Source organism: Conger conger, chromosome 1 (assembly GCF_963514075.1).
Source record: "Conger conger chromosome 1, fConCon1.1, whole genome shotgun sequence".
Lineage (NCBI taxonomy): Eukaryota > Metazoa > Chordata > Actinopteri > Anguilliformes > Congridae > Conger > Conger conger.
Genome location: NC_083760.1, coordinates 83,406,801 through 83,478,728, shown reverse-complemented (window position 1 = coordinate 83,478,728; position 71,928 = coordinate 83,406,801). Strand labels below are relative to the sequence as shown.

The window sequence follows — 71,928 nt, the reverse complement described above, 5'->3', positions numbered from 1 at the left end:
ATTAGACAAAGCAGAGGCCTGTCAGCAATGTGAGGTTAAGGGCCTTGCTCAAGGGCCCAACAGCTGTACGGATCTTATTGTGGCCACAATGGGATTCCCCACTGAGGTACCAAAATGGGAATTAGTTATTTTGAAGATACAATGGAGCTGTGTTTTTAGCTGTCCGATAGGCTACCAGCAAGGTTTTGCTGGTGAGCCAATATGGTTACCCAGTGGAGTGCAATGGCCTGCTTTTTGTCTTCCAGTTGTTCCAGTATTGCACCCAGAAGTATCCCAAGAATACCTAGTATACCCAGTGGTGGCAGCCCCCGGAAGTAACATCACCCTGAGCTGTTTTTTTCCACGCAGTGAAACTGACCTACTCTTCAATCTAATAGTGGTCTGGGTGCATGGTGATGACATGGTGCACAGTTACTACAAAGCAACAGACAATCTGGAGGCGCAGAGTCCAGCGTACAAGGGGCGCAGTCAGCTGTCCCCAGACCAGCTGGCTGTAGGCGATGCCTCACTCAGGCTAACGGGGGTGCGAGCGAGCGACCACGGCAAGTACACGTGCGATGTGGCCAATGAGCAGGGCAGGAGCAAGAAGCAGATTTTTCTAGCAGTAGCAGGTGAGTACCGCATTCATTTTCCTGAAAACCACCTGTGGCACTGTTACGACCGGCCAGGGGGGTGGTCATGACAAATTGGGCTCCCTCCACATAATTGGACAGAATTGGAGAGAAAACATTTTATCGACTGCTGTAATTGATGAATAAAGTGTAGAGTAACAATGAATACCAGGGTTGCAGACCCTTGGTCTGGGCTAGTGTTCTTCTATGGCTAATGCCTCCGACTTATTTCTGGGTGTTTGTTCTCTGCTCAGCTGCATATAGGGAACCTGAGCTTGCCATCCAGACCACCTGCAACAGCGTCATCCTCACCTTCCTCTCCACCCTGGGCTTCCCTCAGCCCACTGTGCTGTGGAGAACCAAGACAGGAAGTGACATCACCAACCAGAGCAACACCACTATGGTCCTGGACGAAGGGGGAAAACATTATGAGGTGGTGAGCGAGATGGTGCTGAAGCAGAGTGACCCATACAATTGGACGGTCACATTTGAGATGAGGCTGGAGCTCCTCAACCAGAGCTTCTCCCGCTCTGTCAGCCTCCGCCCACTCCCAGGTAGGGGGCAGATACTGCACATACTGAGCAAAGGGTTACCCACACAAGGCACAATTTTGCAAACAACAACAAAAAAAGCTTTATAACGGCACTTGAACTTCACGCAACAGTGCAAAAGTGCAGAAGTTACTGATATTACTGACATACTAAAGCTGCTCTTTTTATTGCATTGTGTTGAGATGTGTAAATTGGTACTGCTCAATGGATTTGTTCCAGTAAACGCCCTCAAACATGCTTTTTTTTCGTGTTCAGAATGAAGAAAGAAAGACGTTGAAAGAATAAAGATCACAAGGGAACTGGGAACAGGATGTTAACAGAGGAGAAGTTTTATCTCACAATGTTCCTTTGTCCTCCGCAGATTGCTGTGGGACGCCAGTGGAACCTAGGAACAGACTGTTTCTGCTTGTACCACTATTAGCTATATCATTAGTGGTACTGGCTTGCTTAGTCTGGTACAAAAACAGCCTGTCGCATGGACCTGGGAAAGTTGACAGTCCCATTGGAACAGAACCGGTTGCAGAGGAAGAAGAAAGCTTGGGAAGGCAAAGCAGGCATTTGTCTGTGTAAATTTCATTTTGCTTTGTGTGGTGCATTCATTAGTGTGCGTTTTAATTCATCCCATTATTATATGAATGATATTTAGTTCGTTTTTTTACTGTTCACTTGTATAATCACACATGGTTGTTTCCACCGTCTTTTCCGTTTTACTGCCTTCCATATTTGCATCAGGGCGGCCTGTAGCTTAGTGGTTAAGGTGCATGACTGGGATCCGCAAGGTCGGTGGTTCGATCCCTGGTGTAGCCACAATAAGATCTGCACAGCCCTTGGGCCCTTGAGTAAAGCTATTAACCCAGCATTGCTCCAGGAAGATTGTCTCCTGCTTAGTCTAATCAACTGTACGTCGCTCTGGATAAGAGCGTCTGCCAAATGGCAATAATGTCATCCATCCATCCATCCATCCATCCATTACCTTAACCCGCTTATCCTGAATAGGGTCGCAGGGGGGGCTGGAGCCTTATCCCAGCATACATTGGGCGAAAGGCAGGAATACACCCTGGACAGGTCGCCAGTCCATCGCAGGGCACACACACCATTCACTCACACACTCATACCGATGGGCAATTTGGACTCTCCAATCAGCCTAACGTGCCTGTCTTTGGACTGTGGGAGGAAACCAGAGTACCTGGAGGAAACCCATGCAAACACGGGGAGAACATGCGTCCGTCTGAAGCCCCCGTCCGTCTGGACGTCCATCTGAAGCCCCACGTCCGTCTGGACGTCCATCTGAAGCCCCACATCCGTCTGAAGCCCCGCGTCCGTCAGTCACCTGTACTTCCCCAGTTTTTTTTCCTGTTGAGTAATTAGAAAATTCTACTATTCGTTGGAATACAAAGCTCAGTCTTCAGAAGCTTTTTATTTGGAACAAAACTATTGGCAAACGTATCTTAAATAGCAATACATTTTGTCAGCAAATTAGTATTTTTTTTAGATATAGCAATTATTATTAATACATAGAAAATTTGGTAAATAGAAAGAAAGTTCATTTAGGATAGGCCTAATACATTATTAACTGGTGCCACGCATCAACTTTGCCTCGCCTCAGAACTGCTTGAATAGGCTAGCTGAAGATGCCGAAGAAATCAGCAGAGTAAATGGTAGGCATTTATATAGCGCCCTTATCCAAAGCGCTGTACAATTGATGCTTCTTGTTTACCAATTCATACGCAATTTGTTGCCATGCAAGGCACCATCCAGCTCATCAGGAGCATTTAGGGGTTAGGTGTCTAGGGGTTAGGGACACGGCCCAGGTGGGGGATCGAACTGGCAACCCTCTGGTGAGGCGGTAAGACTGGTCTTACCACCTGAGCCAATATCGCCCAGTGTGTGAACATTTTAAATGATCAGCTCAGTGCCAAATATGCAAATATGTTTCCCGACGTTAGGCCTATTTTGTTTATTTCTCCAAGCTAATACAGACCGTTTCATTTATTTATTTTAAGCCTATTTTATCTGTCATTGCACTGTAACACATGATTCTTAGGCTATTCTGTTTGCTATTTATTTGTTTCACACTCTGTATCTATTTCATCTATCCGCTGCTGTCCATCGATCGATCGATCTGGTGTATTGAAGCGATTTAAGGTAACGTCAGTGTACCGCCAGAATTGCTGCAAGTGCAAATGGAGAAACAAACAAAACAAAGCTCTCGTTCTACTCCTCGTAAAAATGTCAACTTGGTATGGAAATGCTCAAAATACTTTCAGGTTGTCGAACACATGATAAAAAATATATCGGATATTGTTGTGGCGGCACGGATGGTGCAGTGGGTAGCACTGCCGCCTCACAGCAAGGAGGTCCTGGGTTCGAATCCCCGTCGGCCGGGGCCTCTCTGTGCGGAGTTTGCATGTTCTCCCCGTGTCTCCCCGTGGGTTTCCTCCGGGTACTCCGGTTTCCTCCCACAGTCCAAAGACATGCATGTTAGGCTGATTGGAGAGTCTAAATTGCCTGTAGGTATGAGTGTATGAGTGTGTGAGTGAATGGTGTGTGTGCCCTGCGATGGACTGGCGACCTGTCCAGGGTGTATTCCTGCCTTTCGCCCAATGTATGCTGGGATAGGCTCCAGCCCCCCTGCGACCCTGATCAGGATAAGCGGGTTCAGATAATGGATGGATGGATGGATATTGTTGTCAAAAGATACAGCAAATGTAGGTAAAATATCCTATTCCCGCAATGTTATTCTTACCCCCGAGGGCGTGGCTATGGCTGTGACGTTTCGATCTGGGTTTAAATATATTGCGTATTTCGGAGCTACGCAGCAGTTGCTTTCAGCTTTACTGCTGTTTGGAGCACCAGAAATGCAGTAATGCTGCAGTAATAAGTGTAGCATTCCGATTTGAGTTGCGTTCTGTTCTTCATGATGTGATGTAGTTGTGTGGTGTTCGAGGAAATTAAAATGAAATAAAAAATGTTCTCAAACGTCCATATCACCCATGTGAGCAAGTACCATGTACCTTTAGCAGCAATGACTACCTGCTGTTAAAATGGATGGGCATTTGGGTGATTTTCAGCGAAGTAGTCTTCCCCTTCTTTCATATTAGGCTTAAACTGCTGTACTACATTTAGGTTGATATTAAAAACAACTGGAAGTTCAAGTAAGAACCTTAATTATTTGCCACTAAAATTGCAGTGTAGCCACAATAAGATCTGCACTCTTTTTGCAGGTGGCTGCCAGGTGCGTTTGGGAGAATATGATAGGTATAATGAGAAGTCTTATTTTTGCCCTGCACCTGTTAATTTGTAAGTTGTAAATTCTGTTGAAAATGTTCTGCTTTTCCACTGTCCAAAATTATCGGAACTCGCACTCCTCACTGCTGATGTAAACAGGAGGCCCATGCCTCCATTTCCACCATATTATAAGAATATGTACAGTATATCTTCCTGAAACTTGGCAGAAATAAAAGTTATTTATTATTATTATATTTTAAGTATGTTATCGGTAAGATATAAAACTAAATATTTCTCATACAAGGTTGACACATTGAGCAATGTATCAAACCTAATTCTGAAGAGCAAGTGTCTAAATGTTTGATTTAGGTATTCAGGTTCCTATGCATGCAGCATCCATCATATTTGAATACATTGAAACATAAATATTGCTATAAATTACGCTAAAAATGTACCTTCTCTGTATGTATGAGCGCGTGCACTTGCATATGTGTTTGTGTGCTGCAACATAACTGCCGTCAGAGCTGGTTTAGTATGCAAGTATAGTTTAGTATAGTTAAATATCCTTTCAGATAAAAATGCTTTGCATGTCTCTGCTTTGTGGGTCATGGGAAAACAAACTGGCAACAACCGTTTCCTGAGTGTGGTTTTCATATGAATAGGGGCCTAACATTCGGAAGCCAGTGACTTTTAAAACTCGTGAGTTTCTGCATATTTTTTGCCTCCAAGTGGATTCATTATGTTTAGCATAAATACCACTGCCAGTCCCCAGAAAACTGAGAGGCTATCCAGATCTCATAGCTACATTAGATTTTATTCCAGTCATTTGGCAAAGGCTCTTATCCAGAGCAACATACTGTTGTGGAGAAGAACATCTGTGTTACTCTCAAGAATTTAAAAAATGGCAAGAAGGCAATCGCTAAGGATAATATTAACCTAACAACAATTTGTTTACACATAATAGGTACAATTGAACAGATGAACTAAATCTTACACGGCTATGCCTATTAAGTTATCCAAGAAGGTTTCTAAAGGGAGAGGAAGAGCCGTGGTGCTCAGTATACCCTGTGGTGGCAGCCCCCGGAAGTAACATCACCCTCGGCTGTTTTTTTCCACGCAGTGAAACTGACCTACTCTTCAATCTAATAGTGGTCTGGGTGCATGGTGATGAGGTGGTGCATAGTTACCACAAAGCAACAGACAATCTGGAGGGGCAGAGTCCAGCGTACAAGGGGCGCAGTCAGCTGTCCCCAGACCAACTGGCTGTAGGCGATGCCTCACTCAGGCTAACGGGGGTGCGAGCGAGCGACCACGGCAAGTACACGTACGATGTGGCCAATGAGCAGGGCCGGAGCGAGAAGCAGATTTTTCGAACAGTAGCAGGTGAGTACCGCTGTCATTTTCCTGAAAACTGAGAACGTTGTGTTGCATTGTTGAAGACCACCTGGGGCACCCTCTGCCGTAGGGCTGATTACATGGAAATGATTACACTCAAAGTTTGGAGGTATGGTGATGGACATTACTCCCAGCACCAGTACAATACAGGAGCTTGGGGCATTTCTGGAGCGTGTTAATGCTGCACAGTAGAACAGGGCTGTCCAACCCTGTTCTTGGTGACCTACCGCCCTGTAGATTTTCACTTCCACCCTAACAAAGCACACCTCATTCCCTTCATTCAACATGTAGAGCAGAGATCATCAAATCACGATCCTCGGGCTACAGGAATGAATGCACCCTCGCCTGTGAGTCCGGATGTGAAGAATGTAATGTAATGAATGTGTGGCCAATCACTTGCACTAATTGTTCAGTTCATTACCTGGGTGAAAAGACAGCCAGGCATGGGCTTAGATTTGAGGGTCAGATTTGATGATCCCTTAACTAGAATGAACAGTTAACATTAACGTGGGATCAACCATCCGACTGCCAGACGACTGCTCTTACCACCTCAATGTCACCCCCTATGGTTTTGGCGGTTTAAGGGAATACTCTTTTTTTTTTTTTTTTTTTTTTTTTTTTTTTACTTAGACTACAAGCCAATGCTGGAGACTTATCGAATTTTTTTTTTTTTTGGGTTTTCTTTTTAGACTATTCATACAATACGCTACTAGGCCTACTTTGGTCCCCAGATTATACCAATGTCATTGTCCTCTTGACCGTCATCATTTCTTTTCCTTATGGTCACTTTTTCGAGCCAAGATTGGGCCTGTTTAACCATCCATTTTCAGTTTCGCTGAGCATGCTCTGGGTGACATTACAGTTTACACCACGTGCTACGACCACCGCTCATCATGAATGTGGTTGCATAGCTGCCCGTCAAACAATGTATATATACACGTAGTAAGTTTGAACATTATTTAGTAATAGTTTTTCTCATTTTAATGATGGTGTTTTAATTGTATTTAAAGTATATTTTTTATATTTTATATTTTTATTTATTTATTGAAATAAAATAAGAGGCTAGTAATTCCAAATGAGAGGCAGATTAGCACTAGAAGTATAAACCTCAATTCTCAGTTCTTACTTACCCCTCCCATCCCTCAACATGCATTCATGATTTATACACAAACCTCTCAAATTCATCATATGAAAACATCACCTCCTCCATTTGTGCAAGGACCAGGGATCGACATTCCCCCCAGAAACCCCAGTAGTTACCAGAGATATTGTTGCTTATTAAGACTATGGCGCCTCATTTCCCCATTGGAGTCCATTCAAAACTACAACTTATTACTGGCAATATTATACTATTATGGAGAATACTTTTAAATTCAAAAATGTCTTCTCACTGAACTAATTAGTACAAGGGCTGATTATTTTTCAAGATTGATTTAATTCCTTCCTGTTTCGGTACGAGGTGTGCATGCTCTGGGGCCAAAAAAACAGTTTCAGTTCTTACAATAGAGGTATATCTTGATGGCTGATCAGTGGATCAGCTGCATTTTGTTTCCTGCCCAAAACCAATTGCCCTCTCTCTTGACTGTACTTTGAGCAGTTAACCAGTACATGCTTAATTGACTACTTGCAATAATCACTTCTGTCACTGTTGTGTTTTTTTTGTTAAAAACATGATGCTATTTAGCCCTGTCTGGCCAAACCTCATTCTTCTACGTGCCTTTTTTGCAAATCTATCTGCCAATGCAATATCTGCCAATGCATTTCCTTGAATACCTACATGTGCTGGAATCCACACAACCCATATCCTCAGTTCCATCCTCTGGATTGGAAATAATGTCTGCAATCTCATGTGGTAATTCTCGTCTAGATTCTGAGCGGAGGCATCACAGACTCATTAAGGAGTTGGAGTAAGAACTGAAACTCTCAGTGGCCCCAATTCTTCCACCCATTGTAAAGCGAATAAAACTTTTCATGTCTCCTGTACACACAAACAGATCATGCCATTTATTCTCTTCTTATTGATTTCAAAATCGGGCACAAAGAATGCCATCCCTAATCTATCATTGTGTCTCTTCGATGCACCAGTATATATCCATACTATGTGGGGTTGGTACACAGGTCCATTGTTTCGTTATTAAAATCACATCTTCCTCTTCAGTAATTCCAAATCCACTGCTGGCTCCGTCAACAACCATGGACGCACCACAGGGAATGCTACAGTTTGACTTCCAAGCATATCCTTAATACCTATCATATGCGCCTCTTCGTCAGTTGACCAACCAAAGGTCCTCTTCTTCCTTTTTACCTTTTCTCAACAGGGCTCTAAATATCTTTGGGTTGGATGGTATTGTCCATGCCGTGGCAGGTTTACCCAGTAGGTTAATGAAAGCTGTAACCTTCTCAGTTGTAGTGGGGTCTCTGCAATCACCACCTGTATTACTGCCATTGATTTTTAATTGTTTTAATTGTCCCACAGATTCTTGGTGGAAGCTTGCATTTTATACCCCTAAAATTGCTCCCTCCACTTTCATCATTCGAAACAATACCCCACTTGACATGGCTGGCATGTTTCATCCTGACATCTTGGGGATTCCCCCCTTGAACATCAGGAAAAAAGCATAAAATTTAGATTTGAATCCAGCCGTGGTTCCAGGGATTAAGACCAGAAACTCATGTCCCCTACAGGTGGCAAACATGAATAGCTGCAGGCCATCCAATCATTTGGAATTGCTAATTGGCACAAGTCTTCAGCCAGCAGGTATAATTGGTGAAATCAGATGGCTGCATGGGAAGGGCTTCACTTTCTGACCCCTGGGCTTTCCACCTCAGCTTGTAACAAGCTGTTAATTGCAAATTGTATCATTTTAAAGCCATACTATAAAGGATTTGCAACTTTATAATATTTCAACTTTATAATCAATATTATAATACAACCATGCTCAGTCATTTCTATGATGCCCTGACAGTATGTGTCTGTGTTCACTTCTGCCCAGTACCTTACTGATCTACCTGTATTTGTTATTCTAAAAAGTGTTGGGGAAGTTTGTTGGTGTGACCCTTTTTTCTTTGTGCAATTTATCTGAAAAGTATAGACCAATATCCCCGGTCAGAGATATATTGCATTTTTCACGAAATTCATATCTCTGGCAAATGTGTGGTTACATTACATTACATTACATTAGTCATTTAGCAGACACTTATCCAGAGCGATGTACAATAAAGTGCAAATTAGAACCAGGGACACATGTGTTGAAGACCCTAGAGGAAAGTTCCAAGTCCTAGGATGATCACAAAAATAAAACTTGAACCCTTGAAGAGTACATGTACTTTCCAACTAGCATACCACGTTTGGCAGCAAGAATACCCTGAATATTAAAATAATCATACATAAGTGCTATAACCTATGGTACACACGGCTAATTATAGCAGTGGGGTAGGGAGGAAAAGGTGCAGCCTGAAGAGGTGAGTTTTCAGTCTGCGCTTGGAAATGGTCAAAGACTCTGCTGTTCTGACCTGGCCAGAACAGACAGCAGTCGTGACCTAGAATTGCACAGCTTGTTGTCCATCACCACTCCGAGGTTCCTTGAACTGGGGGATGAGGTCACTGTGGTGTCCCCTAGCGAAATGGAAAATCTGAGAAGGGAGAGGTTAGAGCAGGGATGAAGATTAGTTCTGTCTTACCTGGGTCGAGCTTTAGATGGTGGCTGTCCATCCAGATCTGGATGTCTGTCAGGCAGGTGGAGATATAGGTGTGACTGTGTGTCAGTTGGGGGGAAAGGAGAGAAAGAGTTGGGTGTCATCAGCATAACAGTGGTATGACTTGCCATGAGCAGAGATAACAGGGTCAAGGGATCTGGTGTAGATGGAGAAGAGGAGGGGACTGAGGACTGAGCCCTGGGGAACTCCTGTAACAAGGGAATGACCAGCCCAGTTGACCTGGGAGGAGCGGGCAGAGAGATAGGACTTAATCCAGTCTTGGGCTGTGCCACAGGTCCCTTTAGCTGCCCTCCTGCTGGGAGAGCATGAGTCGAGAAACATCAGCATCTGTGTTGGGAGAGAAAGTGGTGGTGGTGGAGGTTGTGTGCTTTTGTTGCCTTGGGGGTTGGCTGTTGGGCCGCTGTTGTAATGTTAGAGACATTTGCTCTAATAGATAGATAAAAAAACAATTCTATGTAAAGGTGAAAAAAGAAAAAATAATATTGACAATGAATGAATTGATGTTTTTGTGTTCACTATGCCTGTTTAGGTCACATAATTTGGCAGTGCGGCAGGCAAGAGCAGGCTGAAACCAAATGGGTCCTAGCAGTGGTGAACGTAGAATGTTCCATCCCAACTAAACTAAATCTAAGCTACCCCGTAGCTTTTGTGCATATGACAGCGAATTGGGAGTTTTTGCTATTGTAAATATCTGTTGTGCATTTTGACATACACGCAACTGCTTCACATATGAATGAGTAGGTATGAGATATTGCTGTACTTTTGAAAGTGACATGATTCCAGTAGTCTGCAATATGATGCTACTGGCAGTAAGCCAGAATAAAATATCCAGTTATTTTATTGGTGGGTGAGCTTTGTCAACCTGGTGGTGTAGAGTTGGGGAGGAAATTGTTTTTTTTATTGTGAACACAGCAGCAAAGCAAGGAAAGAAATCCTGCATAATATGCCTTTTAATGTGTATAGATGGCTGATTTTCCCTCTCTCAAATTTGCATCCCAGGATTTTTAATTGATCAGTTCAGCGAATGCTTTCACTTTCAGTGTGCTATAATGGCATGTGATTCTTTTAGAAATAGAGGTTGCAGTATACATTTACATATTTGTCTGGACTCATGTTCTTCTACGGCTAATGCCTTGACTTATTTCCGGGTGTTTGTTCTCTGCTCAGCTGCATATGAGGAACCTGAGCTTGCCATCCAGACCACCTGCAACAGCGTCATCCTCACCTTCCTCTCCACCCTGGGCTTCCCTCAGCCCACTGTGCTGTGGAGAACCAAGACAGGAAGTGACATCACCAACCGGAGCAACACCACTATGGTCCTGAAAGAAGGGGGAAAACATTATGAGGTGGTGAACGAGATGGTGCTGAAGCAGAGTGACCCACACGATTGGACTGTCACATTTGAGATGAGGCTGGAGCTCCTCAACCAGAGCTTCTCCCACTCTGTCAGCCTCCGCCCACTCCCACGTAGGGGGCAGATACTGCACATACTGAACAAAGGGTTACCCAAACAAGGCACAATTTTGTGAACAACAACAAAAGCTTTATAACGGCTATTTTTGCAACAGGTCTGGACAATAGCCTATTTACAAAGCACGTGCTGACATAAGACACTTTACCATACGTTGTAAACCATGCTCCTGTACATACCATGTTGTTCATGCCCCCAAGAAGTTTAGACCTACCAGACTCGATGTTTGATTTGCAACTATGGTAACATATATTCACATGAACAATGGAAACAAGAAACAGTGGTCGACCTGTAGTGTGTCATTCACATGACCGTACAGACAGCCGGGATGGGAGTATATCTGTAGATTTCTGGTCAGGCCTGACCAAAAATGCTTGGGAAGCAGTGATATATGCTATGGTTACTTGTATGTGTGTCTCACTGACTTGCCTGCATATTCAATAGCACAATATATATAAATTATGGGCCAATACAATACATATTACGATATTTGTCTGATTGTATTGGCCAATACGCCCTATGTTGGGGATTTCCGTTCTTATCCAAATAGGACCAGTGTGGGTACAGGTGTTTGTTTTAAATGGCACTAAAATACCAGATTCTACTTACTGAGATGTTGAAAACTGATTCGTTGATTTGTTGTGTGAGGTGTCTTGGTGCTGGGCTAAAACAAATACTTGCACCCACATCAGCCCTTGCTGGATAACATTGTACACTCCTGCCCTGTATGATCATACATCCTTATTAGTTTTCTCATGGTCACCCCCACCCCTCCTTGTTGCTATTTGTTGAATAAACACCCTCAAGCAGCTGATGAAGCACATCCCACCCACTCAATGTTGACCCAAGCAGGGAACGTGTGCCTCACGCAACTCTTTGTCTTCTTTGACATTCAGAATTTACTTTAGATGGTTATACCCATCTCCAAATACTGAGTATGCTTTTTCAAAACTCTTAACACAGGTAGCACAACAGCAGTCTACAGTATGTGGACTAAACTGTGGACCATTTTTCATTGTTTTCACACAAAATGCATTAAATGAAAATGTCTTTCAAAATTCAAGAATTCTTATCTCACTCAAACACAACCACCAGCAAAACTCTGCTATGTTAACGTACCGTTTTCAAAACTGTTAAACTTGAGTTCAAAACTTAACACAATTGAGTTAGACAGCAATTTGACTTGTTCACTATAATACCATATTGAAAGATATTGTCTAAAAGTAAAATATATATATATATATATATATATATATATATATATATACATATATATATACCACCACGGAGTATTAGCAGATAATGTTACATTTTCAAATGTCCAAAATATAAGCTTGACAGCCATTCCTGAGAAAACATGTAGTCATGATGAAGAAGCTATGTACCGTCCCCTTTGAGAGGAACTTTAGGATTATTTAGGAGTTTTAGGAGTTATTTAGGAGTGTGTAAAGGAACTGTGGTACCATTATATACAGGTAATATGTCTATACATCTTACCTTATCATTGGACAAAGAACAGCAGTGGATGTTCCTGGCCAGGTGGGAGCTGACATAACAATATCCTCCGATTGCTGTTACACATACCAGTGTTTGGCCCATATAATACGGAGTGCCTCATCTAATTTCTCGGTGAACTGTATAGAAGGTTTGTCCCAGGTGAAGAAGGGGGGCAGGCGAGGAAATGTGTAAACATTCATAATCATGTGAAACAATGTGGCATTTCACCACGCCTGTGAGTGGTTTGAAGTCTGTCCAAGGATGATGTCACCACTTTTCCTCTCACCGCACACCATTTTTTAACCCTATAGAGAAATAATTTTTCTCATGGAGGTGGAAGGTACATATATGACCACTGTCCACATGATCAGATGTCCCTCCTATAGGCAATGAATGCTGCATGCCAGGACTGTGTGGAAGATTCCCTGGCATGGATCAGGCGTTCAAAGAGGTTTTTCCCTCATGTGTATGGCAAGAGAGAATATAAGGTGTAATATAGATGATAGTATGTCTGTGTTTTTCCTCATGTTTGGCGACAGTGTTACGGTAGAATTAGTTGTGTTTTGGCAGTCTTGGTGAATTTGGTACTGTTGTGCCCAGCTGCGTGCTGGTAAAGAGAACTGTGTTGAGATTTTTGAGAAAGTGCACTCAGCATTGAAACATGGGTAAAACCAATTGTAAAAAAACTGTAAGATCACAAGTGAACTGGACCCATGATGAAGTAATGAAGTAATTGTATCTCACCTTTTGTCGAGACCAGGCACAAATGGACTCTTGTGCCTGTCTTAGTGGCATTTGTGGCTTGCTTGGCTTACTTCGCCATTATGGTGTTTAGCAAAAAACTGAACACCACAAAAGTACTGAGAAAGCTGATCGTCCTACAGAAACATGACAGGACAAGAAAGCTTGTGAAGGAAAAACAAATGAACAAACAAATCAATAACTGCTGGGAGAATTTTACCCAATAAATAAATGATTTGTTTTACAATAATTGTGTCTTTTTTGTTGCTTCTTCTCCTAAATTAACTGTGAGAGTGCCCAATAGACTGTTTACTGTCCTTAAACCTTGTGAGTTATATTAACCCTTATGTTCCATTCGCTTTTTCGACCTGTTGGTTCCGTTCACCGGGTCAGATCATCATTGGGATTTTAACGCAATATAGAAAATTATATCAAAGTACTCAACAAATATTCTCTTCACTTTAATCCCAAACAATATAGATTACCTCTAGATCACTTTTAACAATTAAAGTGTCATTCATTTGTGAAGAAGTTGTGATTCCTAGAAATAATCCACTGTAATGAAGACATGGGTAGTATAAGTCATGGGCAGTATAAGTTTATTTTGAAAAAATGTAAATGAAACTAGGTTTTCATGACTATTCATGTTTGTTGTTTTGTGCTGAAATGCAAAACATGAACCAAATGTAACAAGATGCAATATTGAAACTACAACAGTCGCATTCTGTCGGCCACCCCTCAAGGCACATAACCGCTTTTATTACTCATAGTTAGAATATTAACAGATGTAGAACATCATAGAACAAAACGTGAAAAGCCCTGAAGCCCATGTTAACCGCCGGCCATATTTTCAGCGGAAATCGAAATCCCTATGGGGAAAAAAAAGCATTGGAAGGTAGCACTCTGGTGGAAGACACTGCCTGGTTGTCCTACAGAAAGAAGTCAGTGAATGAAAGAAAGAAAGAATATTTATGGATTTGATGCTTTTAACTTGTGGAAGAACCTATGCACTTTGGATTAAAAGCGTTTGCCAAATGACAAAAATGTCAATGTAAATGTAAAGACAACCAAAGCTACTATTTTCCCTAAGCAAATTCATGAATTTTTGATCAGTTTGGTGAACATCTGTTTCAGGGGATAATAGATGAAAACACCAGCTGAATAAATAGCCTGTATAAATAGCAACTGGGTTATATAGTGGTCTGCAAACATCTAATATACATAAATGCAGTGGAAAAGATTTGCTGATCTCCCAACACATCAGCTACTAAAACAGGTTGAGGTTAATGAGTTTGACCTATTTCAATATGTTCTCTTCCTGTTTTGAGCATCTGAATGCCTCCATCTCCAAGGCATGGACAGCAATGGCCTGTTTAACCATCCATTTTCAGTTTGGTTGCATAGCTGCCCGTCAAACAATGTATATATACACGTAGTAAGTTTGAACATTATTTAGTAATAGTTTTTCTCATTTTAATGATGGTGTTTTAATTGTATTTAAAGTATATTTTTTATATTTTATATTTTTATTTATTTATTGAAATAAAATAAGAGGCTAGTAATTCCAAATGAGAGGCAGATTAGCACTAGAAGTATAAACCTCAATTCTCAGTTCTTACTTACCCCTCCCATCCCTCAACATGCATTCATGATTTATACACAAACCTCTCAAATTCATCATATGAAAACATCACCTCCTCCATTTGTGCAAGGACCAGGGATCGACATTCCCCCCAGAAACCCCAGTAGTTACCAGAGATATTGTTGCTTATTAAGACTATGGCGCCTCATTTCCCCATTGGAGTCCATTCAAAACTACAACTTATTACTGGCAATATTATACTATTATGGAGAATACTTTTAAATTCAAAAATGTCTTCTCACTGAACTAATTAGTACAAGGGCTGATTATTTTTCAAGATTGATTTAATTCCTTCCTGTTTCGGTACGAGGTGTGCATGCTCTGGGGCCAAAAAAACAGTTTCAGTTCTTACAATAGAGGTATATCTTGATGGCTGATCAGTGGATCAGCTGCATTTTGTTTCCTGCCCAAAACCAATTGCCCTCTCTCTTGACTGTACTTTGAGCAGTTAACCAGTACATGCTTAATTGACTACTTGCAATAATCACTTCTGTCACTGTTGTGTTTTTTTTGTTAAAAACATGATGCTATTTAGCCCTGTCTGGCCAAACCTCATTCTTCTACGTGCCTTTTTTGCAAATCTATCTGCCAATGCAATATCTGCCAATGCATTTCCTTGAATACCTACATGTGCTGGAATCCACACAACCCATATCCTCAGTTCCATCCTCTGGATTGGAAATAATGTCTGCAATCTCATGTGGTAATTCTCGTCTAGATTCTGAGCGGAGGCATCACAGACTCATTAAGGAGTTGGAGTAAGAACTGAAACTCTCAGTGGCCCCAATTCTTCCACCCATTGTAAAGCGAATAAAACTTTTCATGTCTCCTGTACACACAAACAGATCATGCCATTTATTCTCTTCTTATTGATTTCAAAATCGGGCACAAAGAATGCCATCCCTAATCTATCATTGTGTCTCTTCGATGCACCAGTATATATCCATACTATGTGGGGTTGGTACACAGGTCCATTGTTTCGTTATTAAAATCACATCTTCCTCTTCAGTAATTCCAAATCCACTGCTGGCTCCGTCAACAACCATGGACGCACCACAGGGAATGCTACAGTTTGACTTCCAAGCATATCCTTAATACCTATCATATGCGCCTCTTCGTCAGTTGACCAACCAAAGGTCCTCTTCTTCCTTTTTACCTTTTCTCAACAGGGCTCTAAATATCTTTGGGTTGGATGGTATTGTCCATGCCGTGGCAGGTTTACCCAGTAGGTTAATGAAAGCTGTAACCTTCTCAGTTGTAGTGGGGTCTCTGCAATCACCACCTGTATTACTGCCATTGATTTTTAATTGTTTTAATTGTCCCACAGATTCTTGGTGGAAGCTTGCATTTTATACCCCTAAAATTGCTCCCTCCACTTTCATCATTCGAAACAATACCCCACTTGACATGGCTGGCATGTTTCATCCTGACATCTTGGGGATTCCCCCCTTGAACATCAGGAAAAAAGCATAAAATTTAGATTTGAATCCAGCCGTGGTTCCAGGGATTAAGACCAGAAACTCATGTCCCCTACAGGTGGCAAACATGAATAGCTGCAGGCCATCCAATCATTTGGAATTGCTAATTGGCACAAGTCTTCAGCCAGCAGGTATAATTGGTGAAATCAGATGGCTGCATGGGAAGGGCTTCACTTTCTGACCCCTGGGCTTTCCACCTCAGCTTGTAACAAGCTGTTAATTGCAAATTGTATCATTTTAAAGCCATACTATAAAGGATTTGCAACTTTATAATATTTCAACTTTATAATCAATATTATAATACAACCATGCTCAGTCATTTCTATGATGCCCTGACAGTATGTGTCTGTGTTCACTTCTGCCCAGTACCTTACTGATCTACCTGTATTTGTTATTCTAAAAAGTGTTGGGGAAGTTTGTTGGTGTGACCCTTTTTTCTTTGTGCAATTTATCTGAAAAGTATAGACCAATATCCCCGGTCAGAGATATATTGCATTTTTCACGAAATTCATATCTCTGGCAAATGTGTGGTTACATTACATTACATTACATTAGTCATTTAGCAGACACTTATCCAGAGCGATGTACAATAAAGTGCAAATTAGAACCAGGGACACATGTGTTGAAGACCCTAGAGGAAAGTTCCAAGTCCTAGGATGATCACAAAAATAAAACTTGAACCCTTGAAGAGTACATGTACTTTCCAACTAGCATACCACGTTTGGCAGCAAGAATACCCTGAATATTAAAATAATCATACATAAGTGCTATAACCTATGGTACACACGGCTAATTATAGCAGTGGGGTAGGGAGGAAAAGGTGCAGCCTGAAGAGGTGAGTTTTCAGTCTGCGCTTGGAAATGGTCAAAGACTCTGCTGTTCTGACCTGGCCAGAACAGACAGCAGTCGTGACCTAGAATTGCACAGCTTGTTGTCCATCACCACTCCGAGGTTCCTTGAACTGGGGGATGAGGTCACTGTGGTGTCCCCTAGCGAAATGGAAAATCTGAGAAGGGAGAGGTTAGAGCAGGGATGAAGATTAGTTCTGTCTTACCTGGGTCGAGCTTTAGATGGTGGCTGTCCATCCAGATCTGGATGTCTGTCAGGCAGGTGGAGATATAGGTGTGACTGTGTGTCAGTTGGGGGGAAAGGAGAGAAAGAGTTGGGTGTCATCAGCATAACAGTGGTATGACTTGCCATGAGCAGAGATAACAGGGTCAAGGGATCTGGTGTAGATGGAGAAGAGGAGGGGACTGAGGACTGAGCCCTGGGGAACTCCTGTAACAAGGGAATGACCAGCCCAGTTGACCTGGGAGGAGCGGGCAGAGAGATAGGACTTAATCCAGTCTTGGGCTGTGCCACAGGTCCCTTTAGCTGCCCTCCTGCTGGGAGAGCATGAGTCGAGAAACATCAGCATCTGTGTTGGGAGAGAAAGTGGTGGTGGTGGAGGTTGTGTGCTTTTGTTGCCTTGGGGGTTGGCTGTTGGGCCGCTGTTGTAATGTTAGAGACATTTGCTCTAATAGATAGATAAAAAAACAATTCTATGTAAAGGTGAAAAAAGAAAAAATAATATTGACAATGAATGAATTGATGTTTTTGTGTTCACTATGCCTGTTTAGGTCACATAATTTGGCAGTGCGGCAGGCAAGAGCAGGCTGAAACCAAATGGGTCCTAGCAGTGGTGAACGTAGAATGTTCCATCCCAACTAAACTAAATCTAAGCTACCCCGTAGCTTTTGTGCATATGACAGCGAATTGGGAGTTTTTGCTATTGTAAATATCTGTTGTGCATTTTGACATACACGCAACTGCTTCACATATGAATGAGTAGGTATGAGATATTGCTGTACTTTTGAAAGTGACATGATTCCAGTAGTCTGCAATATGATGCTACTGGCAGTAAGCCAGAATAAAATATCCAGTTATTTTATTGGTGGGTGAGCTTTGTCAACCTGGTGGTGTAGAGTTGGGGAGGAAATTGTTTTTTTTATTGTGAACACAGCAGCAAAGCAAGGAAAGAAATCCTGCATAATATGCCTTTTAATGTGTATAGATGGCTGATTTTCCCTCTCTCAAATTTGCATCCCAGGATTTTTAATTGATCAGTTCAGCGAATGCTTTCACTTTCAGTGTGCTATAATGGCATGTGATTCTTTTAGAAATAGAGGTTGCAGTATACATTTACATATTTGTCTGGACTCATGTTCTTCTACGGCTAATGCCTTGACTTATTTCCGGGTGTTTGTTCTCTGCTCAGCTGCATATGAGGAACCTGAGCTTGCCATCCAGACCACCTGCAACAGCGTCATCCTCACCTTCCTCTCCACCCTGGGCTTCCCTCAGCCCACTGTGCTGTGGAGAACCAAGACAGGAAGTGACATCACCAACCGGAGCAACACCACTATGGTCCTGAAAGAAGGGGGAAAACATTATGAGGTGGTGAACGAGATGGTGCTGAAGCAGAGTGACCCACACGATTGGACTGTCACATTTGAGATGAGGCTGGAGCTCCTCAACCAGAGCTTCTCCCACTCTGTCAGCCTCCGCCCACTCCCACGTAGGGGGCAGATACTGCACATACTGAACAAAGGGTTACCCAAACAAGGCACAATTTTGTGAACAACAACAAAAGCTTTATAACGGCTATTTTTGCAACAGGTCTGGACAATAGCCTATTTACAAAGCACGTGCTGACATAAGACACTTTACCATACGTTGTAAACCATGCTCCTGTACATACCATGTTGTTCATGCCCCCAAGAAGTTTAGACCTACCAGACTCGATGTTTGATTTGCAACTATGGTAACATATATTCACATGAACAATGGAAACAAGAAACAGTGGTCGACCTGTAGTGTGTCATTCACATGACCGTACAGACAGCCGGGATGGGAGTATATCTGTAGATTTCTGGTCAGGCCTGACCAAAAATGCTTGGGAAGCAGTGATATATGCTATGGTTACTTGTATGTGTGTCTCACTGACTTGCCTGCATATTCAATAGCACAATATATATAAATTATGGGCCAATACAATACATATTACGATATTTGTCTGATTGTATTGGCCAATACGCCCTATGTTGGGGATTTCCGTTCTTATCCAAATAGGACCAGTGTGGGTACAGGTGTTTGTTTTAAATGGCACTAAAATACCAGATTCTACTTACTGAGATGTTGAAAACTGATTCGTTGATTTGTTGTGTGAGGTGTCTTGGTGCTGGGCTAAAACAAATACTTGCACCCACATCAGCCCTTGCTGGATAACATTGTACACTCCTGCCCTGTATGATCATACATCCTTATTAGTTTTCTCATGGTCACCCCCACCCCTCCTTGTTGCTATTTGTTGAATAAACACCCTCAAGCAGCTGATGAAGCACATCCCACCCACTCAATGTTGACCCAAGCAGGGAACGTGTGCCTCACGCAACTCTTTGTCTTCTTTGACATTCAGAATTTACTTTAGATGGTTATACCCATCTCCAAATACTGAGTATGCTTTTTCAAAACTCTTAACACAGGTAGCACAACAGCAGTCTACAGTATGTGGACTAAACTGTGGACCATTTTTCATTGTTTTCACACAAAATGCATTAAATGAAAATGTCTTTCAAAATTCAAGAATTCTTATCTCACTCAAACACAACCACCAGCAAAACTCTGCTATGTTAACGTACCGTTTTCAAAACTGTTAAACTTGAGTTCAAAACTTAACACAATTGAGTTAGACAGCAATTTGACTTGTTCACTATAATACCATATTGAAAGATATTGTCTAAAAGTAAAATATATATATATATATATATATATATATATACATATATATATACCACCACGGAGTATTAGCAGATAATGTTACATTTTCAAATGTCCAAAATATAAGCTTGACAGCCATTCCTGAGAAAACATGTAGTCATGATGAAGAAGCTATGTACCGTCCCCTTTGAGAGGAACTTTAGGATTATTTAGGAGTTTTAGGAGTTATTTAGGAGTGTGTAAAGGAACTGTGGTACCATTATATACAGGTAATATGTCTATACATCTTACCTTATCATTGGACAAAGAACAGCAGTGGATGTTCCTGGCCAGGTGGGAGCTGACATAACAATATCCTCCGATTGCTGTTACACATACCAGTGTTTGGCCCATATAATACGGAGTGCCTCATCTAATTTCTCGGTGAACTGTATAGAAGGTTTGTCCCAGGTGAAGAAGGGGGGCAGGCGAGGAAATGTGTAAACATTCATAATCATGTGAAACAATGTGGCATTTCACCACGCCTGTGAGTGGTTTGAAGTCTGTCCAAGGATGATGTCACCACTTTTCCTCTCACCGCACACCATTTTTTAACCCTATAGAGAAATAATTTTTCTCATGGAGGTGGAAGGTACATATATGACCACTGTCCACATGATCAGATGTCCCTCCTATAGGCAATGAATGCTGCATGCCAGGACTGTGTGGAAGATTCCCTGGCATGGATCAGGCGTTCAAAGAGGTTTTTCCCTCATGTGTATGGCAAGAGAGAATATAAGGTGTAATATAGATGATAGTATGTCTGTGTTTTTCCTCATGTTTGGCGACAGTGTTACGGTAGAATTAGTTGTGTTTTGGCAGTCTTGGTGAATTTGGTACTGTTGTGCCCAGCTGCGTGCTGGTAAAGAGAACTGTGTTGAGATTTTTGAGAAAGTGCACTCAGCATTGAAACATGGGTAAAACCAATTGTAAAAAAACTGTAAGATCACAAGTGAACTGGACCCATGATGAAGTAATGAAGTAATTGTATCTCACCTTTTGTCGAGACCAGGCACAAATGGACTCTTGTGCCTGTCTTAGTGGCATTTGTGGCTTGCTTGGCTTACTTCGCCATTATGGTGTTTAGCAAAAAACTGAACACCACAAAAGTACTGAGAAAGCTGATCGTCCTACAGAAACATGACAGGACAAGAAAGCTTGTGAAGGAAAAACAAATGAACAAACAAATCAATAACTGCTGGGAGAATTTTACCCAATAAATAAATGATTTGTTTTACAATAATTGTGTCTTTTTTGTTGCTTCTTCTCCTAAATTAACTGTGAGAGTGCCCAATAGACTGTTTACTGTCCTTAAACCTTGTGAGTTATATTAACCCTTATGTTCCATTCGCTTTTTCGACCTGTTGGTTCCGTTCACCGGGTCAGATCATCATTGGGATTTTAACGCAATATAGAAAATTATATCAAAGTACTCAACAAATATTCTCTTCACTTTAATCCCAAACAATATAGATTACCTCTAGATCACTTTTAACAATTAAAGTGTCATTCATTTGTGAAGAAGTTGTGATTCCTAGAAATAATCCACTGTAATGAAGACATGGGTAGTATAAGTCATGGGCAGTATAAGTTTATTTTGAAAAAATGTAAATGAAACTAGGTTTTCATGACTATTCATGTTTGTTGTTTTGTGCTGAAATGCAAAACATGAACCAAATGTAACAAGATGCAATATTGAAACTACAACAGTCGCATTCTGTCGGCCACCCCTCAAGGCACATAACCGCTTTTATTACTCATAGTTAGAATATTAACAGATGTAGAACATCATAGAACAAAACGTGAAAAGCCCTGAAGCCCATGTTAACCGCCGGCCATATTTTCAGCGGAAATCGAAATCCCTATGGGGAAAAAAAAGCATTGGAAGGTAGCACTCTGGTGGAAGACACTGCCTGGTTGTCCTACAGAAAGAAGTCAGTGAATGAAAGAAAGAAAGAATATTTATGGATTTGATGCTTTTAACTTGTGGAAGAACCTATGCACTTTGGATTAAAAGCGTTTGCCAAATGACAAAAATGTCAATGTAAATGTAAAGACAACCAAAGCTACTATTTTCCCTAAGCAAATTCATGAATTTTTGATCAGTTTGGTGAACATCTGTTTCAGGGGATAATAGATGAAAACACCAGCTGAATAAATAGCCTGTATAAATAGCAACTGGGTTATATAGTGGTCTGCAAACATCTAATATACATAAATGCAGTGGAAAAGATTTGCTGATCTCCCAACACATCAGCTACTAAAACAGGTTGAGGTTAATGAGTTTGACCTATTTCAATATGTTCTCTTCCTGTTTTGAGCATCTGAATGCCTCCATCTCCAAGGCATGGACAGCAATGGCCTGTTTAACCATCCATTTTCAGTTTGGTTGCATAGCTGCCCGTCAAACAATGTATATATACACGTAGTAAGTTTGAACATTATTTAGTAATAGTTTTTCTCATTTTAATGATGGTGTTTTAATTGTATTTAAAGTATATTTTTTATATTTTATATTTTTATTTATTTATTGAAATAAAATAAGAGGCTAGTAATTCCAAATGAGAGGCAGATTAGCACTAGAAGTATAAACCTCAATTCTCAGTTCTTACTTACCCCTCCCATCCCTCAACATGCATTCATGATTTATACACAAACCTCTCAAATTCATCATATGAAAACATCACCTCCTCCATTTGTGCAAGGACCAGGGATCGACATTCCCCCCAGAAACCCCAGTAGTTACCAGAGATATTGTTGCTTATTAAGACTATGGCGCCTCATTTCCCCATTGGAGTCCATTCAAAACTACAACTTATTACTGGCAATATTATACTATTATGGAGAATACTTTTAAATTCAAAAATGTCTTCTCACTGAACTAATTAGTACAAGGGCTGATTATTTTTCAAGATTGATTTAATTCCTTCCTGTTTCGGTACGAGGTGTGCATGCTCTGGGGCCAAAAAAACAGTTTCAGTTCTTACAATAGAGGTATATCTTGATGGCTGATCAGTGGATCAGCTGCATTTTGTTTCCTGCCCAAAACCAATTGCCCTCTCTCTTGACTGTACTTTGAGCAGTTAACCAGTACATGCTTAATTGACTACTTGCAATAATCACTTCTGTCACTGTTGTGTTTTTTTTGTTAAAAACATGATGCTATTTAGCCCTGTCTGGCCAAACCTCATTCTTCTACGTGCCTTTTTTGCAAATCTATCTGCCAATGCAATATCTGCCAATGCATTTCCTTGAATACCTACATGTGCTGGAATCCACACAACCCATATCCTCAGTTCCATCCTCTGGATTGGAAATAATGTCTGCAATCTCATGTGGTAATTCTCGTCTAGATTCTGAGCGGAGGCATCACAGACTCATTAAGGAGTTGGAGTAAGAACTGAAACTCTCAGTGGCCCCAATTCTTCCACCCATTGTAAAGCGAATAAAACTTTTCATGTCTCCTGTACACACAAACAGATCATGCCATTTATTCTCTTCTTATTGATTTCAAAATCGGGCACAAAGAATGCCATCCCTAATCTATCATTGTGTCTCTTCGATGCACCAGTATATATCCATACTATGTGGGGTTGGTACACAGGTCCATTGTTTCGTTATTAAAATCACATCTTCCTCTTCAGTAATTCCAAATCCACTGCTGGCTCCGTCAACAACCATGGACGCACCACAGGGAATGCTACAGTTTGACTTCCAAGCATATCCTTAATACCTATCATATGCGCCTCTTCGTCAGTTGACCAACCAAAGGTCCTCTTCTTCCTTTTTACCTTTTCTCAACAGGGCTCTAAATATCTTTGGGTTGGATGGTATTGTCCATGCCGTGGCAGGTTTACCCAGTAGGTTAATGAAAGCTGTAACCTTCTCAGTTGTAGTGGGGTCTCTGCAATCACCACCTGTATTACTGCCATTGATTTTTAATTGTTTTAATTGTCCCACAGATTCTTGGTGGAAGCTTGCATTTTATACCCCTAAAATTGCTCCCTCCACTTTCATCATTCGAAACAATACCCCACTTGACATGGCTGGCATGTTTCATCCTGACATCTTGGGGATTCCCCCCTTGAACATCAGGAAAAAAGCATAAAATTTAGATTTGAATCCAGCCGTGGTTCCAGGGATTAAGACCAGAAACTCATGTCCCCTACAGGTGGCAAACATGAATAGCTGCAGGCCATCCAATCATTTGGAATTGCTAATTGGCACAAGTCTTCAGCCAGCAGGTATAATTGGTGAAATCAGATGGCTGCATGGGAAGGGCTTCACTTTCTGACCCCTGGGCTTTCCACCTCAGCTTGTAACAAGCTGTTAATTGCAAATTGTATCATTTTAAAGCCATACTATAAAGGATTTGCAACTTTATAATATTTCAACTTTATAATCAATATTATAATACAACCATGCTCAGTCATTTCTATGATGCCCTGACAGTATGTGTCTGTGTTCACTTCTGCCCAGTACCTTACTGATCTACCTGTATTTGTTATTCTAAAAAGTGTTGGGGAAGTTTGTTGGTGTGACCCTTTTTTCTTTGTGCAATTTATCTGAAAAGTATAGACCAATATCCCCGGTCAGAGATATATTGCATTTTTCACGAAATTCATATCTCTGGCAAATGTGTGGTTACATTACATTACATTACATTAGTCATTTAGCAGACACTTATCCAGAGCGATGTACAATAAAGTGCAAATTAGAACCAGGGACACATGTGTTGAAGACCCTAGAGGAAAGTTCCAAGTCCTAGGATGATCACAAAAATAAAACTTGAACCCTTGAAGAGTACATGTACTTTCCAACTAGCATACCACGTTTGGCAGCAAGAATACCCTGAATATTAAAATAATCATACATAAGTGCTATAACCTATGGTACACACGGCTAATTATAGCAGTGGGGTAGGGAGGAAAAGGTGCAGCCTGAAGAGGTGAGTTTTCAGTCTGCGCTTGGAAATGGTCAAAGACTCTGCTGTTCTGACCTGGCCAGAACAGACAGCAGTCGTGACCTAGAATTGCACAGCTTGTTGTCCATCACCACTCCGAGGTTCCTTGAACTGGGGGATGAGGTCACTGTGGTGTCCCCTAGCGAAATGGAAAATCTGAGAAGGGAGAGGTTAGAGCAGGGATGAAGATTAGTTCTGTCTTACCTGGGTCGAGCTTTAGATGGTGGCTGTCCATCCAGATCTGGATGTCTGTCAGGCAGGTGGAGATATAGGTGTGACTGTGTGTCAGTTGGGGGGAAAGGAGAGAAAGAGTTGGGTGTCATCAGCATAACAGTGGTATGACTTGCCATGAGCAGAGATAACAGGGTCAAGGGATCTGGTGTAGATGGAGAAGAGGAGGGGACTGAGGACTGAGCCCTGGGGAACTCCTGTAACAAGGGAATGACCAGCCCAGTTGACCTGGGAGGAGCGGGCAGAGAGATAGGACTTAATCCAGTCTTGGGCTGTGCCACAGGTCCCTTTAGCTGCCCTCCTGCTGGGAGAGCATGAGTCGAGAAACATCAGCGTCTGTGTTGGGAGAGAAAGTGGTGGTGGTGGTGGTGGAGGTTGTGTGCTTTTGTTGCCTTGGGGGTTGGCTGTTGGGCCGCTGTTGTAATGTTAGAGACATTTGCTCTAATAGATAGATAAAAAAACAATTCTATGTAAAGGTGAAAAAAGAAAAAATAATATTGACAATGAATGAATTGATGTTTTTGTGTTCACTATGCCTGTTTAGGTCACATAATTTGGCAGTGCGGCAGGCAAGAGCAGGCTGAAACCAAATGGGTCCTAGCAGTGGCGAACGTAGAATGTTCCATCCCAACTAAACTAAATCTAAGCTACCCCGTAGCTTTTGTGCATATGACAGCGAATTGGGAGTTTTTGCTATTGTAAATATCTGTTGTGCATTTTGACATACGCGCAACTGCTTCACATATGAATGAGTAGGTATGAGATATTGCTGTACTTTTGAAAGTGACATGATTCCAGTAGTCTGCAATATGATGCTACTGGCAGTAAGCCAGAATAAAATATCCAGTTATTTTATTGGTGGGTGAGCTTTGTCAACCTGGTGGTGTAGAGTTGGGGAGGAAATTGTTTTTTTTATTGTGAACACAGCAGCAAAGCAAGGAAAGAAATCCTGCATAATATGCCTTTTAATGTGTATAGATGGCTGATTTTCCCTCTCTCAAATTTGCATCCCAGGATTTTTAATTGATCAGTTCAGCGAATGCTTTCACTTTCAGTGTGCTATAATGGCATGTGATTCTTTTAGAAATAGAGGTTGCAGTATACATTTACATATTTGTCTGGACTCATGTTCTTCTACGGCTAATGCCTTGACTTATTTCCGGGTGTTTGTTCTCTGCTCAGCTGCATATGAGGAACCTGAGCTTGCCATCCAGACCACCTGCAACAGCGTCATCCTCACCTTCCTCTCCACCCTGAGCTTCCCTCAGCCCACTGTGCTGTGGAGAACCAAGACAGGAAGTGACATCACCAACCGGAGCAACACCACTATGGTCCTGAAAGAAGGGGGAAAACATTATGAGGTGGTGAACGAGATGGTGCTGAAGCAGAGTGACCCACACGATTGGACTGTCACATTTGAGATGAGGCTGGAGCTCCTCAACCAGAGCTTCTCCCACTCTGTCAGCCTCCGCCCACTCCCACGTAGGGGGCAGATACTGCACATACTGAACAAAGGGTTACCCAAACAAGGCACAATTTTGTGAACAACAACAAAAGCTTTATAACGGCTATTTTTGCAACAGGTCTGGACAATAGCCTATTTACAAAGCACGTGCTGACATAAGACACTTTACCATACGTTGTAAACCATGCTCCTGTACATACCATGTTGTTCATGCCCCCAAGAAGTTTAGACCTACCAGACTCGATGTTTGATTTGCAACTATGGTAACATATATTCACATGAACAATGGAAACAAGAAACAGTGGTCGACCTGTAGTGTGTCATTCACATGACCGGACAGACAGCCGGGATGGGAGTATATCTGTAGATTTCTGGTCAGGCCTGACCAAAAATGCTTGGGAAGCAGTGATATATGCTATGGTTACTTGTATGTGTGTCTCACTGACTTGCCTGCATATTCAATAGCACATTATATATAAATTATGGGCCATTACAATACATATTACGATATTTTTCTGATTGTATTGGCCAATACGCCCTATGTTGGGGATTTCCGTTCTTATCCAAATAGGACCAGTGTGGGTACAGGTGTTTGTTTTAAATGGCACTAAAATACCAGATTCTACTTACTGAGATGTTGAAAACTGATTCGTTGATTTGTTGTGTGAGGTGTCTTGGTGCTGGGCTAAAACAAATACTTGCACCCACATCGGCCCTTGCTGGATAACATTGTACACTCCTGCCTTGTATGATCATACATCCTTATTAGTTTTCTCATGGTCACCCCCACCCCCCCTTGTTGCTATTTGTTGAATAAACACCCTCAAGCAGCTAATGAAGCACATCCCACCCACTCAATGTTGACCCAAGCAGGGAACGTGTGCCTCACGCAACTCTTTGTCTTCTTTGACATTCAGAATTTACTTTAGATGGTTATACCCATCTCCAAATACTGAGTATGAACTTTAGGATTATTTAGGAGTTTTAGGAGTTATTTAGGAGTGTGTAAAGGAACTGTGGTACCATTATATACAGGTACTATGTCTATACATCTTACCTTATCATTGGACAAAGAACAACAGTGGATGTTCCTGGCCAGGTGGGAGCTGACATAACAATATCCTCCGATTGCTGTTACACATACCAGTGTTTGGCCCATATAATACAGAGTGCCTCATCTAATTTCTCAGTCTCTCTGGCTCTCATTTTCTTTCTCTCTTGAACACACATACACGCACCACATATATTTGACCTTTTCTATATTTGGACATCTAATTGACTCAGTGCTTAAACAAATGTTATGTGGAGACAAGGGTAAACAAATGTTTAAACAAATATTTCCCTTAGTTTATATGTGTTTTGGATAGAGTAGATTCATGTTTCTATGCATGTATTGCCTGTAGTGTTGACAGAGTACTTCTCTGGAGATCAATATGACAGACTAGTCACGCAGAACCAAAAGGATTACTAATGCTTCATAGCATTGACATATTTTCTAAAATATTTCTTCTTAAAATACAGTTTTTGACACTAATTTCAGAACCTTTAAGTTATTTTTCAAAACTGTAGACATAAAACTCAAAACAGATAATGATAATCAGTTTTCAAAACTCTAAAAGCTAATTGCTTGGATACAATATATATATAAACCAAAAATCATTTGCTAAACCAAATCACTTGACACAACTTAACTTTCAAAGTATTAGCATTGCAAAATGAAATGCATTACATTTGAAAATACTGTTTTTTAATTCATTATAATGCATTGTACCTACCAATGTATCCAACTGCTCACCGTGATAAGTAACTGTAACAGTCCAGGATAAATTAATTGATTGACATCAGTTACTTTCGAACAGGATACATTTTACCACATTATCATTGAATATAATATTTCATCATCATCCTTTTGTCACAGGAGTTTTCAACCTTTTTTGACACGCACCCCTCCAGTTTGAGCTAGCACTCAAATTACTAATGATTGATGTTACTGATTTTATTGATCTTGATTTTAAATTGGACTCGAAATACATCGTTTTTGTAAAAGCAATTGGGTCCACATTCAGTGCTCTTCTACTATTACCACCATTCTCTTTATTTCAAACCACAAAAAGACCATATTGAAACATGTATCAAGTTTTTTTTTCATACTATAGTAAAGTATTGTAAAAGCAACTAAACAGTGAATCTATAGCCATCATTTGTGTGGGCGATCTAAACAAATGTTCCTGTATTATTTCATCAATAATGAGGAATTTTAACCAATGAGTTTGGAAGTGCAAGATTTATTCAAAGATATGAATGCACAATGCATGTTTTGAACAGGCGAACAGGCTATGTTACTGTTGTGCTGACTGTTTTGAGTCTTTCGTCTAAGGTTTTGAAAAGTGAGCTCACACTTATGAGATTAGTGCCAAAATGATTTATTCTGGTACGGGCTGAGCAAGAAACTCCTTTGTTTGATCTGACTCCAATTTAACAATTGAATTTATATATAACATTTTATTGCTTGTGAGTCATTTATTGCTACATAATGGCCGATGTGGCATGTGGTGAGACCAGCAGACGAGAGTTCAGAGAGCACGTTACAGTGCAGGATTCCTTTAGCGATCAAGTGTAAATTATCAGTAATGTACTAAAATGTACATAAATATACCTTTGTTTGATCTGACTCCAATTTAACAATTTTATTTATATATAACATTTTAGTACAGATCAAGTTTTAACAATTTATTTGTCAGGCAGGTTACTTAAAGCCAATTACATTCCAAATTAAACAATTAATAAAAGCGTTACACGGCGGCTTCAGGGGGCATTAGTTAATTTTTTTTTACAGATTTTATAGTACAGTTGGAACTCCTCTATTCAGATGTAGGCATTGCAAAATATATTTTTTGTTGTAAAATGTCAACATTTTTTGGCATAAATTCAAGAACTGTTTTTGCTGAAGCGCATCATATTGAAAATGCTGCGGTTTTGTTATGCAGGCAAAAAAAAGCTGTTGTTTTATGCACGCCTAACAAGTTATACACTGTTAGAAACAACATGCCATTAGCTAAAATGCCTTTTAGTCATCAGTTCAATTACATGGCCGTAGTCGATTCTTTGATGAGCTGAAGTTAAACTGAATTTTCTTTCACACAGATGGAGGTAACGCATTTCATCTGCAACTACGTTACAAATACTGGTTTTCGAGAGAGCCTATATAAAACATAGATAATAGAATTTCTATCTATCTATACAAATAGAAAGTGAGTTTAATCTCAAATAAAGAACACCCTGAAGTAACATATACATTTGGCCTCCTGCCCATAGTCATCAGCCTTTTTTATTTATATAAATGAGCATATATTGACATAATGTTTTGTTAATGATGTTGTCCTGCCATATAAAACACCTCTCATCACCCTGACGTGACTGTGTCTCTCTCCATGACATGAAGAAAAGGTAGGAAAAGTCACATTTCCTTGTTTTGTTGTCAATTGAAAGTCCTTTTCAATTCAGATCATAATTTAGAAATGCTACTAACTTTATTCAGAGTAAAGTGTGTGTTCTTACTGAATTATTGAATAACTCAGCCGGTACAAAATTTTATTGAAAGTTGAAGGCGAAGGATTTAATGGTTGGCATTTATATAGCACCTTTATCCAAAGCACTGTACAATTGATGCTTCTCATTCACCCATTCATACACACACTCACACACTGACGGCAATTGGCTGCCATGCAAGGTGCCGACCAGCTCGTCAGGAGCATTTGGGTTTAGGTGTCTTGCTCAGGGACACTTCGACACAGCCCGGGTGGGGGATGGAACCGGCAACCCTCTGACTGCCAGACGACTGCTCTTACTGCCTGAGCCATGTCGCCTGATTTAAGAATAGAATCATATCTAAAATATTGTCAAATATGAGAAACACATTCTCTGAGCAGACTTATTGCAACTATTGTAACAATGTCTACTACTAAGTAAAATTTTTATTTAAATAATCATCAAGGGAAAAAAAGTCATCCAGGACTATTTTTGGAATGAGCTATTTTCTGTCTGCTAGGGATTCAAATATTTAATTTAATCTGCATTAGATTGTTGGGTCACACATTACAATAAGGTACATGAATTGCCATTAACAAATGTAGTTAATTAAGCAATATCACATATGAGGGAGTGCTGTTGTACTGCATATTGTAGGTATGAGGGCCAGGCCGAAAGCTGAAGATATTCAGTTGTGACAATATACAGCACAATAAATAGCATAGTGTGATATTGCTTTTATGCAACACCTCTACAGACAAGGCTATTTAAGTAATGGTAATTTCAGACATAAATTCAAGATAATAGATTCACTTTATTCAGCATCAACAAAATAACTTCCTTCAGAATTCTATTTGGGACTGTAACTGTCTCGCGTTGCCAGGTAACTCTATAAACAAATGCAAAGACTAACTAGTTTGTTACCTAGCAATATGAAACAGTTCCAGTAGCTGATATAATTATGTAAAGAATGCAGATTAATTCTGGATGGTGATGAGGTCGGATGATGTTGTACTGTATATCGGAACTAATGAAATGCCTCTTTTCCAATCGGAATTAACTGTTAACATAACATTAATACATTCCAGCAAATACATTCATTAAGCATAGAATTAACGTTGTTAATGGATTTGTGGTAACCCCTAATTTAATATGTATATGTTAGCAATCCATAGATTTAATTTATAACCAGTTAACCATTAACAAATACATTAACTGCTTCTTCTTTTTTTCATTCCAATATGAATTGGTATTAACAAATGTAGTTAACCTGATTTGATGATGTACAAATACATCATTAACTTTAGCATTGATTTGCCTTTGCGGACTTTGCCATGGTCTAGCTTTCAGGTTAATAATCATACAAGGGCTCTCATCTCTAATGTTTTACTCAGACCCAAGTGTTATGCTCCAAAGGAGGGGGGAAAGGTTACTAGGCAGAACATACACATACAACATACAACACAAAAAACATGTTGGGTAGTCCAAATGAAAATTTATATAATTTAGCCTATTTTAACATCAAGCATTCAATACACAAGCAAATGATCACTCACTATGCCCTGCTAAATTCCACATGAGATAATGTTAGTTTCATTATTTCTGAGAGGGCTTGGACAGAACATTCTTTCCATGCACAGGTTCCCTCTACCTATTAGTTATTGCTGCAAATTATTAGCTAAATTTGCAATTATTGATTAGTGGTATTGTTAGTGCAATATCAATATTAGCTTTATTAGTAAACCTTTCTAAGAAACACATACACATCTGAAATAATTCTAGTCCAACATGTGTGCATTTGGTTGCTTGGAATATGCCACATGAGCATTTGGACCATAGGCAATTCAAATAATTGTTCAAATTTTTGTTATTCACTTGTTATGACTAATATGAATCTTATATTGTTATTGTTGTTATTTCTTGCTGGACACTTGAACATCAATTATGGCTGCTCTATTGTTTTATTGTGTTTTCCCTTTATGCATTTATTGATGCCATTGGTCCTTGTAAAGTGTACTGAACATTGTGCTTGAGAAGAACTTCTAAAATAAACTTTATATAAGGTTAAACAACTATCTATGGCACATCATGAATTAACAATCAGTCACAGGGACATACTCAAACTGTCAAAATCATTTCTTACCTATTCTGACATTTGGTCTGAAAAACAGGTGAACCTCTTGACCACGTTTTATTTAGGTAGACCTGTACTCCAGGCTGTTCATTGGCATTAACAAGCTGGTCTACAGGTCTACCTAATAAATTGCTCACTGAGTGTATTTTCTGATTATGATTAAATCAGCTCTGATAAGCAATGGCTGTCATATAATGTAATTGACTTTTATATTGAATTATTTTGGATTATACATATAATATATATTCCATATATGTAATTCCTTTTATGTACATCTCTTTAATATTCTGAGTTCTCAACTGTATGTTAATTAATTATTTGTATCAGACTAAGGGGTGCAATGCTCAAAATAGTCATTGCATAATGAACATCAGAGCCGTTTTAATCATAATCAGTTCAAATACTGTATATAAGCTTACAGGTATATAGAAAAGGTACATGCTGTCCACTTGGTTTATATTTAATGGAATTCTGGAGACGTTTCAAGAAAATGTTTCAAGATCTTTGAAACATTTTGTTTCTAGAATGTGAAGCAATTTTACAAATACTGATTTCAGGTCCTAAATAATGGTGCAATTATGCACATGCAGAATTTCATTTGTGACAGTAGACAGTTGTGTATTTTTACTCTAGTGTACAACAAACACTTCACCTTAAGTAATAAAAACCATGTAAATTAACATTCAAGTTCCTTTCCTGACTAAACAACCCTGTGCAATTCTTTGTTTTTCATATTGACAGCCATGAAGATCAGATTAGTTCTTCCAGTTCTTGTAGCTGCAATGCTCACAATTGGTAAGAACTCTTCTTAAGTTGTATGGATATTAGCAGCTTTATTAGAAAACTGATTACTATTCCTGAAACAATTCTGTGAAATTATTTTGCCATATCCCTTAACAAAATCGTATAATACTAATTGCTTTAAAATGCTTATCCCGTCATTGAGATCAATTTTCTTCTTTAATGATTTATAATTGCAATTTTTTCCCCCTCAGCTGCTGATGGATGTCCTGTTGGAAGGGACTTTCTAACAGCCTTCATGGCAAACTTCAAAACTAGTAACTACTATGCGGGCCTTCAACTGGCTATCACTGCACACAAGACCAATGCCAACGTGAGGCTGGAAGTCAAGGGCATACGCTACACCAAAAATGTGCTTGTTAAAAAAAGGTCCACTGTGCGAGTCCCCATACCATCTAAGGCTGAGATATGGAACCCAGGGTCATCTGGCAAAACTCTGCAGATCTCCTCTGATGCTGACATCTCTGTGGTGGCATTCAACTACAAGCCAAGTACCGGGGATAGCAGCATAGTGTTTCCCACAACCGAACTGGACACCAAGTACATGATCTACACTCCCGAAACTGTCTCCAATAAACACGACAAGCTAGTCGCCATCATCAATGGCGATCACAAGAACACAGTTAATCTCCTCCCCTACAGAGACATGAAAGTCAAAGGCATGGCTAGGTGGAAGAAGGGTGTGAAGGTGACCATCAAAATGGCCCCGTATGAGGTTTACCAACTCCGAAGCAGGGTGTCCCTCACAGGCACTGAAATTAAAGCTAGTCGTCCGGTGGCTGTCTTGGCCGGGCACCAGTGCGCCAAGGCAGGTATATTCTGCTCACATCTCTTCCAGCAGCTTTTGCCAGTGCAGAAGCTCACCACCCATTGGCTGGTACCTGTATTGCGCAGCTCCAGGGACGTTGTACATGTGTTAGCCATTAACAACAAGACCAAGGTCAACATTGTTAGGGGAAGGAAAACAAAGACTAAAACTCTCAAGGCTGGGAATACGTGGGATACAGAAATCGGGGGGAAAATCCCGCTGATCATTAAAAGCAACAAGAAAGTAATGGTAATGTACTACAGCAGGAACCACCCCTACAATCCCTTCTTCATCAGTATACTGCCTTTGTCAGAGCTGTCCAACAACTGGTCCCTTGACACTCAGGCAGCATTCACGAGCACTGCTGTCATCATCTGCGAAGCAAACGGGGCCAAGACCACTCGATTGGATGGCAGGCCGCTCTCTCGTAAAGTAAAGTGGAAGCAATTCCCTGGGGATCACAAATTTCTGTGGACCAGCTTGTCACTTGGAAAAAGCCAGCGGCACTATTCTCTAACCAGCGATGCCCTTTCAGCTGTTTACTTCTATGGTAACAGGTTGGCCCACAGCTACAGCGCTGTCGGGGTGTGCTACAAAGGTAAATTACAAGGGACTACAGATGCCAATTAGCTTATAGCTAACTTAAATGCATATTACAACATTTTAATAAACATTCGGCGATTAGCATGGTCTAGTGTATGACAGACAATTACCCCCGTTCTGTCCTTTGTTTTTATTACCCTCTTGTAGGTTCCCGACCCCCACATCCTCCAGATCCATGTGATCATATCAAATGCAGAGAGAAGGAAGAATGCCAAAAGGGGGTTTGTGTTTCCATCACCAAGGCAACCTGTAGGGCTCTCGGGGACCCCCACTACACCACATTCGACGGGAAGAGATTTGACTTTCAGGGAACGTGCACTTACACTTTGTCCACCACTGTGGGTAATGTCAACGGTTTGATACCCTTCACAGTTCTGGCCAAGAACAACCACAGAGGAAATAAATATGTGTCATTTGTAAGGGAAGTGACAGTCATAGTCTACGGCCAGACAATCACAATAAGTAAACGGAAAGGCAAAGTTGAGGTAAGGCTTAAGAATATTGCCAATAATTACAGAATTACGATTTGTTTTGGACAATGACATGGATTCCAATTCCTTGTCCTCCACATTGTCACAGGTGAATGGAATAAAAAGCCACCTCCCGGTATCCCTTGCTAGGGGTAAGTTGCATGTGGTGCGTAGACAGTTCCATGCTGTTTTGACCACTGACTTTGGGCTGGAGGTTAGTTACGACTGGAAATCAAGTCTCTTCATCACGGTTCCAAGTAGCTACTTCAGATCAGTAAGTGGGCTCTGTGGTAACTACAATGGTAATCGCAAAGACGACTTCACCACTCCCATGGGCAAAAGCGCCTCCACCGTCCTCGAGTTTGCCAAAAGCTGGAAAACTAAGGATGGGAACCCTTTCTGTGATGACAGCTGCCGGGGAAAATGCCCCAGCTGCTCTGTGGAACTTCAGGAAAAGTACAGAGCAGAGGAATTCTGCGGCCTCATGGCAAAGAAAGGTGGTCCATTCGCTAAATGCCACAAGACCCTGGAACCTGACATGTTTGTTGACAACTGCGTATATGATGTCTGCATGAACAAGGGCATCAAAAGGCTCATTTGTGACAGTATGGAGAGCTATGTCAGTGCCTGCAATTCAGAGGGAGTGAAGTTCACTGGAAGTAGCTGGAGGGAATTTGCTAAGTGTCGTAAGTTTATGCCTCTTTTGACAATTTGAAAAACTAAATATTAAAATGATATCTATCACATTGTCTATTTAGTTCAATGTCTTCAACAGTGTCCTTGTCCTATGAACGCGCTTTCTGCACTTTAGTCGAATGAGAATTGATACATGGTCCTAACCAACCGGATTGATATTGAGTCAATCATAAAATAATGTATTTAAAACTTTTTTATTCTTTTCTGTTTGGGTGGGCAAGACAGAGACGAGGGTAGGCAAAGCCCAAGCCTAGCACACCCTGTGCTAAGCTGTGTTCAAAGTCTCTTGCTAACTCAAGCCTAGCACACCCTGTGCTAAGCTGTGTTCAAAGTCTCTTGCTAATGCCTGTTGACCTTTCGGTGTGCCAAAATAACAAAAGGCAGCGTTACTATTCCGAACCTAGTGCATAGTTCGGTAAACCTGAATATCAGAAATCCGCTCTGTTGATCACGCCATGAAATCATGAAATCACATTTCCCAACAAACTTAAATATTTGCAGTAGTCGGTCCTTTCTACCCACACAGTTTCTTCCATTACTTTCACAGCGATGGAGTGTCCAGTGAAAAGTCACTATGAGGCATGTGGCACTGCCTGCCCTGCATCGTGCATTAATCTAGAGAATTTAGTGTGCCCAAAAGTCTGTGTGGAGGGGTGCCAGTGTGACAAGGGCTTTGTTCTCAGCGGTAACACCTGTGTGCGCAAAAAAAGATGTGGCTGTACTCGTGACGGCTTGTACTACAAGCCAGGGCAGGAATTCTGGGCAGACAATACATGCACTACCCGCTGTAAGTGTAACAAAGATACCAGAAAGGTTGACTGTTACGAGACAAAGTGCAAGAAAGGACTGGTGTGCGACTTGCGTAAGGGCGTTCGGGAATGCTATCCAGTATCCTTTGCCACTTGCCATGCCTCTGGAGACCCCCACTACACAACCTTTGATGGAAAGAGGTATGACTTCCAAGGCACGTGCACTTATCACCTGTCCAAGCTGCTCGAAATGGATGACCCTAGCTTGGTGCCTTTTGACGTACAAGTGCAGAATGAGAATCGAGGAGCGAACAAGAGGGTTTCATACACCAAGGCTGTTGAAATCACAGTTTATGGAAACACTGTCATTCTGAGCAGGGAGAGGCCTGGAAAAGCGTTGGTAAGTATTTGTTTTTCAATAAAGGCTTGAAATATTGTGTCTAATTTTCATTAGGCAGACCTGTGGGTGCTATGTTTTAAAATGTCCTCCTGTCCACAGCTCAATGGCCTGTACACCAGCTTGCCACTCGAACTGGAAGATGGAAAATTGTCCATCATCCGCATTGGGTACTTTGGAGTGGTAAGCACTGACTTTGGCCTGAAATTGAAATTCGACTGGCACAGCAAAGTCAAGCTCACTCTTCCAGGCCCCTATTCCGGGAAACTGGGTGGCCTGTGTGGCAACTGGAATGGCGATGCAACAGATGACATGGTCATGCCTGACAACCGCCCTGCCAAATCGGTTGCCATTTTCGGCGAAAGCTGGAAGTCGAGGGATGACCCGCGCTGCTCCAGTGACTGCGGTGGCAAGTGCCCCAAGTGCGATCCCAAATCGATGCCCCGCTACCAGAAGAGCGAACTGTGCGGAAAGATCACCAACCCCAACGGCCCCTTCAAGCTCTGCCACGGCAAAGTCAGTCCCAATTCGTACTTTGACGACTGCGTTTTTGACATGTGCCTGAATGACGGCCACGCCTCCACCCTCTGCAGTGCCCTCACTGCCTACACTGAAGCCTGCCAGGAAGCCCATGCGCAAGTCGGCGTGTGGAGATCTGCCAACTTCTGCCGTGAGTAACACCGGCCGCGTTCTTAACTGCCGCTCTATTCTCGCTTTACAAAATGGAGGCACTGGTCATTTGGTGAAATGAAATTGTTTCATAAGTGTCAAAATAATGTCATGGTTTAACAGGTTTCACATTAAAGTAGGTGTCAGAACATGTTTACAGCTAAGAAAGAAAGAAAAAAAAAAAGATCTAGTGTGTAGCTACTGTTTAAATCGATTTCCCAGAGTGATGGTTTGCAGGGTTGAAGCAAAACCGTGGATTGGGCTGTTTAACCAAATGCCTCTTTCCATTTGACAGTTTATACAGTGGTGTGCAAAAATAAAAATATGAGCAACCTTAGAACATACTTTAGAAGGCAGAGTTAGTTCAGAATAAAAAGTTCAGCCCTGGAATTATACTCACCTGACTCATTCAAGCCCTAACAAGTAAATCACTTGGGTCTGGGCCTTAGTAATCATCTTTTTGAAAAGTAACAAAAAATAATAAAAAATGGTTCCCAAACTTTTGCACAGGGCCCTTGTCCTTTTAAAAAATATATATTTCTAAACAGAAAAAAAAAAAAAAAAAGTTGCAGAAAGGTCTCATGTTTTAGGTTTCAGGTATGATCACATACAGATTCACTGTAACAGACGTTCCAACCAGGGGTGGCCAAATTTCGTTGCACCCCACTGAATAAAAACAAAAACAAAAAAAAAAAACAATAAGAACCGCAATGAAACTTCTTCTTTACGGATCTCTTCTTCCAGCGACGGGGTGTGATGAGAACAGCCACTATGAGGTGTGCGCCAAGGCCTGCCCTTTCAGCTGCCTGGATCTCTCACAGCCGGAGACCTGCGATGAGGCGGCAGCCTGTGCAGAGGGCTGCGTGTGTGACGAGGGCTTCGCGCTGAGCGATGGCGGGTGTGTGCCGCAGACGGACTGCGGCTGCCTGCACGACGACCGCTACTACAAGACGGGCCAGGTCTTCTTCCCGGAGGGCCTGTGTGCGGCTCGCTGCGTCTGCGAGGGGGGCGGGGTGGTCCGGTGCGACAGGAACTTCAGCTGTGGCCCCGATGAGAAGTGCCAGGTCAAGGACGGGGTGCGGGCCTGTTTCCCCGATGGAGCCGGAACCTGCTCTGTGTTCGGAGCGTCCACTTACCACTCTTTCGACAGCCGGTCCTTCAACACTTTCGGGAACTGCGTCCTCATCTTGGCGCAGGTCACGACGGCAGTTCAGCGAATTCCCTTCACGGTTTCGGTGAAACAGGAGTCCATCCCTGGAGAGTTGCCAGTCACCAGGAGTGTAGAGATCAAGGTTAACGGATTGAAGATAGCCTTGTTCCCTGGAACCATTTGGGAAGCAGAGGTAAAATTATTTTCAAATTCTTTTTTTTTTTTTTTCATCAACGGTCAAAAGTTTAAAGCACAGATCAAAGTCTACAGTCTTTCTTTTGTGATGACAGGTGGATGGTGAGAAATGCAACCTGCCTTGGTCCCAGGATGATAAAAAGGTGAAAGTGTTCCAGAATGGGCTTTACATTGTTGTAGATACGGATTTTGGCCTGAAGGTGAAGTACGATAGTGTCTCGGGAGTAATCACTGAGGTCCCGTCCACTTACAAAGGCGTCATGCATGGCCTGTGTGGCAACTACAACGGTGACCCGGATGATGACTTCTCCATGCCCAGTGGACTCCCGGCTTCCACACTAGATTTCTTTGTCGAAGCCTGGGTTGTGCTCCCGGAAGATGCGCAGTGCCAGGTCCGGTGCGGCTCAAAGTGTCCCAATCCCGACGAGGGGAAGAAGCCCGACGCTGAGGAGGCGTGTTACATTCTGATGAAGAACAACGGGCCGTTCGCACAGTGTCACTTGGCTGTACCACCCCAAAAATACTTTGAAGAGTGTGTTCAGGAAATGATCCAATGGCAGGTGAACACCACACTTTGCCCGCACATACAGAGGTATGCGGCACTCTGCCAAGCAATTGGAGTCACCATCAAGGAGTGGAGAACAAAGACCTTCTGTTGTGAGTAAAGAAATTATATATATACTTGCAGTACCTGTACCTTCTTGGTCCTGGCCACAGACTGAGGATTCCTCCATGTTGATTTTTCTAAGTCAACCTATAGGCCAGCGGAGTATGCGCTGTTCTTTCTTGCCACTGTTTGAGGGTTTTACTCCCCACTAGGGAGTTTTACTCATGTGCTATCTGGGGGCTAAGGACTGGTATTTCCACTTTTACTCTGTAAAGTGTGTTTGTGAGTCTTCTGTGAAAAATCGATCCATCTATGTGATCATGCTAGAAATCGCAACTGTACTTTCCTCTACGGTCCTGAACATTGTTGTCCCTGGGTTTGATTCACACTTCATTGTACGTTGCCCCGCACAAGAGCGTCTACTAAATGCCTTTAAAATAATGTCATGTAAAAAAAAAATAATAAAAAAAACCTAAACAAGTAAAATTGAATTGAATCATTGAAGTGTTATACCCCCCCCTCCCCAGATATTCAGTGCCCAGAGAAGAGTCACTACGAGCTGTGTGCGGACACATGCGCCTCCACCTGCGCCTCGCTCAGCGTCTCCTCCCAGTGCCCCCACTGTCACGAGGGATGCCAGTGTGATGAAGGCTTCGTGTCCGACGGCAGCATGTGCGTTCCGCTGGGCAGCTGCGGCTGCGTGGTGAACGGTCGCTACTTTAAGGTCTGCTTTTTATTGTTACACTTTCATCATCCTGTCGTAATGGCACAATGGTGCTTCCCAACCGTCAATCCCCACCTCCAACCCAAACAAAAAGCGTGCCTCATCTCAACAGATGGAGAGCTTGAAACAGGGGTGCCGAATTAAATCCGGTCGGGAACCGGCTGATATACAGCAACAACTGTGGGTAGCATGCCAAGTAGTGAATCAATAATAGAATAGCCATATGCAACTTGCTCCAAAAGTAATAGCACACTTCACAGGGACCACATATCCCAGGAGGAAAAATCTGGCTCAGCACAGGCCCCGAGAAAGCAACTCAGCTCATTAAAATAGCCTTGGTCACAATGCTCAGTAGTCTTGCGAGGCCACAGAGAACATGTTCGCACACCGCCCCTCCCCCACCCCTTCTGAAATTTGATTCAACACCAAACAAGCTTGTCGACCTCCCACAAGCAGCTATTCCTGCCAACACAGGGAGGGGATGGCAGGCTACTGCCACCCATTAGGTAGACCTGTACACCAGCTTCTTAATGCAAATATTTAATAAGCAAATCATGTGGCAGCAACTGAATTCACACAAGCATGCAGACATGTGTAACCGGGTGCATAAATGTAAGGTTCAACCTAAGAACGCCCAGTCACACAATATAACAGAGGCCCCCTCTACAGTTTGTTAATAACAAGACAGAGACGTGGTCTAAGTTAAATACAATTATTTTATTAAATCAATTCTGATGCTGGAAGGCAATAATGAGGTTAAGACAAATGCTCATAGTCGGATAAAAATCTATTTATTTTGAACATCAATTTTACCGGAATAAATAGGGATAAAGTAGACTGATGTAAAGGTTAAGAATGGTGGGTGACAACGCTGAGGGGATGGGGCATACTCACCTTCAGGGCTCCCAATGTGTAGTTACAACCCAGTGCTCTCTCACAGCAAGCCTTACTGCAAACAAGGTGATACTATATGTGATTCAGGTGCCATTAACAGTAACACTGTTGCACGGAGGTGTAATATAGTCTACACACCACACGCACCAGCCGCTGCGCACCTTATGTCGTCCGGCCAACAACTAGTCTATAGCCGTGCAACACGGGACACTAGCGAACGTGTTCGACAGCAGGCGGGTTCCGCCTGCCTGACAAGCGCAACCAAACGAACTTCAAACAAAACAGCAACGAGGCAAAACAGCAGTCACCATTGCACCTACAAAGTGAAGAAAGTCAGTTAATCTGGTATTTTATCATTAAAATCCAATCAGAATATACATACAGCAAAACGGGACATTACCAAACAATCCATGGAATTCTAAACTGCGTGAGTTGTTACTTCCGTGTTTCGGAGAAGACTCCGCAAACAGACGCATCTTAATAAATGAATTAGAAGAGAATATAACATTACTGTCGATGAATGCCAAGTAATTACAGCTATAAAACCTACCGAAAATTAGGGGACACAGCTAAATCGCGACGAATTACCCAACAGACAACGGACAGCACGCTGCAACCAAAGCATTGTGTTAGTCTGCGGTGTTCCTAACCCACGCAATATTATCAGGGGGAAAACAGAATAGATGTTCTCTACCTCTCGTGGTAAGGCAGGCAGACATGAGGAGAGGACGAGACAGGAAACAGGAAATCAATCAGAGAGATCACAGGAAGAGAAAGGAAAAACATTTAAAAGGTAGGGAGCCAAGAGACTGGTTCAAAAGATGAGATCCTGCCGGTGCCACTCCCCCCACCCCAATTACTGCACCATTAGGGACAACAGCGAGTCTAACTCGCCTTGTCACACATGGTCAAGTGGTTCAGCTGTTTTTCAGACCAAATGTCAGAATAGGGAAGAAATGTGATCTAAGTGACTTTGAACATGGAATGATTGTTGGTGGCAGACAGGGGTTTGAGTATCTCAGAAACTGCTGATCTCCTGTGAGTTTCACACACAGCAGACTCAAATTGGGTCAAAGCTGACAGGAAGGTGACAATAATCTAATTCACCACACATTACAACAGTGGTATGCAGAAGTGCATCTCTGAACACACAACATGTCAAGCCTTTAAGTGGATAGCCTACAGCAGCAGAAGACCAATAAGTCTAATAAATATCCAATAAATACCTAATAAAGTGCTCACTGAGTGTATATTGTTTAGCGCAACACTACAAACAGCCTATGTAAATATCTTTATACTGCAGTGTGGAGAATCTGAAATGCAAGAGGAATGCACTCAGAAATGCAGCTGTAAGAATGGAGAGTTTTCATGCAAGGACACAAGCTGTACAGATACTGAGATGTGCCTGATCAAGAAAGGAGTCATGGGCTGCTACAAAGGTAAGGCCAAGTTATCCTGTTTTTACATTTATTCCACAGTTGTTTCAATCCTTATTACACTAATCCCAGTCGTAAATGCTATTAGGCCATGAGTCAAAATTGTAGTTTATTTAGTCAGTCATCTCTCCATAATTCAGATGAACTGGTTATGAAAAGCAACTGATGTTAGGGGGGGGTGTTAACGTGTCTCTAGATTCAAATCACAAAAAAATGTTTTACATGTAATGTCACTGCGCAATTGCAAGTGAGAATACTAAAAAACATAACTTGGGCTGAACAGTGGTGCCGTGACTAACGCTGTTGCCTCGCAAGAAGAAGAGGATCCGGCTTTGAGTCTTAGCCAGATCCTCTCCACTTGGGAATTTTCAAGATCTCCCCGTGTTTGTCTGGGTTTCATCCATGCACTCCAGATCTCCTCCCACAGTCCAAAAACATGTAGGCCCCAGAACTCACTGGCAAAATACATATCAATCTCAATGTGACTACCCTGGCTAATGAAAATAATCTCTATTTAGCCCTGTAGTCTTAAAATTCTGTATACTCCCCATGTCCTAAGGGTAAAAAATGATCCGCCTCCACTAAACCCCTAAAATAAAGCAGGGGTTTTCTCTGCTGCTAAACATATGGGTCACTTTTGACCCTTAAGACAACACAAGGGTTTAAATTAAATTAAAGTGCTTCTTGGCTGCAGCCCTACTAAAATATAATCTGTGTAACAGTTCATACCACTTTAAAACCACTCGCATTTTTGCTGTGTTTCAGATCCCTGTGAAGAGAAAGACTGCCGTGTGAAGGAAGGCTGCATGTTGGTGGGGAATGAGGCCGTGTGTGTACCCGACTCAAGGGCATTCTGTTGGGCCATGGGCGACCCCCACTATCAGGGCTTCGACGGTGGGTATTTCTCATTCCAGGGAACATGCTCTTACACACTGGTCAAGACAACTGGAAAGGACCAGACCCTTCCGGCATTCACCATCGAGACCAGGAACGGCATGCGTGGGAATCCTGAAGGCTCGTTTTTGAGGTCGATCTTCATCAAGCTGAAGGGTCACACAATTTTCATTCCCTTCATGGACCGTGGGAAACTGTTGGTGAGTGTTGTGGGAAACCAGCTTCTTTCCATGGAATCAAATCAGGTCAATGTTAGAACTTACCAGGACAACAAGACAACACAATAAAATATGTTTTTACATCACGCCAACCACTGAAATGCCACGCTAACCTTCAATGCACCGCCCTGCTGAAAAACATAACTCAGGCTATGTTTTGAAACAGCTGGTAGCTGGTTGACCAGTTCAGACCAGCTCCATACTCAACATTGTTTGACCAGCTCAAGCAAAGTGAAACACATCAACTGTGCTAACATTTACATTCAGCTGTAAACATTGCATGCCACATACTACACCAAGATTTATATTTAGATTCTTCATAAGGGAACTGAAATTACTTCTATAAAAAATTCTCTGTATTGTATATCCCAGGCTAAAATTCTACAATTCTGAAGAATTGAATAGGATCAGCAATCGGCTTGAATTATTGAATTGTTTTCGAGTTTGTGTTGGTCCGTCAACTGTATATTTTGAAAGCTGAATTTAAGGACTATAAGCACAGGCAGAGGGCGAGTCAGCATGTCAGTGAGCCTTTTTCAATGACAGGAAGGGATTTACAATGTTCTTGTAACAATGTTTTAACACAAAAATCTAACCTATCGCAATTTTAAAATAATGAACAATGACAAGATTATGTGTTTATCTCTAAATTACAAACCCACCTTACAGGGGCTGAATGGAAGAAGATCAGGGGAATTAAATATTGAAATCAAAGTGACCAGTCCCAACATACTCTCAGTGAGCACTTTATTAGGTATTTATTAGACTTACTTTTTTTTTTGCCTTTCTGCTTTAGATTAATGACACCATCAGAAATATGCCAGTTTTCCTGGAAAATGGCACCATAAAGATCACACAGACCGGTATAAAGGGGACCCTGATGACAGACTTTGGCCTAGAGATTGTTTTCGACTGGATCTCCATGTTCATGGTCACGGTAAGCAGCAGCTACTATGACAACCTGGCTGGCTTGTGCGGGACCTACAACGAAAACCAGATGGACGACTTCAAGACGCCTGGTGGTTCGATCGTGGTCAACAACACCACGGAATGGGCCCGGTCTTGGGCCGTAGACGACGGCAACCCCTTCTGCTGGCACTCCTGCCTCGGTGCCTGTCCGACTTGCTCTCAGGAGGCCCATAAGATGTATGAAACCGAGAAGTACTGCGGTTCAATCATACAGAAAGACGGCCCCTTCAATCCGTGTCACGGTGTAGTCGAGCCTGACGAATATGCTTCGAACTGCATTTATGACGTTTGCTCCAATGATGGCCGACAAGATGTGTTGTGCGCGGCTCTCACCACCTATGTGGCGGCCTGTCTGGAGACGGAGATCCAAAACATTGTTGACCCTAAGTGGAGGGAAATTACCAACTGCAGTAAGTCTATTTGAGTTAAATTTGCATTTAACAGTTCTGTTTGCATTTAACTGTTCTGTTTGCAGTATTTACTGCAAACTGTTCCAGTATTTCTGGAACAGTTCTACACAGCATGTTACTTGATGCCTCTGAGGAGGTTTTCAAAAATCTAACTTAGTATTCTAGGACTTCTAACCACACAGTTGTGCTCACACACCTGAACGAGTTAAAATAAAAATAAAAATAAAAAGAGAAGTAGGTGCAACTATCGGAAATAGTTTTTTTGCTTAACGCCCCGCTCCCACCCTCCCCCCAGCCTGGCCCTGTCCTGAGAACAGCCACTATGAGCTGTGCAGCAGCCCCTGTCCTGCCACCTGTGCGGAACCCGATGGCCGGGACAACTGCTCCCTGCCCTGCACCGAGGGCTGCCACTGTGATGCCGACCTGGTGCTCAGCGGAGACAAGTGCGTCCACTTCGAAACCGAGTGCGGGTGCATGCAGGGCGACCGCTACTACAAGCCTGACGAAACCTTCTGGGACGACGACGAGTGCCAAAGCAAGTGCACATGCGATGGGAAGACCCAGACCGTGCGGTGCGAGAAGAGGGGGTGTACGAAGAACGAGCACTGCGGGGTGGTCGGCGGCGTCCGGGACTGCTACCCCACCCACTTCAAGACCTGCCTGGCGCGGGGGGACCCCCACTTCGTGACCTTCGATGGCGTGCGCTTTGACTTCCAGGGAAACTGCATCTACCAGCTGGCCACGGTCTGCTCCAAAGTTAACGAGCTGGAGCAGTTCAACATCACACTGGAGAACAACAACCGGGGCAGCCGGCGCGTGTCTTTCGCCAAGGTGGTGACGGTCTCCACGGCCCACGCTGTTTTCACCATGAGCCGAAATTTCCCCGGAAGGGTCCTGGTGGGTTAAACTTTTCCAAAATCACTTAAAAAGGAGAAAGATAGTTGCAGTCTGTTATGGTTCCAAGCCATTTACGGTATTCTGAAAGCATTTTTTACATGCAGTGTTTTCTCAAGGGCCTACAATGACAAAAAAATGTCTTTCTTTGTTAAATCTAGGGTAGTATTTTATGTTTTGCATATGCTCCTTTTGTGTGTATCCACCATAGGTCGATGGTGTCCTGACCTCCCTCCCCTTCTACCTCAACGACACCGTAGCAAGGATCTACCGGAGGGGCCGCCTGGCTGTTTTGGAGACTCATTTCGGTCTGACGGTCACCTACGACTGGAAGAGCTCGGTGCGCGTCACGGTGCCGAGCACGTACCACGGCGCCATCTGCGGCCTGTGCGGCAACTACAACGGCGACCCCACCGATGACCTCCGCCTCCCCGGCGGGGCGCAGGCCAAGAATCCCACGGAGTTCGGGGACAGCCACCTGGTCGGGGAAACTCCCGGGTGCTCGCCCGTCTGTAAGGACTGCGCCTCGCCCTTGCTGAAGCCTGGGACGCCGCTCCCGGACTATGTCTCTCAGTGCGACGTCATCACCGACAGGACTGGCCCGCTGCGGGACTGCCGGGACAAGGTAGAAACCTTTCAGTACCACGAAAACTGCGTCTTTGACGTCCATCTGAATCAGGGTCTGCAGAAGGCGGCCTGCGACCTCATCGAGGCTTACATTGAGGACTGCCAGGAAAAGGGCGGGAAGATTGAAGAATGGCGAAGCAAAGACTTCTGCGGTAGGTGTCCCGTCCTCCACCTCAAGCGCCTTGCGAGAGTCGACAGGCACATAACATGCAGAAGTGAAACGAGAGGTTTCCAGTTCATTTCACTTTGCTGAAGCCAGAAATCATAATGATATTACACAAATACAGAAGCAAATGAGCATTGTCCCTCACAGTTGGTATCGAAAAGGCTAAATAAACCCACAATTTTGCATATTACTGACAGTGCCAGTTCATGCCACAATGAGAATGCGAAATGCCTAATCATAGCTACTAAAACTGCATTAAAAGAGAACAGATTATTTTATAATTTAATGCCCTTGCCAAGAGAAACGTCCAAAAGATATCAGGATGCAAATTGTTCTCGACCAACCAGTTGTGCAGAACTGTTTGGCTGTGTGTATATTCAATTTTCAATCCAATCAATGAATGCTTCCTTAATGCACTCCAATTATTCATTCAGCTATATGCATTTGACTACATTAAATTGCAGCATATGAGCAGCATTTGTTACTGTCTGTAATGCATTTATATTGTAATTAATATTGTAATGTGAAGCCAAAAACCACATTCCCCCATCGTGTGGATAATAAGGCCTTGAAGTTGAAATTCTCCTCCTCCCTTCCTGTTTCGAAGCCTTCTCCTGCCCCGTGAACAGCGCGTACAATCTGACGGCCCCGGGATGCCCTCCCACGTGCTACAGCATGGCTGCCCCGCCAGGCTGCAAGGCCAGCTGCAGAGAGGGATGCCAGTGTAACCCCGGCTTCATGCTGAGCGACAAGCAGTGCGTGTCGCTCCACGACTGCGGCTGCAGTCACGAGGGCCGCTACTACAAGTCGGGCGCCGAGTTCTACAGCGACAGAACATGCCGGAAGCACTGCACCTGCAGCTCGGGCGTGCTGGACTGCCGGCCGAGTGCGTGCGGCCCCCAGGAGACCTGCTCCGTGGTGGACGCCGTCCTCGGCTGCTTCCCGAAAAGCGACGCCACCTGCGTGCTCTCCGGCAACTCCTACTTCCACACGTTTGACCGCCGGGGCTTCAACTTCTGGGGCCCCTGCGGATACACCCTGGTGCAGGGGTCCGAGGCTGCAGGACAGCAGCGCTTCCACGTGGGCGCCCAGATGGAGCCCAGCAAGAAGTCCGTGCTGCTGGAGAGCGTGATGGTCGACGTGTTCGGCCACTCGCTCGTCCTGGAGAGGGACTCTCCCTGGCAGATTGAAGTGCGTTTCCCTCTTCCCGCCTTGTGCGCGCCAGTCACTTGTCAACAGTCTGCACCGCAGGCGGAGTTTAGAAATTTAGATGTGACACATTTAACCCATTGTAAATTGATTAAATTTTGTGAGTTGGCAAACCGCGAGGTGCGAGGGAATACATCCAGGTCACATCATTTGTAGGGGAATCCTCCCTAATGGGACGTCTGCATATGAAAGCTCTGCTTTTTTATTTTTGCATTCCATATTTTTCAAATTCACCTCGTCCATTAATTTCTTCCTCCAGGTTGATGGCGTCCACACAAACTTGCCAGTTTCTCTTAATGATGGAAAGCTGAAGGTTACCCAAGAAGGCAGGGGGATGGTGCTGCAGGCCAGTTTTGGCTTAAGATTGACCTACGATTTCCAGACCATGGTATCCATCACTGTACCGTCCACTTACTACGGTCAGGTGTCTGGGCTGTGCGGAAACTACAACGGCAACGCTGACGACGACTTAAAGCTGAGTTCGGGAGTCCAGACCGATGACGTGAGTGTGTTTGGTGCCGCTTGGCGATTGGAGGGCGACGATTTGACCTGCGGCAGTGCTTGTCCCAAAGATGGCTGTGCCAAGCCGGACAATCAGGTGAGAAGCAAACTGGGAAAGCGAAAGAAGTGTGGCCTGATCTCCGATGCCAACGGGCCACTGGCCGCTTGCCACTCCACGCTGCCCCCTGCTGGTTTTCTACAGACCTGCATCTACAACAGTTTCCTTGCAGGTGCCAACGCGGAATCTGTTTGCTCAGGGATAGAGGCATATGTCTCTGCCTGCCAGGCAGCCGGCGTTACTCTGAAAGCCTGGAGAACTGAAAGTTTCTGTCGTAAGTAAAAAAAATAAAAAAAATAAACATTAAAAAAAAACAACACACTTGCTAAAAAACAGTTCTCAAGAAACAAAGACAGTATCATTAAAAATGTGCTGTGATTTGCAAAATTCACTATGCTCTCTTAAATTTTTATTAATGGAACTGTAAACAGGCTCTATATTTTCTGTGCAGCTGCTGATGAATGCCCGGTTAACAGTAACTACACCCTCTGTACGCACACCTGCTCCAGCAACTGCAATAGCCTCACCAGCCCAGAAATCTGCCCAAATGTCTGCCTTGAGGGTTGCAAGTGCGATGATGGGTTTGTTGCTGATGGAAACCTGTGTGTGCCTGTTCAGAAATGTGGCTGCAGCATTAATGGAACATACCTGAAGGTAAGGAGGAAAATATATGGGTAATAATAATGTTTTGAGTGAAAAGTTTGCGTTTACTGAAAGCCACAAAAGACAGGAAATTAAATTGATCAGCCCTAACGCTAACATGAGCCTGCTCTCCATCAAGGTAGCAGCACAGATCTCTGCCAACTGTATGCAGCATGTATACATGTCTACTGGGGCGGCCTGTAGCGTAGTGGGTAAGGTAAATGATTGGGACCCACAAGGTCGGTGGTTCTAATCCTGGTGTTGCTACAATAAGATCCGCACAGCCGTTGGGCCCTTGAGCAAGGCCCTTAGCCCTGCATTGCTCCAGGGGAGGATTGTCTCCTGCTCCAGGGGAGGATTGTCTCCTGCTTAGTCTAATCAACTGTACGTCGCTCTGAATAAGAGCATTTGCCAAATGCCAATAATATAATATAATACTGTATGCCAAACAACATGTGCTCACCACTGGGCAAAACTCTCAAAGAATTCACGAACTGTTGGTACGTAGCATAGAATTTATGATTAATTGTTAGATCCCCATTAAAGTGTGTATTCGTTATGGAACGAGAACCCGTGGTATATCGTGGATATATTGGCACAGCAAGCGGAGTGCCGTTACACCCCCTAGCTGTGCCAATATCCACGATATACCACCGGTTCGAGTTCCATAACGCTTTTATACAACGGTTAACACATTTATCTTTCAAAATTTCGCGAAAGACTTTAAATTAATGGACCTACCTTAAAAAATTTTGACATTCTGCTTTGTTTTCTGGTATCTGGTACTTTAGCCTTTTGATTTTCTGATTTTTGACCCCCTCGCCTGTTTGGGTTCTTAAAGCGGTACATAACAGTTTTACCCTGATTAAGATTAAGAAACGGTTATTTTTCAGCACCGTGGCTTGTCTTGTTGAGCTATTGAAATGATAAATGGAATATGAAACTGATTTACCACTCTATCCACAATGACTGTTAGCCTGTGGTTTACCCGCCAGAGTGGAGAGACGGCATACATGAGTAAGTGCTCCCAGAGGTGCAGGTGCAGCGCACACAACAACCCGGTGTGTGAAGCAACCGCCTGCCCCGCCGAGACTTCGTGCGACATCGCTAACGGCTTCCTGGAATGCCTTCCTGCCAACAGCACCTGCACCTTGAACAATGGCAACTCGATCACATCCTTCGATGGAAACAAATTCGAATTCAAGGTAGGAGAACACCGGAGAATAATTTAATGGCAAACAATTTTATGTTTTCCTGTTTTGTTTTTGGTAACTTCTGTTTTCCCCCAAGATAATTGCGTTATCATACAATAACAAACAAAGCTGTAAAAATACTGTTTGCCACTTTTTCTCCTACACTATTAAAGAGTTGCATTTTATGTTCTCTGCAGCGTATACATTTTTTCACTGTATACTCAGCCTCAGTGCTGCTCAGGTGCAGCTACCATTTAGATTTTGTTTTTGCTGAAAAAAAGAAAAAAAAAAGCTCAACATAATGCTTCCAGGGTCAGGCCCATCGTAGCTGCTAATATCACTCTTCCTGTTTCACACCCATCCAGGAGAAGGGACACTATGCATTGTTCCATCCCAGTTCCACTAAGTTGCGTACGAGGTTCAAGGTGGGAGCAAAAATCCAACTCCTCAATGGACGGTTAACCCTGGCAGGGGTCCAGGTTGTATTTGAAGGCACAGAGGTCATAGTATCACCACAAAATACAGTGTGGGTGAGTGATCACCAGTCTTCATAGTTTATGGCTGAAAAGCATTAATATTGTATTTTTACTTTGATTATTAATGGTAGATATGTACAGTATGTGCGTGTGTGTTTGATTGTGCATGCATATAATCCAGCTGTCAATCCCTTAGAGAAATGGAATACATTTGAAAATATAAATAAGTATATTATTACTATGTGCAATATATTACATATATAGCAATCAGAGTATATTGGCAACTGTACAAACTATTGCTGCATTGAGATGGCAAAATATTACATTGCTGTGGACTATATGAATTAATTTAGGTAAGGACTACCTATGTATGGTATATTAAATTATATTATATGTGTGTAAGGGATGGTAGTTTTCCACAGACTAATACTGTTCTACATTAACTGTCCTCCAGGTTCAAAATGAGCCAGTGTCGTTGCCATGGGTATCAAAGAAAAAAAGGCTTGAGGTCAACAAAACAGACCGCGATATAAATATCCTCTACCATGGGAAAGTGGCAGTGACCCTGAGAATTCAAGGTGACATGTCGGTGACAGTGTCCAGATCTCTGCTCAGCCACGTGAGGGGTCTCTGTGCTTCCCACCGCCCAGGGCCCCAAAAGATCAAATGGAGCCACATGGCCTTCACCAAAAACATGAAGAACCTGCTTGGCAAATTGTTCGCTTGGAAATTGTTCGGTGACTGACCCCACACCTGCTAATTCCATTTTGTAGGCTACTAAATGGAAATTAGCATTGTGCCTTGAACTGTATGACTGATTCAATCTCTCTAAGCACCATGATTTTATGAAATCGTTAAAAAAAACAAAAAAAAAAAACAAAACATATACTCAAAACACTAATAAAAAAGCGTTCTTATGCCAGCATCAAAATGTTGTTTTTAATTTCTTTAATTTATTTAATTTCAACAAAGGATATTCAAAAGAAAATGCTGAAATGGGTGAAACATTACACTTATTATTTACGTTTTATTAACTTTTTTTTAACTTGCCCTTACAAGGGATAATTGCATGGTATATTGTGGTGCAGTATATGCATTTCCGAAGTTAGTGTTTTTCATTGAGACTTTTCTCAACTTATTCTCTTTCCTCATTGGCCTACCTCTGAGCCAATGGTGCTGCTCCACTGGGAGTTTAGGTCAAAAATGTCAGTGTTCCAAATCAAACCAGGTTTATGTGTTCCACAACTCTTCAGTCCTACTTACAAATGAACAATAAATTGTATGATTTCTGAAGGATTTTTAATAGGAATGGATACAGACATACATTTTTATGTGACTAATGTGATGCCTTTCATGTCCGGGCCACTGGGCTGTCAAACATTATCAGCATCCTGGCATTGTGAGACTTCATAGAAAGTGACAGTGAAATGAAGGAATATTTATGCATTCCACCCATTGTTTATAATTATTGTTTGAGAGTTAACCTAAACTTCCTAATAACTGTGGGATATTTCTCCTTCAATTTTCATTTTTCCATTATTTTTCACCATGAATTTAGTTTAATTATTTTCAAAGGCATTTTATTGGAGTGTTGCACCAGTGATGAAAGGGTTTTCACTTTGAACAAATGCAACCATCACCCTTAGCACAATGAGTGTTTTATCACCAACCAAACCATAAACAAAATGGCGTCTGCTCCTGAGTAGTCAGACATTTTAGAATTAGAACCTTGCTTGCCACCTAGTGGAAAACCCCTCTTCAGCCAGCCAAACAGAGCTCAACATAATGCCTTCAAGGGTAATTATGTTGAGCTGCTAATCTCACTCTCACCCATCCCCATCCAGGGGCTAATTTCAGCACTGTCAATGGCGTTTCCATTATTTTTCAGCATGAAAATATTTTAAATAATCTTTTAGAAACATTGGAGTATTGTGCCAGTGAAGTGAAGTTTGGTTCAAGTAGCAACATTAGCTTATGTGCCTATTTGCCTCTTATGCAAACATATATTTCGACATTTCAACAAGACAAGACCACAGCTGAGAAACCACGAATACAAAAAATTCAAAAACATTTAAAATTCCACGAAGGCCGTAGGTTGTTTATTTTTACAACAAAATATAAACTTGTGAGAAGAATATATACAAAAAATGTACAGAGCAATCAAAAAGAAAGAAAAATCCAAAGCCTCGCATTCTGACTTTGCTTTTCTCATCATATTAACAACTGGATTATTAATATTGCATTTTTGATGTATAAATATTGAAAAAAAATATAATGCAAAAATTATTCGGTAAAATACTAATTCAGAGTCTATTGTGGAAAGGCAACATTTAGCTGCAAAATTGATTTGTGTAGTGAGGTTTCACTGTATACCTCAACTAAAAGGAAAATTAAATGGTTATTTTATGTTTTTTAAATTAAGGATAATGACACATACTGTATATACACACATACACACACACACACACACACACACACACACACATTGCAGGGAGCCATTTAACCCTGCTGGTCCGAAGAGGTGGCGGTACACCTCAATAATCACTAAATCATTAATTGTTACTCTTTAACGGGCGCACATCAGCCAGCCCTTAAGAGATTGTTAAGAATGTCATGCTTAGCCACACCCGTTTCTTCTCACTGTCTTTCCTCACTCTGCTTCTGCTTCTAGCCCTTCGGTCCTGGTTGTGGTGAGTCTGCGGTGGGGTGACCCGGAGTGGCACGTCCTCTCCAGCCACTCAAGCCTCAGTGGCTGGGCCACAAGCAGGCGGTGCTTTCCTAAAAAGAGGAACGGCAGTTAAGGAGGAACCGGTGTCTGTGGTCAAGCCGCTGCTACGTGTGCTAACATATAGTTAGCACACGTAGCAGCGTACTGCAGGATGCCTTTTGGGTCTTTCTCACAGTCACCGTCGTCGAACATTCACTGACCACAGCCTGTGTGGACACTGCTTAAATGGAGAGAAATAAATGGGTGTCAAAAAATGGCAGGATGAGGTATACATTTTCAACACTAACCCCACCCCCACCCCGTGCTTGCTTAACATTAAAGCCACGGCATTTGCGCAGGCCTTTCAAATGCATGACAGCCGGTTTGTACAAAGTCACTTTTCACTGCAGGTTTTGAGATGTCTGGCCATATTCATGTCCCATTCTGAACAGCTTTAATATTTATTTTCATCAGGATAACTACTACAACTGGCAAGTCTCTTATGGGAACGTCTATGCACCATACATCATACAGGCACATTGTATCTACAACCGGGAGAAGCCTCCAAAAACAGCCAGTCAAAGATGTGCCTCTGTTCCGGTGGATGCCAGCCTTTAATTAGTGGCTGGTCTGTGGTAAAAGCACTGGAAGAATGCATGTACCTCAGCAGTGATATGTGAACATGAGAAACATAATTCATGTTTGGGGGAAAAAAAAAGTATGGAAAGCCATGGCCGATGAGAACTCTCCTGGTTGGTTGCTGTACTGATGTGTTGTGAAAGTAAGATGCATTTTAACGGGTTTATAAATTAAGATCCGGTTTATAAAAGGCCCGTCAATGCCATTTCCCTCCACAAACAGAACTGAACTGTCTCTCTCTGCCATTTTTTGTGGAACTCAGCTGTTTTGGGATTGTCAGCTGGTTCCACCCGTCTGAGACGGGGCACCTACTCGAATTTGGTGAGGGGCGCTTTGTCACTCGTGACCTCCATCTGTGCCCCATTCGGCGGCTGCTGTTTTGGGAAGCTCCCTCTCTGAGCTCTTAACCCATTCAACTTCACGTCTCTGCGTTAAAGGACACACACACAGCAGGGCTCAGAGGACGGTGCTCACACACACACACACAAACACACACACAGCAGGGCTCAGAGGACGGTGCTCACACACACACACACAAACACACATACATATAGACATGCACACATACAGTATGTGTGCACGCGCACACACACACACACACACACACACACACACACATACAGACATGCACACATACAGTATGTGTGCACACACACACACACCCACACAAACACATATACAGTACATGCACGTGCGCACGCACACACACACACACACACACACATACAGACATGCACACATACAGTATGTGTGCACACACACACCCACACATACACATATACAGTACATGCACGTGCGCACGCACGCACACACACACACACACACACACACACACACACAAACAAACAGACACAGTGTTATGGATATGCTCTTACACGATGTTGATTTCCCCATTTCCATCCTCTACAGTCTTGACCCCAGGCGCTTTTTCACCAAGCAGCTTAACCGCCAGGTACATCAGCAGTCCACAGCGGTTGACATAGCAACAGGTTGCGTCCACGGCAATAAGCAACACCAGGAAGATCAATAGGACAATTGCTACCACCCCTCCTTTACCCATTGTGGTCTTTGGGACTGTGGTGGAGAGACAAAGACAGAGGCAGAGAGGATAACTGATACCTCTGACATGTATACATAGGTATTTAGGTTATGTTGCTTTTTATTATGCGGTTCTGTTGTGTACGTTTTTTCTTTTACCACAATCTGCATGTATGCAATCACATGCATGTATGATACTATTTATCCTGTGAACTGCAGTAAAATAGATTCCTACTGTGGAACTGAGAATTTCTTTGCTTCTCCTCTATATGTCAAACCAAGACACATACAGTGCACTCTGTAAATATTTGGTAACGTTTCTGTTCTTTTGTTTCTGTAGCCCGGCACTTTGGATTTAAAATGAGAGCTAATGTAGACTGTCAGCTGTAAATTGAAGGATTTACAGCAGATCCATATCAGGGGATCTGTGCAGGAATTACATCCATTTTTATACAAGAAATGGTCCTAATGTTGATAACTGCCAATAACAGACTCCAAAGGCAATCAAAAGCCTAGAATCAAGACCAGATACTGAAAGCTTTATTTCAGTATCTGTAGGACGTAGGAAGCAATTGAATTATGACTAATCCGAAACAGTTGATAAGCCAACTGTCCAATTGCTGTTGGTTCCCATGAAATGGGGGGACTATGTATAAAAAGGGATGTAATTCCTACACGGATGGGATATAGAATACTCTCAAATTAAAGGTTACAGTCTCATTTCAAAGTACAGAGAGAAATGAACATAAATTGTACCACTGACCAAATACTTACGGATATATAAAATAACTGGTTTATCTGCTTACTATGCTGAATGCAGCACACGCACAAGGCTCATGCTTCCTGTTATGTTCTGTTTTAAAAATGGCTCTGTGGCTGTGATTGTGTTAGATGGTGTTGTGATCACAGTCAGGACAGACAGACACACGGTTGCCGCGTGTGCGTCCTCTCCCTGCTGCATGAACACATTCAGAGTACAGTCACAACACTCCATGACATGACCATGAATTTGACCCAAACTTGAATCCAACAATGGGAAGGGTAAGGCATTCTTTGTGTAGTCTTAGCATTCTGTATACTTCCCTTGTCCAAAGGGTAAAAAATTGCCTGCCCTCACTAAACCCCTAAAATAAAGCAGCTTAATTGAATTTTAAACAAAATCTATTTTGCATGCAGAAACAAGCTGTCACTCATCACAAACTTTGTCATAAAAATTTCAAGTTGAAAAACATATTTTCTCTGCTCTTAAACATAGTGGCGGGTCATTTTTTACCCTTAAGACAATACAAGGGTTAAGCCCTGTCAGCTGCCCAGGAAGTGCTGCTCTGTGTGGGTTAGGGCAAGGAGTTCACCCCTGTGCCACTGTGTGTCTTCCACGTACCGGCAGTGGCCTGGGGCACTCCGAAGCTGAAGTAGGCAGGGCTGGAGGAACCCAAGGGGTTGACGGCCACCACCTCCAGGTGGTAGCTGGCGTTGTACTGCAGTCCTGCCAGGTGGATCCCTGTGGCGTTGGCTGGAAGCTGCATCTCCAGCCAGGCCTGATCCTCCGAGTCCTGCGGGCCAAAGCGTGAACCCTGATTGATTGAGTGGTGGCTGGGGAAGAGCTCTGATTGGTGAGTGCTGTGTGGAGCAGGGCTGCGATTGGTGAACTGTGAGGGAGGTCATGATGCTCAAATGTACACTGAAAAGATTGTTTCATGGATAAATCTAAACATTATTTTTGGTTTTCTCAACTGAAGGTTTTGATGTTCTTTCGAGTGAAATCTAAAACCAGACCAGGGCCCGATTGGTCACTGCACCGGATTGGATTGCAGACCGGACAGCGCTGAAACACAACCCTGGACCATTGGAACAGGTCGCTTTATTTAGACTCACGGGTCTGTAACGGACGACATAGTGGATGATGGCTGTGCCGCCGTCGTCCAGCTGCATGATGGGAATGGAGACTGAGTTCTTCTCCACCTGCACCTCACTGTCCATCAAGATGGGGCTGTCCGGCTCCCCTGGAGGAACAGACAAAGCACAGGAGTCTGGGATAGCCCTGCCCTCCAACACAGCTCATAGCCTTATAATGTTTCAAAACCTTGCAGGAATGTTGTGCGTCGAGCATATGTCAATGTGATCAGGCCTCAGAGTGCAAAGACAACTGCCAAACATTATTGCACGGCATCTACAAGGCTGCTACAGTTATACATGAGTCTAAAGCAACTACAGGCCTACTACAGGAACATAGTATTCTGCTGCTACAGACCTGCATCTGTCAAAGACTGATCCAGGTATGCTACAGCTAAACATCAAACTACAAATGGCAACATAGATTACCTAACTTCCTGCACTCTAAAATGGCTGTAAGCTATTGCTGTATTGACTTGGGACTGGTACTGGTTTCGCATGCATTCCTGCTGTGACAATGGCCCCTTTGTCTGATTCTACTGCTCTGGCCTGCTCCCACAGTCAAAGATATGCCTCTGTTCTGGTGGATGCCAGCCTTTAATGAGTGGCTGTGCTCTAAAATGGCTGTAAGCTATTGCTGTATTGACTTGGGACTCGTATTGATTTCGCATGCATTCCTGCTGTGACAATGGCCCCTTTGTCTGATTCTACTGCTCTGGCCTGCTCCCACAATGACTCTAGTTTACCTTCTGCATGCCAATGGAATGATGCGGTGGCGGGCGAGGTCATCGCGTGGACAGATGATGGGAGTGGCGAGTGATGGGTGGTGCAGGTGATGTCATGGGCATGGTGATGTGATAATGGAAGATTTTACACAAATTCATAAAATAAAAAAAATGAAAAAATAAAAAAACAGAAACAGATAATACACGTCAAGACATATGACAATGCATATTCATGTGAGAAATATTCATGAAAAATGAGCAGTCCTAATGACTGCAATAATGGTATAATGACATCCCGTATGAAACAATATCATGTGAAAATCACATGTGAACTTCCAACATGTGGAGAGTACACATGAGAACAATGTAAATAATCACAGTGAAAAAAGATTAGTCACATTGTAGTTCACATTTGAAAAGGTTCCATGTGAAGATGCATTTTTCATGTGATTTCATGTCACATGTTTTGTTAATGCACGTACAAATTGGGAATGTGCAAAATGTGAAAAAAGCCAATCAGATGCTAATTTCATGTGTTCATGTGACTTATTTTCTTTTCACATGTGGAAATTTTCTGTCACATGTGGAAAAAAAGCAAATCACGTGAAAATGTCCAGTTCACACATTTTCTTTGTACATGTGAATATTGTGAAAATGTTAAATTCATGTATGAAATGTAACATTTTTTCATAAGGGAACACTCTGATTATCATCTTGGAAACATAATACGACTTGCACAATGTAAGAAACTATTAACTTAAATTCTACAATTATTAGCAAGGGGAGGAAATTCAGAGATACTTCTTTCAACCTGATCTCAGCACAGTCACACGGTTTCCAGGGACAAAATAACACAGAAATAACAATGTGAAAAGAACATACTCTACTTTTTAAGAGTAACTTTCCAGCTACAAGTTATCCAGTAAAAACCCAGTAAATACCCAGTAAAAAAAAAAACATCCGATTTAAAAGTTTGTTTTTGCAGCAGATAAATGAACAAAAACAGAGGGGAATGAATTGAGTGTGACGCTCACGTTTGGACAGGGTTCGGATGGAGTGCTCGCGGGAGAACTGGCCCTGACCCAGGCGGTTTTTGGCGGCCATGCGGACATGATAGGAGGTGTAGGGCTTCAGAGAGGGGAGGACCAAGGGCTCTGGCCACAGGAGACAGAACAGACACAGTCACGTCAAAGACAACACTCTCCGAATACGTCACAGAGAAAGAATCCTTTTTCTGTATGTGTCAGGACATCCATCCATCCATTATCTCAACCCGCTTATCCTGATCAGGGTCGCAGGGGGGCTGGAGCCTATCCCAGCATACATTGGGCGAAAGGCAGGAATACACCCTGGACAGGTCGCCAGTCTATCGCAGGGCACACACACCATTCACTCACACCTACGGGCAATTTAGACTCTCCAATCAGCCTAACGTGCATGGACTGTGGGAGGAAACCGGAGTACCCGGAGGAAACCCACACAGACACGGGGAGAACATGCAAACTCCGCACAGAGAGGCCCCAGCCGACGGGGATTTGAACCCAGGACCTCCTTGCTGTGAGGCGGCAGTGCTACCCACTGCACCATCCGTGCCGTCTGTGTCAGGACAGCAATGCAAAATTATTTTCTCAAGTTGCCTAATAATAATAATAATTGATGTCAAACAACCCATTGATGAAAATGAAGAATTAGTATTTACTGCTTGTCTTAGGTTTATGTTATCAGAGCCAGGGTTTTTTATGCACTCTGCTAATCGTGATTTGCCACAAGTAAAACTTGAATATAAATAGGACTCTGATAGAACAAAAAAGGTCATTAAAAACATTATTAAACATTATTAAACCAACAAAGACTCATTAAGATGAAACACATTAGGTGCATTAGCATGTAGGTAATTTAATATTAGAGGTGACTAGCTTTTCAAGTCAAGTCAAATTCATGAGTGCATTGGTCTAAAAAAAAACATAGGTCTCAAAAAAACACTTTACGATAAAACTACAATGCATGAGAATAAAATAAGCAAACACACATATAGCGAACATAAATATACATATTTACTTACACAGTTGTAAGTAAAAAAGTAAAGGAATAAAAATGACAGATTAATACTATTGTGCTTTAGGGGTGTCTCGGCGCAGCCTGTAGAGCACTGACCGCATGCTCATTGCGAGCCGCGATGTCGGCGGTTCGAATCCGACCGTCTGACATTTGTCGCATGTCTTCCCCTCTCTCTCACCCCCATTCTTCCTGTCTCTCTATACTATATACTGTCCAATAAAGCTGAAAAAGGCCTAAAAAATTAATAAATACTATTGTACTTTCCAATAGACAGCCGAAGCGGGCTATGGACAGAGCACTAAGGCGGTGAGGCTGTACCGGTGGCCTGGACGTCTCTCTGGGCCCAGCTGGGCTCGCCATCCTGCCTCCACTCCAGGACGTACTGGGTGATGGGGGTCCCTCCGTCCACCACGGGGGCGTCCAGGTGAAAGTGCACTGAAGCAGGTCCTGCGCTCACGTTGATTTGAGACGGGCTGCCTGGCCAGGCTGGAGGACAGAGGAGAGGAACAGAGAGGGAAAGAGAATGAGGGCGGGAGAGAATACGATGGAGTGATGACAGCAGAGAAAAGGGAAGTGACAAAGAGGGAATGATAAAGAGAAGAAAGATGAGAGAAGAGAGAAGGAGGGAGGGAAGACAGAAGAGAGAGGGAAAGAGAATGAGGGAGGGAGAGAATACATTACATTACATTACATTATTGGCATTTGGCAGACGCTCTTATCCAGAGCGACGTACAACAAAGTGCATACCCATAACCAGGGATAAGTGTGCTGAAAGAGGGAAGTACAATTTCAACTGCTACCTGTACAACAGAGATAAGGACGAGGGCCAATATTATTATTTTTTTTGGAACAAAGAAACAAAGAAACAGAGCAAAAGTGACCAAAGTTAATTATCCAAACACTGCTTACGATGGAGTGATGACAGCAGAGAAAAGGGCAAAGTGACAAAGAGGGAATGATAAAGAGAAGAAAGATGAGAGAAGTGAGAAGGAGGGAGGGAAAAAAGAAAAAGGAGAGATGACAGAGGCAGCAGGGAGCAGGGAGGAAGAGAACAGGACAGAGGAGAAGGGTTGAAGGAGGAAAAACAGAAGATGAGTGATTAAAGTATGCAGAGTGTCGCATTTTTGAGTTATTTCAAAGGAATCTGAAGCCCCCATTATTCCACATCCAGCAACTATGTCAGATGAAACATTTCTGTAAATGGTCACAGCCCTGGTCTTACAAAATGCAGAAAAGTTTGATATACATTGGAAAAAAACCACACTGTTTTATAACTCAACACAAGTTAAAGTTTAAGCAATGTTCTGAATGCAACAGTGGTGTCATTTTCATTGGGAACTCAGTACTGATGTTGAGAGAGAGAGAGAGAGAGAGAGAGAGAGAGAGAGGGGAGAGAGAGTGTGGGGGGGGGGGTTCAGACTTACTCTCCAGGCTGAAGTCTTGAGTGTCGTTCCCAACATCATTGCTGCCCACACAGGTATACACACCTCCATCTGAGGGCTGTACCTCCCCAAACCCCAGGGTGGGTCCCACAGCCCTCACTCGGACACTGCTGGAGGTCTAAACACACAGGGATTCACACAGGGATGCTCACCCTGCCAGCCAGCATACATGAAGAAGACAAAGCAGGAGTTGCCCGGCAACAGAAACCAGGCAAAGGCATGGAGACAGCCTTGTCTAACTTGGTGAAAAATCAGTTGCAGGCAAATAAAAAAAAAACAACAACAACAAAACAAACAAACCAACAAACAAAAACTTAATAAGCAATGTTATTGTGTTTTATTTATCCCTCAAAAAAAATGTGTATTTAATTTGTGTTTGCCTGGATATCTTCTGTGCTTCAAAAACACGCCTCTTTCACACAGCTCCATGGACTGCCACTGTTTCATTGTGCTACATTAAAGGTGGGCGTGCCTGTCCTGGAGATGGGAGTTAATAATGCTTGGGGGATTTAATAATGCTCCTAGGCTAAACCGTGTTAACTAGAATATGCCTGTGTTGTCAGAATTACTCATACTGTACAGCTAACATACATTTTTTGTTTACTCATTCGATGAAAATCTCAGATGACAATGAAGAGAAGACGGTGTGGTCTTACCAGTTTCACGTTGGTGCCTTTCTGAACCCAGTGAAATTTTGGAGGGGGGTGTCCAGAGCCTTCACAGGTCACAGAGGCATTCTTCCCAGACTCCACCACCATGACAGCCTTGTTCAAGGACACCGTTGGATGCACTGAAGTACAGAAAAAAAAGTTTTTATTTTCCCTGATGGATCCAGGAATTGCTGCATTGAGACTGGTCTACATCCAACACCCAAAACTAAAACTATTCTTCTTTAATAATCTTGTTTTTTCAAGTGGTGCACGCACACCAAACATTTTTCGCTTTCTGTTGAACTTGAACAATATGTGAACGAGCTGGACTGCACATTTACGCTGATAAAGTAGATATATTCTTTTAGCTGCCACTAGGGGGAGGTATGATGTCACTGTAGATGCAAGGATTCATGACCTGGGAGTTGCACACTTCTCAGCCGGTTCCGTTTACGAGGACATGGGCTTCTAAATTTGGTATCTTTATTAAATAAACACTTTCGAAAGAGGACCTTACCCTCTTACACCAAGGGATGATCTTGTTGTATCATGTTATTTCAATTTAAATTGGGATGTGTCAGTTTGACAGAGTGTGGCTGCAGTGTTCAGCAGCGGTTGGTGGACTTTGTGAAGGTTAACGGTGTAAACACTGGGGAACGCCGTGTCCGCACCTTAAAGTGCGTCTCGGCCTGAGCACCAGAATCACCTGAATACATGAACTCTTCCTAAGCCTTCATTATCTCAAGCCCGAATAAAGAAAATAACATGCGCCTTACAAAAAAGTAGTAAATAAATGTTTGTGTATTTTAGAATATATTTTAAGCATATATATAAGTGATTTATAAAACAAAATTAGCCTATTTTCAATATACTTCAAGTATTTCCTGCGATTCTTCTTTAAGTATGCCATCCCCATATATTAACTTCTAAACTGTGCATCCTAAATGCAAAGTATTTCAAAACAATGATCTGAGTTTACTTCTGGAAAGGAAAGTGTAAGTACAGTACCTGAGATTTAGTTAAAAGCGTACTTAAGCAATTAAGCATACACTTTGAGGAGTAGTTTGCTGAATAAATGCATGAAATTTTGGATTCACAAAAAAAAAAAAAAAAAAAAAAAAAACGATGAGAAGACTTCCAAAGATTTATACCTGTGACGTCGAGCACAAAGTTAGCCCGACTCTCTCCAATCTTATTCTTGGCGACACACGCGTACTCGCCAAAGTCGCTCCTGACCACTGCGGGAATGGTCAGCTCGCTTCTGTCCGAATTGAACTTGTAGCGGGAGTCATCCGACATTGGTGGGCTGCGGAGCACAGGGAACTGTGAGCGAGGCAGGGAGCGAAGACCGACGAGCCATTTTGGCGCTACAGCACATTAACGTCAGACAGATAACGAGGGAGGAGGAGGAGGAAGTGAGAGGATTGTCTGGGAGACACAGGATGGCACGCTAGATTAGCACTGCACTGAGACATAGACGGGCGCGTAAATACAGCAAAACACACGCCAAAACATGAAAAACACAGACTGCCCATTATATTCACACATTCACATTATAATTAACATATATTTCCACTTATGGTATGTACACTGCGGAAAAAGACTGACCGAACAAGTGTTTTATTGACTTGTTTATGACTTAAATGTTGTTTTCTTCTCTCAATTAGCTTATTTCTCAGATATTAGCTTATTTTACGTTAAGCCAACTGTTTGGTGGAAAAGTGAACTTTTCTTATTTCCCATAGGCAAATATTTAAATGAGTATCTGACCTCATTGGTAATATTTCGTATTTAGCTAAAGGGTAATACAAATAAGGTTTTATGTCTAAATATAAGGCTTAAACTTGTTGAGACTTATTTTTTGCAGTGTGCATACTACAATCTCTCATGCTACAGCAGTCTAGACAATGTCATCAGCTGTGTCTTTTCACGATTCCTTTGAAGCTTGGAGTTGGAGGAACACAGTTCATGGGCAGCTTTAGCAAGCAGAGCACAGTCAGTCACTAGAGAGCAACAGATCCTAGCTAACGGAGCTCTCCCTGTTATTGGCCACTGAATAAGTCCAGATTTGATAGCAGGTCAGGGTGGCTCATCTGTACACCCGTAGGCACCCAGGCCCCAATTTTAGGCCAGCCCCCAAAGTACTTTACTCAGGGGTACAACATGCAGCAGAACCCCCACGTAGGAATGCAAGCTGGAAGTGACATGTCCAGTTTGCCACTGCCCCAGTAGTGGTGCACCGCAGACAGCTGTGGCTCACGTAGGCTGAGTGTAGTCACCTGGTCCATGAGATATTCGGAGTGGGCACTCCAGTGACCAGGCAGGATATAGTCACATTGGTTCTGGGTCCTGCTAGGACCTTTTTCTCCTTCTGGTGAATTTCAGCAGTCGGAGGTACTAGAAAGACAAGCACAGTGCATATGTAATGTGTTTGGAGGAGGAAGGGCACACTACAAAAAGAGATAGTAGTTGAAGTCCCACTTTAGCCAGCCCACCTTATATTTGAGCCAAAATGGCTGCCCTGCATGTCCTGTAAGTGCGATCTTCCATTGTTAATTTATTATTACATGGAATATAACATCTCAAAAGTAATTAATGATATTAATGACCATAGTTTTGGTTCACTCTCTGCATCTTACCATTGACAACAACTGAAATGGCTAGCTCCTCAGAAATTTGGCGGTTCTTGATGGTGGCTATGCAGTAGTAGTTCCCGTGTTGCTTGCGTCCGATTTTGGTGATATTCAGGCTATTGTCTGGCAGCACAGTAATTCGCTCTGCACAGGGACACATGACATGGTGGACGGGCACATCAGCACCACCGTCGAACCTTCATCACACATGCTTTTAATAAAAAATTAAGCTTTAAAAAGCATACTGGCATGGATTCAGTCAACAACCTTTCTGAATTTCGCTCAAAAATGACAGGAAAGTGTTCGTTTTTTACCTTCCTTCATGAATGCAATTTGGCAAATTCATCCATCAACTTATCAAACTAGCACTTTCATTTAATTGTAGGTCAAAGTTTAAAATGAATTGTGATTGAATCCAGGCCATTCTCTCTCCAAGGGCACCAATGGTGGTGTTTACATAAAGAGGCAGGACTGTTTTGTAGACGCTAATATCCCTTTCTCGGCCCGCACTGAGTGAGCAAGCGACTCCTCAGTGGCAATGACTCATTTCACCACTAGGTGGCCACAGAGGGAGCCCCACCCCCAAACAGTACCCTATTTGGTCTGGTCTTGTTCTCAACCAGGAAACATCCGCTCATAACAGTCAACAGAGTCAACAGAGATGTTCCCCATCCCCGTCGCCAATTGGGGGGGAGAGAAACATCTCCCGATTCGTGATGAATCGGTGACCAGTCACACCCTCACCAGTGTGCCCACCATCGACACCTCAGCATGCCCCTACAGACAGCCCCAGGAGCAGGAACATGAGAAGACCCCCATACCACACATGACGGCAGAGGCTGCCGCTGCGATGTCCAGACCCCTACCATCAGTCGCTTTCCGCCATTTAACTTCCACTGCGGGCAGGCCGGTGGCAGCGCAGGGCAGCACTGCATTCTGACCCTCCAGGAACTCGTGGTAGGTTAGCGTACTGCCAAACGTTGGCCTCTCTGCACAAAGACAGAGGGGAGAGGGGGGGGAGATGGGTGAGCGGTATGAAAGGGAGAAGAAAGAGAAACGATATAAAATAATAAGTACAAGGTGCTTTATGGGATGGTCCACAGCTTAGTGGATAAAAGCATCAGGGCCGCGTTTCCTGATAACGGGGTCTCTTAGCTTTTTACAAAGACTCGAAAGGTATACCTTACTGAAGTTGTTTACTTTTCTACATGTGTTACCCGAACTATCCCTTAGGAGGTTGCTTAAGGCATAGCTTCTACGTGCGACGTTACTAGGCCCATCGAATAATCCAGGATTCACTCCATGCATAAAACACCATGAATAAAACATTCAGGAATACTTTAAAATATTGCATTCATCTCGACTGGTGGGGACTTTATAGAATTAAAAACTTAGAAACTGAATTATCCAACTTTATATAGAATTTTCACCAAATGGGTGCAAGAACCCGACACCTTAGATTCTGGTATCAGTCTATCTGGTAAATAATTATTGAAATTATTTTAATATCTTTGTCTTTGTCATTTTCAATAAAAGTGCTCCAACAAGCAAAACCCACCAACACGAAACAACCGACATGGTGTCCAACAAAACAAAGAAAGAAAGAAATGGTTAACCATCGCACCAGCCCACAGAGAGAATGGAAAATCGTCAGTTTATAAATATCATTTAAAAGGCAATTAGGCAACATGTTCAACATGTAACATGTAAGGTCCAACATGCATCCTTCGTAATGTACAACCCCATTAATCCCATTAATGTGGCATTTTAGTAATATTATTAGCTGACTTCAACTGTAGAGTTATTAGTGTACATATTGCTTAACAGATTGAGATGTAACTAAAAGCAACAGCTGATTTCAGAGGCTTGCGGGCGTAACAGTGGTGGCCACTAGCGGAGTGAGCTGACACCATCGCTAAGGTACAGCTAAGAGTGGTCCAGACCAACCATATGAAAGTACGACGTACAGAAGGTATACTTAGCTAAGAACGTTTCGGGAAACATGGTAGAGCTTAACGTATAACTTGCAAACAGTTTGATTGCCTGGTCCGCCTTTGTAACCTTGCGCAAGGTGCTTACCCTCCACTACACCAGTAAATATCCACCTCTATAAATAGGATGTATATATAATAATGCAAGCTGTGACTTAAAATTTAAATACTACTTAAATGTAAATGCTGTTTACATGTATGTTAACGTGTTTGTCTGTTTGAGAAGCTATCAACAATCGGCAATATTGTCTGCACAAAAAAGAAAAAAACAATTACAAAGGTCAGTAATAGTAATGTTTCCTTTACACACCCTCTGATGACACATAAATTGTCATCTGAAGGAAAGGGCACCGGATAGAGCTGTCTTACGGTAAACGTGGAGGTCGATTTTCTTAGTTGCAGTTTTGCCATCATCAAAATCGCTGTGGCAGGTGTAAGTCCCGGAATCCTCAATCCTGACTTTAGGGATGGTGAGTTTCAATGAAGCCTCGTCAACAATTTCAATCTCCAAACGTCTCTCATCTATCTCCTCTCCGTTTTTACGCCATGACATTCTCCCCTCAGTCTCGGCTGTGGGGTACATAAGTATAGATGTGCAGGGTTATGCTGAGAGAACACTGTAATGCTAGATCTCACGTTCTGCCAAATTAAATAATAAGACAAATGCGCAGAACTGCTCCATAGGACAATGCCTCTGCAAACAAACATACATTATGATTATTAGGTTTTTATTTATTTTATATCACAGCATTGCTCCAAAGTGACATGCACACGCACGTCTATCTACTCTGTTCGTTGTGTTACAATGTATTGTGCACAAATTATTTACACAAATGCAATGAGAACAGTCATAAATAATTGAATACCAGATTAATTCATAGCCTATGTCATGGAGAGCTTTGGATTTCAGCGATGCACACAAACCTTTGCAGAGAAGCATGTGGTTGCTTTCCATCGCAATGTCTTCAGTATTGGGAATAATCTTCAGTTCAGTTGCTGGGAAGGAAACACAAAAAACAGTGCATGAGCTAATGTTCACTGGTTCATTTCGCCTTCAATATTCAATATCCAATGCCTAAAATAAATCATAATCTGAGACAGATGAGGATCAGTAAGAAATGCAATATTTACTATATGTATGCTGATGAAATCTCATTAGCGAAAAGGTTTCGTTTTCACCTAAACAAAATGGCCATTGTGATCCATTATGAATTGGGTCTGGTGAGTCTGGTCATGGAGCTGGTGATCTGAAATGGTCTTAATAATATGCCATTTTACTCATAAATGTCCTCAATTATGCCCTATTGCCTGAACTAATACTCAGTTACTGTGTCTGTGTGGGCGTGTGTGTGCATGTGTGTGTGTCTGTGCATGTGTGTGTGTGTATGTGCATGCGTGCGTGTGTGTGCATGTGCATGTGTATGTGCGTATGTGTGTGTGTGCATGTATGTGAGTGTGTATGTGCGTGTGTGCACATGTCTGTGCATGTGTGTGTGCATGTGTGTGTCTGTATGTATATGTGCATGTGTGTGCGTATGTGTGTGTGTATGCATGTGTGTGCGTATGTGTGTGTGTATGTGCATGCGTGCATGTGGGTTCATGTGTGTTTGTATGTGTGCGTGTGTATGTATGTGTGTGCGTGTGTGTACATGTGGGTATGCATGTGTGTGTGTATGTGCATGCATGTGTGTGGGTTCATGTATGTATGTCCATGTGTGTGTGCATATGTGCATGTATGTGTGCGTGTGAGTGCATGCGTGTGTGCGCGTGTGCATGTGTGTGTGCATGTGTGTGTGTGTGCATGTGTACGTGTGTGCGCGCGCGTGTGTGCGTGTGCATGTGTTTGTGCATTTGTGTATGTTTTTTTTTTTTATAAATAATAATAGCATAAATAGCTCTCTGGGGCTTTGCTCTCAGTGTTTGGCAAAGGGACGTTTTCCTGAATGACACTCTAGTTCTTCCTGTATTCTGGCTGGAATTGGCCCTCAATGACAGAGAGAGAGAGGGAAAAAGGGTGAGAGAGAGATAGAGAGAGTGAGGGAAAGAGGGTGAGAGAGATAGAGAGAGTGAGGAAAGAGGGTAAGAGAGATAGAGAGAGTGAGGGAAAGAGGGTGAAAGAGAGAAAGATAGAGAGCGAAGGAAAGAGTGTGAGACAGAGAGAGAGCGAGGGTAAGTGTGAGAAAGAGAGATTGAGTGAGGGAAAGAGTATGGGAGAGATTGAGTGTGAGAGATATAGAGCAGGAAGAGAGTGAGGAAAGAGGGTGAGAGAGAGACAGAGAGAGCAGGAAGAGGGCAGTTATGTTGAGCTCATAGTCAAAAGGGCTATATTTTGGTTTTGTCTGTCAGGTGTTTCAAACAAACATATTCCTATACAATACAGTTAACCAGCCATCACAAACCTAAGCTGTGACTAGAGTCACACAATACAAAAATAAATAATCTCAATGTCCCTACAATCTTAAAGATTGACGAATAAATAACACAGAATAGCAATGCACGATAACATCAATGTTGCAGCAGTGCCGTCAGTAATAACATTTTAATATGTTTTTGCAATGGGATTCCAGTTGACATTCATGAAAATTCCACCGTCCACATTCCCAAAGCCACAGCACTGCTTAAAATGTACCTTCTCACATGCCATATTCATAACATCCATCCCCATCCTCTTTGCATCCTCAACATTTTCAGCAATGCATCAAAAAGTGGCAACAGAGTACCACCACCTGACCTGGTCTTTCACTTCTGAAGGGGAATGAAGACCACCACTACCACCATCGGCACAAAAAAAGAGGTTAATGTCTGAAACCTTTATCCAACAATGGGGCGGCTATTTAAAATTCCATCAGCAAATCCAAGCAGAAACATGATTCCTTGATATTATATTCTATAGTCATGATACCCAGTCCAAGAACAACATCGGCTTCATTCAGATCACTTGTTCGTATTCCTTGAATCTTTGAGATCTGTTAGTATAGTGAGCATTAATACCGAAGGCACACGCTGCTCATTCTGGTGAACTCCCAATTTCAGTTATTCAACCCCATCACAGTCAGGATCGCAATAGGTATGTTACCTACCACAGTACACATCAATATGTTTTTTTAGGCTGAAACGCAAGCCTTTTTTTGTCTCAAAAGCAAGAACTTAGTTTTGGTAAATAGAAAAAATTAAAAAAATACTGATTCTTGAGATAACCAGTATTTCATAATAAAATTCTACATTACACCTACGAAATGGCACAGAAACATCAATCAGACTTATAAAATCTATAAAAGACAAACCCTGGTCCTCATTATATTGTGATGATGTTATGAGATTAAAATATGGAAACAGAAAGGTATGTCATCTATAACCCACATTATCGATTTTCGCAGAAGAAGTAACAAATCAATATCAACCAAAAGTATGTGTGGGAACAAGCAACACATAACACAGAACAAAATAACAGAACTATTCATATTTACCTTGCAATTGTGAAGGCCTAGCACATAATGACAGCTGTAACAACAATACAACAACGAAGTCAAACGATAGTCGAACCTCAGCCATTGATGCGGCAATGCAATGTATTCACTCAAGGGTTTTTCGTCCGTGACACCTGTGGCGAACAAACCACCGAGAGATAACAGGGTAACGGCATGCACACGGCAGTTTTATAGGCAGAAAACAGAGCAGACAGGAATCCCACAATCTCCAAAATCTTTGCACGTCCACTCCCCCCCCCCCCTTAAATTTTCGGTTCAAATCCTCCACCGGGAAAGATGAATAAAAATACCCTTCCCTCGCAGGCGCCACCGCGCCCCCCGCCAATCCAACCACCAACACCGGATGAACGGATCTTGGAGCTCTCTCGGGACTTGGAAGACGATATTCTTATCGTGTGGTCATTGTTCCTATTGAATATCACGCTGAACCTCAAATACAACAGTAAAACGTTTTTTAATTTAAATTTAAAATTTAAAAATTTCCACTACTGCGTTCGGACTAAAATTGTAAATTAGAGAAGCAAAATTTGACAAATTCTGGCACATTTAGCTTTTATAACGCGCTCTGCAACCTAGCTTGATAAAACATTTGATAAAATTCTTAGCGAGAGATTTGATGCCATATAGTCATATCTATTATTTGACTCACCTGTAATGATGGCGTGCAAAGACACAATTAGTCATTGAACAGTTTATGTCCCAGGAGAATTTGGAAGAAAAGCTGTCCTACATTGTTTCAGTTCTCTCTCCCACAAACCATACTTCGATGCGAAATTAAGCATCCTTATAGTATGGTATAAGCATCCTTGTTTCATCTTTTGTCTCCCTCACATGAACACCCAACATGCGAAGAGTACACGAGTGAGCTATAAAATAATCGCATTTATAAGATGAAAGTGGAAAAGGGTAACTATTTTTTTCAAGTCGCCTGTTTTGTTTTCACATGTGAAATTTGTGGTTTATATTTCAATTCAGTCGTGCTTCATGCGTGATTTCAATGTTTTGTTTTTGCATTTGTAAAATGTAGTTCAGGTGTGGAAAAAAGCCAATAATGTGTGAAAATATACAAATCACGTGTGAAGATGCAAATTTCGCATACAGACTTCCTGCAACCTTTTTTTCTTTTCATGTTGAACGAGCCCCTCGATTTTATTTTCTGCCTGTACATTGGTTTCCCAGTTTTCCAGGATCACCAGTAGCGATTAATTGAGCCGTAGTGTTGAAGCTCGTGTCACCAGACCCCATGTCATAAAGCCTCTTGAATTTTAAACCAGAAATTAATAGTTTTCATGTACAAACAACCTGCTATTCAATCAATAAATCAGCGAATAATTGTGTATATTGAATAAATACTTTGTCGCTGGACAGTGAAGACAATTTAATTTATCGATCGCTACCAAATGTAGCTTGATGCTTCTTAACCAAAATAGCTGGGGAATTACAGAAGGTTCTTGTTAGTGTATTTTGGAATTTCTATTTTATGAGGTATTTTATGTAGAAAAATTGCTAGAAGTCTGTACACCTACTTATTCATGCCATTGTCTAATCAATTAATTGTGTGGCAGCAGTGAAATGCATGAAATCATGCCGATACAAGCCAGGACCCTCAGGTAATGTTCACATCAACCAACATAATGGGGAAAAAGTGACTTTGACCGTGGAAAAACCAAAAAACATCCAGTGAGTAGCAGTTCTGCGTTGTTAATGAAAGAGGTCAGAGGAGATGGGCCAGAATGGTCGAAGGAAGGTGACAGTAAT

General features: G+C 42.4%; 4 protein-coding genes and 1 long non-coding RNA gene across 15 annotated transcripts in view; 3 read left to right on the top strand and 2 right to left on the bottom strand.

The window, feature by feature from the left end:
* The window catches only part of LOC133132825 (CD276 antigen-like), a 137,311-nt gene extending 133,166 nt beyond the window's left edge, over positions 1-4,145 (top strand). For all 9 annotated transcript variants that reach the window (XM_061248652.1, XM_061248619.1, XM_061248584.1 and 6 more), the window contains 3 exons: positions 246-611; positions 866-1,165; positions 1,524-4,145. In XM_061248652.1, coding sequence (XP_061104636.1) covers positions 246-611; positions 866-1,165; positions 1,524-1,732 — 875 coding nt within the window. In that variant the 3' untranslated portion in view covers positions 1,733-4,145. The remainder of the gene's footprint in view (positions 1-245; positions 612-865; positions 1,166-1,523) is intronic.
* Positions 2,381-13,461, top strand: LOC133137302 (V-set domain-containing T-cell activation inhibitor 1-like). The gene is made up of 3 exons (XM_061255536.1): positions 2,381-2,483; positions 5,540-5,773; positions 10,670-13,461. The coding sequence occupies exons 1-3, from the start codon at positions 2,381-2,383 to the stop codon at positions 11,029-11,031; spliced, it is 699 nt and encodes a 232-aa protein (XP_061111520.1). The 3' UTR covers positions 11,032-13,461.
* A 3,922-nt stretch (positions 13,462-17,383) lies between these two features.
* Positions 17,384-20,529, bottom strand: LOC133106028 (uncharacterized). The gene is made up of 3 exons (XR_009704213.1): positions 20,382-20,529; positions 18,647-18,740; positions 17,384-17,459 (listed from the first exon to the last, which is right to left on the bottom strand). It is a non-coding gene; the product is annotated as an uncharacterized LOC133106028 (long non-coding RNA).
* A 513-nt stretch (positions 20,530-21,042) lies between these two features.
* Positions 21,043-51,821, top strand: LOC133137230 (IgGFc-binding protein-like). The gene is made up of 18 exons (XM_061255408.1): positions 21,043-21,046; positions 26,506-26,805; positions 33,446-34,128; positions 37,077-37,644; positions 38,388-38,986; positions 39,084-39,645; positions 40,123-40,319; positions 42,517-42,652; positions 43,415-43,743; positions 44,558-45,140; positions 45,436-46,037; positions 46,246-46,813; positions 47,435-48,018; positions 48,296-48,869; positions 49,047-49,249; positions 50,233-50,442; positions 50,796-50,960; positions 51,361-51,821. Exons 1-18 carry the CDS (start codon positions 21,043-21,045, stop codon positions 51,649-51,651), a joined length of 7,158 nt encoding a protein of 2,385 aa, XP_061111392.1. The 3' UTR covers positions 51,652-51,821.
* A 1,155-nt stretch (positions 51,822-52,976) lies between these two features.
* Positions 52,977-70,320, bottom strand: ncam3 (neural cell adhesion molecule 3). Of its 3 annotated transcripts, none has more exons than XM_061217391.1 (16): positions 70,150-70,320; positions 67,607-67,678; positions 67,052-67,252; positions 65,513-65,680; positions 64,698-64,835; positions 64,338-64,455; positions 63,210-63,364; positions 62,065-62,198; positions 61,391-61,526; positions 60,285-60,452; positions 58,943-59,062; positions 57,166-57,293; positions 56,672-56,843; positions 55,128-55,326; positions 54,565-54,678; positions 52,977-53,684 (listed from the first exon to the last, which is right to left on the bottom strand). In XM_061217391.1, exons 1-16 carry the CDS (start codon positions 70,232-70,234, stop codon positions 53,645-53,647), a joined length of 2,148 nt encoding a protein of 715 aa, XP_061073375.1. In that variant the 5' UTR covers positions 70,235-70,320; the 3' UTR covers positions 52,977-53,644. The 3 variants fall into 3 exon arrangements, with proteins under 3 accessions (XP_061073375.1, XP_061073385.1, XP_061073394.1); XM_061217401.1 differs by having other exon boundaries at positions 65,558-65,680; XM_061217410.1 differs by lacking the exon at positions 54,565-54,678.
* Positions 70,321-71,928: the final 1,608 nt, after the last annotated feature.

Coding starts and splice junctions, on each gene's coding strand:
- LOC133137302 (XM_061255536.1), top strand. CDS start 2,381: ATGCGTCCGTCTGAAGCCCCCGTCCGTCTGGACGTCCATCTGAAGCCC. Junction 2,484..5,539: donor CCGTCTGAAGCCCCGCGTCC/GTCAGTCACCTG, acceptor TCAATCTAATAG/TGGTCTGGGTGCATGGTGAT. Junction 5,774..10,669: donor GATTTTTCGAACAGTAGCAG/GTGAGTACCGCT, acceptor TTCTCTGCTCAG/CTGCATATGAGGAACCTGAG.
- LOC133137230 (XM_061255408.1), top strand. Junction 37,645..38,387: donor GAGATCTGCCAACTTCTGCC/GTGAGTAACACC, acceptor CTCTTCTTCCAG/CGACGGGGTGTGATGAGAAC. Junction 46,814..47,434: donor GCGAAGCAAAGACTTCTGCG/GTAGGTGTCCCG, acceptor CCTGTTTCGAAG/CCTTCTCCTGCCCCGTGAAC.
- ncam3 (XM_061217391.1), bottom strand. CDS start 70,234: ATGGCTGAGGTTCGACTATCGTTTGACTTCGTTGTTGTATTGTTGTTA. Junction 55,327..56,671: donor AGTGCCCCAGGCCACTGCCG/GTACGTGGAAGA, acceptor TCTCCACCACAG/TCCCAAAGACCACAATGGGT. Junction 53,685..54,564: donor GCGCCCCTCACCAAATTCGA/GTAGGTGCCCCG, acceptor TCCTCTTTTTAG/GAAAGCACCGCCTGCTTGTG.